We start from the raw sequence: 72,089 nt of genomic DNA on the forward strand, positions 1-72,089 counted from the left end.
AGTCTTTCCTGACTAAAAACTAGAGGATACCTAAAATGGTGGCTATTAACTGCCATAACTGCCAACCTCTGAGGAAGCCCCATAGGATAGCATAGAGACCTTCCAGAATCTTCTGGACCCTACTGGACCCTGTGTAGTCAGTCTATAAAAGGACAGGGGCAAGGTAGCCATTTTGTGTAGAAAGTGACCAGAGGGAGAGCGAGGTGGACAGGGACAGGAGGGAGGCGGTATTGCAAGGAGGACAGCGCTTCCGCAGGGATAGACCGACCCGTGGGCCGGCGGATTTCCTAAACCGACGCTGCCCCTTGTGAGCTGATCAAACCCTGACCTGAGGGATCCAATACCAAATCTTGGAAGAGACCTCGCATTTGTCCCCCTGAGTCTTGTGAACGGAGAACTGAAACAAAAAGACTGACAAGCGGTGAGAGGTTGCCACCGAGAGATCACCCGTTGTCATAAAGACAAGATCTCCACACAAAACTGACTGTGGAGATTGCACAGTTATTGGCGGAGATCGCACAGTGTGCGCAGACACAGCACTCACTGGCGGATGACGTGAGGCGTCAGCTGTCATCATTTCAGCGGGCTGGTTGCCCCTTTCCATCGAGTCAGTTTCCGACCGCTGTAAAGTAGGAGGCGCTGCTTGGCGGAAGCTGCCTGAGAGGAGGTGGAGTTCTGCGGTGACATCGAGCGAGGCCGAGCGGAGTCAGGGACCTGACCCAGGAAGTCTTCGTTGTCATCTAGAGAGACGGAGTCTACATCGGAGGAATCCCCGGACGTGGAGCAACGCGAGCGAGGAAAAGCGGCCTCCGTGAACCTCAGAGGAGCCTCTCCATCTCCGGCGGGAAAACGAGTGACCGGAGCACATCAGAACCTCGAGTCAGGCCAGTTCACTAGTGCGAAGTAAGCTGGGAAACTTGTGGGGAAAGCGGGAGGCGGCACAGCGAGAGACCTGGGAACTGTGAACCGCCGGAACAGAAAGTAACTGCAACTAGACTTACAGGCTTTGGAACAATGCTTGCTAGTGATCGGATTCTATAAATTAAGGAGCTGCGGAGGTGTCGAGGGTGTGAGGAGGGATAGGGTGCTCTGAGAGACAGCCCCCCCTTCCACGAGAGATAGAAATCAGGACTGTAGGGCTACATTCGAGGCCAAAGAAGAGTGTTCTAGAAATTCCTCGGTGGTTGAGGTGCCCTTAAGAGCCAGATTTTTCCCACTGAAAATAGAGCTCGATTAAAGCCATAGGAAATGTATGAGTAATTTGCCTATCTTCTTTCGATTGTATAGTTGCCTGTAACCCTGGCTGGGGACGCTGCTGGGGGTAGAACACGGTGCAGCTGTAACTCAAGCTAACTTGGACCCTGGGTTCTTGTGAGTAATGTACTTGACCAATTACATATCGAAGAGCTTTAACCTGGTACAGTGACCTAACCAATCTACACTGTTTAGGCTGAAGAGGTGGTCATAGCTGAAAATATTGCTGAGTAATCTAAAATGAATGTATTCTCTGTTAAAATGAAGAAGTCAATGAATATTGTTAATTGATTGTGAAAACTTCTAATGAACTGAATGTATGTACTATCTTGAACTAAAGGAAGAGAAAAAGGTACAAAGAGAAACTTTTATAAAACGTACTGGTATTTTTCTACATTGGTGTGGTGTCCTTTATTTTTAGTGGTAAGACATTAAGTTACTGTGAGTGAATTGTAAGCATTACACAAAAGCCTCGGAGATTAGCTGTTTCCACTCTGTGCCAGGCTACCCTATGTAGTCTAGGATTTCTAGGTCTAACACTCCCCATCCCACTGGGTTTGAAATCAACCTGGCTCGGGGAACAAAAGTTTGCCTTCTCCAGGTCTCACCTTACATTTAATGGTGAAAGTGCAGGCCCTTTAAAAGTCAATGAAGTTATTGGGTCCACCTTAACTGGTCTTCCTGCAAGGGGAAGAAAATCACCTCCCCACACACTGCTAATTTTCTTTGCTCCGGGAGCAGTTTTCACACCTTATTAAGGGCAAGCACTGGCTGGGCAGCGGCTGAGCAGCTCTTCCAAATTAGCTTTCAGGAGATTCAGGCAGGCCAAAGGGGCAATTTTTTAGGAGCTAATTTTCCTAACTATTTATTAAATCCAACTTTACCATTTAATAAACTACCTCTTGGTGAATCTATGTAAGTATTTATGCTTGACTCCAAAAGGGTTACAGTTAAAAGAGAGCGGTGTAATTCAAGCCTGGTCTACATATTTCTGCCTACACACAGTAAGGAAGTGTGTAGGCATTCTTTAGGACCATGAGTACAATTGCATTGCCAACTTGACTAGTGAAAGAGAAAGAGTATAGAAAATAAAACCAGGGGTGATATGAATAGCGTTCATTCACTGGTAACTGGAACTATAGTGGATCACGAAAGAAGAAGAAAATAGACACACAATGAATTATTATTATTATTTTTAAAAACTCTTCTAGAGCACGTAGTCACCCGTAGGTATCCCAGCGCTAAGAACCCTACCCTGAACCTGACATGGGGGGGCCAGACGGAAGGGGAGTGAGGAATGGGACGGGGATACAGTGGTTCGGATAGGAAGGGATCATTAGGGAAAAAGAAAAGTCTTCAGCTGCTTCCTGAAGTGGAGGTAGTGTGGTTCAGTTCTCAGGTCGTGCGGGAGTGCATTCCAGAGGCTTGCGGTCTGGACTGTAAACCGCCTTCCACCTGTGCGTACCCTCCTGACTCTAGGAGCGCTGATGAAATTCTCCGTGTCCGATCTGAGGGATCTGCAGGATTTGTAAGGTTTGATAAATTTTCTAAGAATGGGAGGGCCTTGATTTTGTAATAATTTGTGGGCTAGACACAAGGCTTTAAATTTAACTCTCTCCCTTATAGGAAGCCAGTGGAGGAGTTTCAATGCTGGTTTGGCCGAGTCTCTGGCAGGGGTTTTAGTGAGAATCCGGGCGGCTATGTTTTGGATTCTCTGAAGTTTATTCAGTGTTGCTTCCGGGGCGCCCAGATATATCACATTGCTGAAATCAAGCCTAGAAATTATCAGGCCTTGTATAAGCAGTTTTTGGGAATTGGGTGGCAAAAGGGGCAGGATCTTTCTCACTGATTTCAGCAAGCCGAAGCATGTCCCGGCTACTTTTTTTGCTTGTGTGGAAAAAGACAAAGTAGTATCTAGCCACACACCTAAGCTTTTTACTTCTTGTTTTGGTTCTGGAATAGGACCCAAACAATCAGGCCAGATATCTGGGGGGAGAATGATTCCTTTTTGACCAAGAAGAAGGACATCTGTCTTTGTTCCGTTTAGTTTCAAGGCTGAGCTGTTCATCCAGTTTTGAACCTGCGTAAGGCAGTTAAGTAAATCTGCTGGTTTTCGATTGGGATGGGATAGTGATACCACTAATTGTGTGTCGTCAGCATAGCTGACGACGCTCACTCCGAACGGGGTGATAACCTCCTCCAATGGGGACATGTAGATGTTAAATAATGTGGGGCTCAGGGAGGAGCCCTGAGGCACACCACATTGGAGGGGAGTTTCGGAGGAGCAGGTGTTGTTTTCCCAGATCTGAAAAGTACGCTGGTCCAAAAAGGATGTGAGCCAGGATAGGGCAGAGCCTACCACACCGACTCTTTCGAGCCGTTTAATGAGGAGTTGGTGATTGACGGTATCGAAGGCCGCACTCAGGTCGAGGAGGATCACTGCCACTGATCCTCCCTCGTCTAAGAGTGTCCTGGCCTCCTCTACCGCCGCCAGGAGGGCGATGTCGGTGCCCTGCCCTGGCCGGAAACCTGTCTGAGAGTTTTTTAATTTGTTATTGTCTTCCAGGAACTGAGACAGTTTTTTATTAACCAATTTTTCGGCAATCTTGCTTATCCCAGGGAGAAGGGAGATTGGCCTAAAATTGGCCAGGTTTTCGGGATCAAGGGAGGGCTTCTTCAGTAGAGCCTTCACAGCTGCAGCCTTCCAGTTCAGGGGAACAATGCCCTGTTGGAGAGAAACATTGATCAGGTGGGTAAGAGGGGGAACAATGATGGGGGTTACTTCTTTCAGGGTCCGAAGCGGGACAGGGTCTCTGGGAGATCCACTTTTGATGGATTTTAGAGTATTTTCCACATCTTCGGTGGTTACTTGGCCCCAAGAGGGGAGACAACTGAGTGTCTGGGTGTTCGTAAGACCGCTATCTTCGCATGGGCTGGCGGGGGGGATTGAGGCAAGGATTTTTTGGATCTTTTCTTGAAAGAAGTTAGCCAACTGTTGGCATTTTTTCAGATCCACAGTGGGGTCTGGAGGGCTTGTTGGCTCAGGAGCTGGGGGCTTCAATAGCTCTTTCAGAATGGCATAAGATTCTTTGCTCGAGCATAGTGCTTTTTCTATTCTTTGCTGAAAGAATATGGTTTTTTCCTTGCGGATGGATGATTTATAAGTTGCAAGGGAGGTGGAATACGCTCCTTTGTTTGTAATAGATTTATCTTTCCGCCATATGCGTTCGGCCCTCTTGCACTCCTGGCGCATAGCTTTGAGTTCTGCGGTATACCATGGAGCACAGGGCGCTCTTTTGGTGTGTTTAAGAGTGACCTTTTTAGGGATTAATTTGTCAAGTGAGGAAGTAATCCAGGTGTTAAACTGTTCATTAGCCATATTGAGATCAGAGGAAAACACAGGAATGGAGTTTGAAAGAGTGGTAGCCCATTCTGTAGAAACAAGTTTGTGCCACCGTCTATCAGTGACTTGAGATTTCCTAGTTTGAGGGATCTTAATGGGGACATCCCAGGAGATCGGGACTAGGAAGTGGTCGGTCCAAGGTAAAGTCAGAGGTGGACCTGTGGTGATATTAGCGACATTGGTGAGAACTGGGTCTAGCAGGTGTCCTTTATCGTGGGTAGGCTCATTATTAATCAAATGAATATTAAAAGACGACAGGTCTTGAAGGAGCTCGACCGCTATTCGATCGGTGGGGTCCATGAAATGCAAATTTAGATCGCCTACTATAAGAAAGTCAGAAGCAGAAGAGGCTAGTTGTGCAACCGCTTCAGTAATGGCATTAAGAAATTTCCCAGGGGTACCTGGGGGGCGATATATCAAGAGTCCCGACAAGGTGTGGGCCGGGGAGGTTTGAATAGAGAATTTGCATCCCTCGCAGTCATCAATGTGAGCCTCAGAGGTTCTACAGATGAATTGTTGTCTATGGATTAGAGCCAATCCCCCACCTCTCCCTCTGGGTCTATGAAAAGTTTGACACAGATAACCCGGGGGGAGGGCAGTGACGATGTCCGCATCAGAGTAGTCAGATAACCACGTTTCAGTAAGAAACAGTGTATCCAACTCCTGATTTAGTATTAATAAGTTGATTTCGTCTGCGTGCTTAGGGAGGGAACGGCAGTTAAGGAGTCCCATCTTAAGCCTAGGTTTAGCTGGGCAATGGTTAATTGGGTTACATCGAGCACAGTGAGAGAAAGGTTTACCTTCCGTGTACGTATGGTAGCAGGGCAGAGATTTCGCAGGTTGCAGAGTTTGAAGCATTTCCCTAGAATACACCCGACGTTCATGTGAGGCATCCGGCATAATCCCTGGGCCTGGGTCCGGTCGGGCCCGGACGGGCCCAGACGGGATTGCCTTTGGCGCGCCTTCGGCGCGCTGACGGCGCGTCCGCTGCGCGTCCGTGGAGCACACATGTTTTTATGCAGAGGGTAAGAGGGATAGGCGTGGCCTCCGAGGGGGCGTGTCTTCGTGGCTCGCCGGTAATGGCGTCGGGAAATACAAGTCTTTCCCTCGCGTCAGCGTGAGATAGTAATCAATGTACATAGTGTCTCTCAGTGTCAAGACAAATGTATATTCTGTGACGCATTGTGACTGTGTAGTGAAGTTAATCCTGACTGCGCTGTGCCAAACTACCAGGGGATTGAGCAAAGGTTAATTTAGGGTTGGCATGGGATTTTGACTGTCATTGCTGCATGGCCATGGCTCACACCCCAGCCAACCAGCAATTCAAATTGTTAAAACTGGCCTCCTGTTCTGAGTTGCAGGGACATAACATCCTCGAGAGACCTGTCTTGCATCTGCCCACCTGCACAGACTCGACTGGACATGCATGTGACCTTATGCTGGCTCGGATTTGTGTTGTGATTATCCAAGAGGTGCCTCTCAAGTCCTGGAAACTTAGCTGGCATCAGAGTGTACTCCTCCTGAGCCAACTGAGGTTTCCCTAAGAACCTATGCAACTCAGTTCAGTACAAAACAAAATCCTGCATCAAGGACATAAAGTACATTCCTTTGTGAGATTCACCTGGTCCTTGTGTTTGGCACACATTCTATTGCAGTCAGTCTGAAGTTGCGTGTTTGTCCCGGTCCGGAGCAACCAGATTCTTACAGTTGGCTCTCGTGTGCTTTTAGACTCTATACTTACCTTAAACCTTTGAAATAGGATATCTCGATACTGGTTGGATTTTTGTTGTTTTGCTGTCAAGTAATTTATTGAAGATCTCGCTATATTTCTAAATTGTTGCTGGATTTTTCTTGTTTTATGTTTTTGCTATTTTTAGTGCAGCATAAATACTTTACAGATTTTCTCTAAGTTAAGCCTGGCTACTTTTCTTCCAAGCTACCACAGGATTAATCACAGTTTCAATTACTTATTTTTTTGTGGTTCACTAGGACAAGGATTGTGGCAGTTGCTTGAGAAGGGTTCAACACACCCCTCAGCCAAAAACCCAAACCTAATTTCTCACAATATATATGTATGTACATTTGAATATATGCATATTTTATTCAGTTACGCGAAAGTGACGCGTTCGGCACTCTTACCTTCCTCAAACTGATGTGCCTTACCCACCTCCAAGTCAAATAATGCTGGTATATAAACATAGAAGAAACTACTACCAAACATAAGACTGACATTGTTTTAACATTTCTTCCTGTCACATTATGCAGGTATAATTGGAATGTAAATAAACCTATAAAACCTACAAGAAAAAATATACAGAAAAATATGAATGCACAATATTGTAAGGACATTACGATATATGTTATATCTTGACAAATAATGCTCCATTTATGCTTTCACTGTATGGTAGGAGTGCAAGCGGGCTGAGTGACCCTGCCATAAAAACAATAATGAAACAATATATATAACAGCAATAAATAATCAAAAAATCACAATAATATTTCAGACTATTTCAGGTGTTGCCCAGGTGGGCAAATAACATAGTTGATAATTTAACAATTATTTAAAGAGACCCCGCAATATTTCTCAAGAGCTAACAAAATATTACTTCATTATTTGAGCAATTCAAAGTCATTGATGTTACAATGGACCATACTGTAATAATAAATCATATTGCACAATCAATTAACAAATGCAAATACTGCCAAGTGAAAATCTCACCTGAAGTCCTCCTAGTGACCAGAAATCATGTTAGAGGACACCAAATCTCACTTACCAGCTCGCATTTCTGGAGGCATGCAGGAAAATAAAATTCTGCCACATGGAATTTCTCAGAATTTGGCTGGAACTCTGCGTTAATACGGAGTCATCAAATTCTGCCAATTCCACAATCCGAATGATATTTTTGGCCTAGGCCTAAGTTGCACCAGGGCTGAGAGATCACAGACCCTCTCTTTTAGCAGCTTGTCTTGGATCTCTGAACATTCCCATTTTCTCTTGCTTAAACTCCTCAATTTGTTTCACATATCTGGTGTAGTCACCTGCTATGGCATCTTATTGCTGATGCCCCCTTGATGGCTGGAGTCAGTCAGTCTCTTGGCACTGCCACAGGATCTTGGATGTGCAGCAGTGGGAGACCAGCAGCCGTCAGAAGAAGACAACAGGGCTGAATGCCTTCATGGTCATCTTCAAATCTTGTACCAGAAGGGTGGGCACTTCTGACAGAATCCAGGGGGTCTGCGCATTGTTCTGTGGACAGTACCAGAATTACCCCACAGAAGCAAAGAATGAAGACTATTCTATTGTAAACACAGGGAACACTGTCCCAGCAGAGAAGGAATTAGAGGGAGCAGCCATGTGGATAGATTTATGTTGAAGTTAGAAGCAGGATCTCCATGCAAGAATCCAGGTAGGAGGTAAGTTCTTTATTTCAAAATAGGACCTTAGATTGCAGCAACATCAAGTAGGTCCTGTTGGGGTTTCATTCTCTGTACAACTATCTCTATCTCCTAGCTTCCACTACGGACCACACCATAACATTCCTACACATAATTTAATTTCCGAATACCGGCCAGCAGCTCATGCATACAGGGGATGGGTAAAGACAGGATATTACACACCTCCCTTTCTTAAATACAAGAAAACAACGAGCAAATATTCACTTAAATGTACAATACTGGAATAATCATTCACAATCACTTGATCTACAACATATCTAGCCAGATAAATACCTGTTTAACTTTCCAATACCCATGCAGGCACATAAAGACAGACAGAGTAGTCACAGAAACTCTAGGACGGATAATATCATAGGGTTCCACATACTTGATATAAAAAAAGAAACAATAAATCAGTTAGGCTATGACTAACATTGCACAACAGCCCAATATATGCAAATCTTATAATCACCCCTACCACCTCACATTTGCATTCTCACAATAACACAATGCAACATTTAATCATGTAGGACATGTAGTCACAGTTGCTCAACCATGTAACAACCAAGCCACAGACCCCAGTAGATTTCTTCAACAATGGCTTTCCCTAATATCCCCAAGTTTATACATTTAAGGCATACCAAAAAATAAAAGAAAGTTTAACTATACATCCCAGGAACTGAAAAGTCCCTTGATTAGACTCCAGAACAATCATGCTCCCAAAACAACACTCATTTACAAAGTCACCAGACATCCACATCACACTACTAAACTACGCAAGTGACACAGACACAGCACATGCACAGTTTCTCTATCTTCCACATGCTCCAACATGCCAATCCCAAACAGACAACACCCCCCACCATCAACACACACAAGAAGTGCAGCTGAGCACCACAGAACACCAATCACACAGTCACACTATCTGGTCAGATCAACATGAAAAAGAGAAAGACAGAAGGAAAGACTTAAGCTGTGCCCAGCACCACACCCTGGAAAATGCACAAGAAAAAGTCAGGATGTCCTCGGAATACAATGATGACAGCCTCTAGTAGATGCACACTGAACATGGATTCATGCAAAACATCAATCAAACTATAGAGCACTCCAGTAATACACCATTTACTCCAGCCCACATCAGTAGGTAAAGAAGAGCTCACATGCAACATACTAGAATTACATCAAACTGGCTCCATTACATGCAATTGATTAAAACACTCTACAAGACAATCCAAACATACTCTTCCTTCTGTACTACATATCTGTCAAATCTTCTCATTTGAACAGGAAGACAACTGGTCTTACAGTACCCTCAGGCCAAACATGTGGCTATAACCCACTTCACTTCTCCGAATGTTCAATCCACACAAAATTTCCCCTTGCATCCTCTTTTCTTCCACATTGCATCCATGGAGTACTCCCTACATGACCTCTCATACAAGTTGCTATTTATCTGTAACTTGCTACACCACAGGTATTTCCCTATGCAACGCCTCATGACTGGGTACTAAACGTCTCTAGATTTACATATTATGGAAGTACTCCCTGCATACAACCTCTACTGACAGGGTACTTCTCTTTCATAAGTTTGCACCGACACACAAGAGTCCTACACTTGTATATCTTGCAAATACTCTTCCCTACATCACTGACACTTGAGCATGGAAAACCAGAACATATCTACACAACAACAGGCTGCTCTGTACTACACCCTTTTCCCCACTCTGCTAACTAGACTCCACCATATCCAACTATATGGAGTCGAAAGTAAATGCTCACACAGTACTCTCAGAGCAAACTATGGATGGATTATTTAAACTTCCCTACCTGTCTTGCAGCACTAAGCCTTAAGCACACAACAAACATAACATGAACAGCAATACCCACACAACGGAAGTCCTCTTCATGGAACATAGCTCACCCAATACATGCCATACCAATAAGGTATATAATGGACATGTCAATATACAAGAGCCACAAATCAACCTAATGCACCTCACTGTTAGTGAGAAATATGGCACATTTCTGTACCATACTATATACAATAATGTGAACTCCATGAATGACAAATACTCCTTCGAATATTTAACAGTTATATTTTAACACTGCATTTGGTCAAATGCCAGGTAGGCAATATTTTGGCTTCCCATGACTTCAAGACTTTGGGCCCGATTCACAGAACTAACTTAAGACAAAATCCTAAACTTACTACCATTGTGGCATTCACAGAAGGCACTTACTCATTTCGGTATTCACAGAAGGCACTTACTCATTTCGGTATTCACAGCAGTCATTTAGGAGTCCTAAAGTTATGAGTCTTAACTTTACTACTCTTGAACTGAGAAAATCCTTACTTCAAGACTTTCGGTATTCACAGAAGGTATTTAGGAGTCCTTATGAGTTCTATCCTTGGCTATCTAATTCCACCCAGTGTGGTGCTGCCCTGGTGGCTTTTGCTCTTTTGGGATGTGACCTGGTGTTGTATTGAAATGTGCTACAGAGTTCTCAAGGATTTTACCAACCCATGTGTCTGCTCCCGGATTATTCCGGCCTCTCAGCAGCTTTGTGTTTTTTGGCTGACTTTTTTGAGGAAAAGATAGAAGCAATGTTTCCTACCAGCCAGACTTACATTAAGCAATTGCATTTGACACCTTCTCCACCTGAATCCTTCCAGTCAAGTTTTAACCTTTCACGTTAGACCAATTGACTGGGCTTTTGGTTAAAGCTAAAACTGGTTCCCCAGCCAACTTGTGCCCACCCGGAGTTACTGCTAATCTTGTGCCTTTCATCATGCCCACCATTCTTTCACTCTTCAATTTCTCCTTAGACACAGCTAAAATCCTACTAGCCTGGAAAGCTGATCTTGTCCCCCCAAATATAGAAAAATTAATGCCAAAAGCCTGTCTATCACCCAATCTCCCTGTTCTGGAAAGCCTAGTTAACAAACATCGTATGGCTTTCCTCGAGGACCAAAACATTTTCGATGTCTTCCAGTCGGGATTCAAAGCTGGCCGCAGTACGGTGACACTGACACCATTGCCTCTCTGTAGATGCAGGCTGACCTTTCATGCTTGTGCTGCTAGATCTGACAGCAGCCTTTGACACCATCTCACATGTAACTGTTACATAGACTGTGTGAGATCGGTGTCGGTGTCAAAGCTCTCTGCTGGTTTCAGACTTTTTATATAGTCACACGCAGACAACCATGTTGGGTCCGATTAAGTCCTGCACTATTTCCATCAATAATAGGGTGCCTCAGGGTTTATGCCTGAGTCCGACATTTTTTAACATTTACATAGCCTCCTTCCCCAGATTGTTAAATCCTGTGACTTTTATGCCATCTCATATGCAGATGATACCCAGCTGGTTATCTCGTTTGGACAAGATTATGATGGAGTTAAGCACCGCTTTCTGGACTGTATGAGAAAGATTACGGCCTGGGTGGCATCAAACTGTCTGCAACTGAACAGTGATAAGATAGATATATTGCTGTTTGTTAAAGCGCACAATTTTGGTCCCCTGAGTAGTGGCCTCCTGAACGTGGGACAGTCCCCTCCCCCAAGCTGAGTGTGAAAGATTTAGGAGTCAAATTAAATCAGGCATTTTCCATGAAAGAGTATGTCTCTTCCCACTACCGCGGAAAGCCTTCACCTGGCTACCATCCATTGCAAGGAAAACCTTGATTCAGGCCCTGGTTATAAGCTGACTTGACTATTGCTATGTCTTGCTTAATGACACTTTATTGATCAAACTCCAGGTAGAGCAGAATACAGGTGCTCGCCTGGTCTGCAATCTGCCAGCAGGTTTCCCGTTGGGACGTAATTCCAGAACTTTGCACTAGCTTCAGGTCGGAAGCGTATTATTTTAAAGTTCTGCTGCCTTACTCATAAGGCTCTGACAAAGGGTGGCCCCACTTATCTCAAGGACAAACTGAGTAACTATCATACTGCAAGAATGCTTAGATCATGCGATAAAGTGCTCTTAACTGTTCCTTCTTCCATGCCACTGGACTGGGGGGTAGAGTCTTCTCCTTTCTTGCCCCTTTGGCCTGAATCCAACTTCTTTTCCATGGCGTTGTTTGCCAAGTGAAAAACATATTTGAAGCCTGTTCTAGCTGTTGTGGTGCTTCTGTGCTGGCTCAGCACTGAGAAATACCTCCAGGTATGATTTGTTGCACTATTCCAAGTAGAAAATAACATAACAGAATAACATAACAGGTATGATGATCCTTTTACTTGTGCTGCTTCTCCCCATTCTCTAACATTTTGTGGGAGAATCCTTCTCTGATTTTTCACTGACATTTTAAGTATCAGACTCACTTATTTTTATACAGGTATTAATCTGTATGCATTTTATATGATTTCTCGGGCCCGATTCACAGAACTAACTTAAGACAAAATCCTAAACTTACTACCATTTTTGTATCCACAGAAGGCACTTACTCATTTTGGTATTCATAGAAGGCATTTACTCATTTTGGTATTCACAGAAGTTATGACTACTAACTTTAGGACTCCTAAATGCCTTCTGTGAATACCAAAAGTCTTAAAATTAGGATTGTTCTCAGTTTAGTAGTAGTAAAGTTAGGACTCCTAACTTTAGTACTACTAAACTAAGATAAATCCTAATTTGAAGACTTTCGTATTCACAGAAGGCATTTAGGAGTCCTAAAGTTAGGAGTCCTAACTTTACTACTACTAAACTGAGAAAAATCCTAATTGTAAGACTTTCGGTTTTCACAGAAGGCATTTAGGAGTCTTAAGGTTAGGAGTCCTAACTTCTGTGAATACCTAAATGAGTAAGTGCCTTCTGTGAATACCAAAATGAGTAAGTGTCTTCTGTGAATACCAAAATGGTAGTAAGTTTAGGATTTTGTCTTATGTTAGTTCTGTGAATCGGGCCCCTCATCTTTATTTTTGTTCGGTACATATTCTAAGTTGATCTCTGCAGTACAGTAATTGAAACTCGCTAAGATTATATGGGTAGATAATATGGGCCTGATTGATAAGGTAAACTTACACTTTTTTGTAAGTTTACTACTTTTAGGTTTTCACAAACTATGTACAGAGTTTTGCCACTTTTCACTCCCTATACTTACGTGTGTGGAGTTCTCTAGCTGTGAACTTCGCACACATAATTATAGGGAGTGAGGAGTCATACAAGTCCGCACTTAGGGACATATTTACAATCCTCTATCGCCACCACAGCGTCACTTTTTCTGATGTTTTGGTGGTGATAGGGGATCATCTTATTCACAAAGTAGCGTTAAGCCAAATAATGTGGCTTAACGCTGCCTTGTAAATAAGGCACCCTTTCACGCTATACTTAGCATGAAAGGGCAATGGGTGTTATGATGTACGTTCCACCACACCACCCATGGATTTTGATGCTGTCCCATATTTACAAGGGTGGCGTAAATATGGGGCAGCACCAAAATTATGACCAGGGAAAACCTGCTCTTACCCTGGCGCAATGAGGAGAAATGTTTAATTTCTCTTTGTTTTTGTTGTTTCCATGTGTGCTGTGTTGTGCAGCACAAATAGAAACAGCAAACCGCCATTGGTTGCTTATGTTCAGGATATTTCCCTTTCTGCACATAAACAATAATTTAAAAAAATTATGTTTTGAAACTTCTATGTGTGCTGCATTAAGCAGCACGCATAGAAGTTACAATGCGCCATTTCAGATTGTTTATGTGCAGGAAGGGGCAACTTCCTGCACATAAACATTCTTCCCCTGCAATAGAGGTACCCTTGCACTATGGTGCAAGGGTGTCTGCGTTAGTGCTAGGCAACTAATCTAGCGCCAGCACTGGGGGAAATGCAGGGCTGCACCATGTCCTTGTAAATACGGTGCAGCTCTGTGTGTCAGAAGTAGCGGAGCACGGGGTTAATCCAAGGAGGCTGACGCCCTGCTCCTCCACTTCCTCATCAATATGCCCCTTAGTTTGGTAATACCTAAAAGTAGTAGTTTAAGTTTACCTTTGTGAATCAGGCTATGAGTCTTTAATTCAACACTATCGTTTTAACCTCTAATTGCTGTATGCATGTTAATTAATGTTTAATTTATGTCTTTTGAACTATAATATCTCTCAAAACTTACTTAGCAGAGTAAAGGTCTTTCCGCCTCAAAACTAAGTGGCGAAGTTAGATGTCCAAATCAAATATACTTAAGCAGCAGTGGCCTGTCCACGTGGGCGATCAGGCTACGTCCCCTCACCTTTTTCCAGAGAGGAAGAGTGTTTGTCAGGCTGAGCAAATGTCAGCCTGACAGACACTAAATGCTGCATGCTCCTTGCTGCCTGAGCTGAACTTTTCCAGGTTGCGGATTTCAAAGCCCAGTTGGCTCGACCTCCTCAGTCTGTTTACCGTGCCTCAAACCCTCCCCCTGATGATGAGGGGGAGCTTCACTGATTGCCTCGGACTTGAACATTTCAGTTTCAAGCCCTGAAGTGCCCAGTGCTGAGTACCAATCAGTGACACTTGCCACAGAGTAGGGTGTGTCCAGAGGCACAAAGGACACGGACTCTGGCTTCGGGAATTCTCAGCTCACTTTATTATGTCCTTTTCCTTTCCAATCTATTCCCTTACTACCCTTTTCCGGGCATGGCTCCTCCCTTTCCCTTCTCCTCCCTCATCCCGCCTCCTCAGCCGAGGAGGTCCTGGTGCCTAACATTTAAAGCAATATTACATCTCCCCCTTTCTTAACAAAATGAGTTAATTCACTCTTCTTGCATATAAAACTGAAAAAACAAAATGTCACATAGTTACAGTTCTTCAATCAGACGACTCGGTCTCTTAATGATTCGGCGGGGACGGACATGGACATCTGGACAGTCAGGTTCTCTTCCATCATGAATCACTCTCAAATGCTGGTCACTGCTTTCAGGTTCACACGGTCTAGTTTCACCATTGACAGGTCCAGTAAGTAACTCTTTAATTTTGGGACTGCACTTCGGAAAGTGCGCCACATTCCTGGTGATTCTCTTCTCATACAATTCAGCGGTGATCATTGTTCCCTTTTGTTTGGTGACTACCAGTGGAGTTTCATGATAACGACAATCAGTTTTCTTTTGCTGTTCTTGTTTCACTAGTACCCAGTCACCTTCTTGAATCGAGGATGGTGCAGCTCTTCGACGGCGATCCGCATACGTTTTCATGGCCTCCTTCTTGAGTCGGTCAATGCCAGCTATGTGTCGGGATTGGCAGCAGCTCAAGAATAACAAACGCCACTAACCTTGTCCTTGTGCCAGGCGGAGATGATGACCTGAAGATAAGCCCCTCAGTCCCTCCTAGACACGACCCCCTACAGAGACGATATACACTCTCTGCGTGGATTCGTGCCACGGGGGAAAAAGGGAAGTGGATAAAATAATAAACAAGATGTGGTCCCTGTGATCCCCTCAATGGATTGGTCCCAGGCTTGTTGGTACCATCAATGAATATTCTCACTGCAAAGGATGTCAAAGGCATATGGGTAAACACTAATGTTCTTGACAGCCTAACCCTGCCCCAAGGACTTGTCCCCTTACTCACCAGAAAACCACACCCTGAGGCCTGAAGTCATCTGCACTTAATATACTGCAGCAAGGTAGTAGAATCACCAAAAGTAGTATTCCCTGTTCAAAGTTCACATGGAATGAACCACCACAAATAGCGCAGTCATTTACTGGTCACCTCATAGGAAAATATGAATAGAGGACATTGTATTCTTGTTGTTCATGTTGCCTCACTTCTCTCTGCTTTTCCGATTTAAAGTCTAGACGCTAGTCCAAGGGTAGTAAGCGTCTCTGCTACTCCAGTTACACAAAAGGCCAAGTTCAAATAGAAAATGAATTTCCCCTTTTCTCTTTATCACAGTTCACACAGGAAAGAAAACCCGACCTCCTACGCTAACAATTTCCACAAGACACGTCTTCTTAGTCAGACGCTGTCAAAGTGATTTATTTTCCTTTTTTCTCGCTGGTGCAATAAAACACGAGTGAATGCGTTTTCAAGGCACCGCGGTCCCACAACGTATTAACAGAGTTAAATGCAACTAAGTGCGAGGATAAAGCGATCCCGCTTTTCTCTCGCACAATACCTCACGACCAGGGTTTTCAATATTCAAACAATCCGATACTTCAATCCCACAAGTCCAGGAATCCAAAGGGCTTCTATCTTCCAGCTGAAATCTGGCGGGGATCACCATCCGCCATTCCTTAACATACAGGTAAATTGACAAGCACCTTTCCTTAGTGAAGGCGGTGCTTATGTAAGAACAACCCCTAGGCATGCTGGTAATTGTAGTTTTTTTCTTCTTTTCGCACCAATTCCTCCACGCAAAGCAGGCTGAGAGCGAGAGTTCATTAAACGGTACTGTCTGAGCATTCCAAACCACGTAATCGCTACACTATGTCATCAGGGTCAGAGTCTTGAAATACTGCTCCTTTATTCCAGTCAATCATGGGTATTCTGGTGCGCACCTGCCGGCCCAGCATTAGGGTTGCGGGGCACTTACCGGTAGTGGAATGAGGCGTGTTTCTATAAGCTCGCAGTACTTCATTCAGATCCATTTTAGTATCTTTCCGAGACAATTCAGCCTGCTGAATGGCTTTCTTTAATGTGGACATAAATCGCTCAACCATTCCATTGGCCTGTGGCCACAGAGGTGTAATTTTGCGATGCTTGAAATTGAGATGTTTGGCAAAGTCAGAGAAATCTTGACTGTTGAATGGAGGTCCATTATCCGTTTTCACTATTTTGGGAATGTCCCAGGCGGCGAATACTTCATCCAAGACAGGTATTGTGCTGGAAGCTTTTGTTGACGCAATGAGTTGTGCAATCGGAAAGTGGGAGTACTCATCCATAATAACCAGGATATATTGTCCAGATTTAAATGGCCCGAAGAAGTCTACAGCAACATTCTGCCACACACCCTCCGGCAATTGGGACATTTGCAGTGGTGCAGGAGGATCAGGTCGATGGACCAGTTGACATTGGGGACTGTCCTTCAGCATGAGCTCTACCATTTGGTCTAACACTTGAAAGCAAACCCGCTCCCTCAGTGCTCTCTTGGTGGCCACAATGCCTCTGTGGCCTTCATGTGCCAAATTAATAATGCCTTGCCGTAAGTTTTTTCAGGATAACTATCGATTAACTCGTAAGAGTAGGCCATTTGTGGCTACTGACAGTTCCTCTTTCACATGTTTGAAAGCAGCAAGTTCATGGCTGTCAACTAAGCTGTTTGGAGTGTTGACATCTAGATGTCTCCAATTGTTATTTTGTATTTGGCGTTTCACATCTTGCAGAGTGACATCTTCAAAAGTGGCATCCAAGATGGCTTCTAGTCGGACTGCTGGTGGTCGAGCCTGATCTACCACAAAGCATATGTATTCCTCGGCCACAGACGGTCTGCACTTGGTTGTCTCTTTGGGGTGCCTTGACATGTAGTCAGCAGGGTTTCTGCTTTTCCAGGCTTGTGTACAATTGTATAAGTGTATTCTTGGAGTCGAAGGCCCCAGCGTTCTATTCTCGGTGGCATCTTAGCTCGAGGGTTGCCAAAGATAGTGATGATTGCCTGATGATCGGTGATCAGGGTGAAATGTTTTCCATATATGAAGATGTGAAAGTGCTCACAGGCCCAAACAACAGCCAAGTTTTCCTTTTCGGGCTGCGAATAAGCTTTCTCTGTATCAGTCAGGCTCCTGCTGGCATAGGCAATTGTGTATCGTTGTTCACTTTCAGAGTCATATTGAGCTAGAATGGCTCCCAGCCCCACAGGACTGGCAGCAACGGTAATCTCTGTCTTCTTCTTTGGATCAAAATACGCCATGTTGTCGGCTGACTCCACAGTCGCTTTGATTTCATTGAAGGCTTGTTCACATCATGCTGACCACAAAAACGGGTGACCTTGTTTTGTGAGTTGTCTCAGGGGATAGCTGATGGTTGCATAATCCTGGATATACCGGGCACAGTAACTGGCCATCCCTAAAAAGGAGCGAACATCTCCTGCATCACGAGGGCTGGGAGTATTATTAAAAACAGCCACTTTGTCTGGATCCGGTCTCATCCCCGCATGTGAGAAGATATGGCCAAAGAACTTCAACGTGGACTTATGGAACTCACACTTTGCTTTGTTTAACGTGAGGTTAGCTTCCATTAATGCATGACAGATTCGTTCTAGGACAGGGTCGTGTTCCTGCGTCGTAGACCCGTAAACCAGGATATAATCATTGTAGGTTAAGGCGTTAGGAATGTGATGAATCATTTTTCGAATGGCTTCTTCAAAGATTTCAGCAGCAGAAGACACGCCAAAGCTGAGTCTCTTCTACATAAAGAGACCAATATGTGTTGAGAACGGTGTAATGTAGCGTGACTGCTCGTGCAGCTCTAGCTGGGGGTACCCTTTATTAAGATCCAGTTTGGAAAATATCTTTGCTCCATTGAGCGATGCGATCATGTCACTGATATGTGGCCCAGGGTGTCTTTCCCTTTCAATGGCGGTGTTAGGCACCCTCATATCAACACATAGTTGGACTTTGTCCGGTTCACCCTTATTTGGCACAACTACTACAGGAGAGACCCAGGGTGTAGGTCCATCCGTCCTCTCAATGATGTCAGCTTGAAGCAGATCCTGTAGTTCCTGTTCGATTGCTTGTTGGAGATGAAAAGGGATCCGCCTATGATGTTGAGCTACTGGAGTTATTTCTTCGTTAATGTGTAATCGAATCTGACAGTGAGCCATCTTTCCCAGGCCAGCAAATAGCTTTGGAAATTTCTGAACCACATCAAGTTCGTCGTCTACCTTGTACAAGATGTCCACCAGTCTTAGTTGTTCAGCAGTCGGAAGACTCAGCAGAAAGTCAGCCTCTGACCCTTTAATGACATATATGTAGGCAGGAATGGTGCGTCCTTGATATGTGAGATGCGTTGAAAATTTTCCCAAGCAGGGGAGTGGCTTTTTGGACATCCATGTGTAAACTCTCACATGAGCAGGGCTTAGTTGCGGTGGTGAATTCATCCTCTGATATTCCGCCACTGGTATGTTGTTGAGGGAAGCTCCACTGTCCTTTACAAATTTGGTCCAGTGCGTGCCAATTTGAATGCTGAGCCGAGGATATTTCTTCAATCGGTCAGGGTCAGCGACCATATATATGTATTCATCACTGTCCTGTGAGATGGGAGACAGTGACCTCGATTCTTGAGAGGGAGTGCGCTGGGATCGATAGCTCCGGTGCGACTGGCAGCTGGAGCGGGATGACCCTGTTGAGGAGTCTCTGTGATCATGTACTGCTTTGACATGGTGACGCGTGGTTGATGGTCGATAGGACCTTTCCTGATCTCTCTGTTTGTTCTTCTTGTGGGTTCCACATACGTTCTCGAAGTGGTTCTCTCCTCCACACTTCCTGCATTGTTGACCCATGGCGGGGCATCCTTTTGTGTGGGGAAAGTCATAGCCACAGCGGTAGCATTTGAGATGGCGTTCACGCCGCCTGTTGTTTCTTCTGGAGCTGCGATGTCTTCGGTTCCCGGGTTGTTGTGGCAGTTTGGACCAGGATGACCTCGGTTTTACTGGAGAATATCTGCGTGTGTTGCGAGATTGGAGCCTAAAAGCTTGTTACCGCTTTTCACTTCTCCCGGCTTCCATCTTCTTGGCATGTTCTTCAGCCTGATCGTGCACCCGTATCATCTCCTCAATTTCGTCTAGCGAGTAACTTTTTTTCAGCAGCTTCCGCCATAGTGATTCGGATAGACAGCCTTCGATGACTCTCAGACGAAGGGCATCCTCAGTCGAAAAAGAATCAAACTCGCAATACCGAGTCAATCGTCTGAGACGTGTGATGTAGGCGCACATGGGCTCTTCTTTTCCTGAGCAGCTAGGTTAAACGTGTACCTCTCATAGTCAATGTTCCTTTTGTGCAAAAATTTCTGGTTCAATGCATCACACACATTATTGTAAGAAGCTCCTTCGGCTGCCGGCAATTCCTTTATGATTTGGCCTACATCTTTTCCTATTAGATTCCGTAGTGCTATCAGCTGTTGACCGGCTTCCGTTACGTGCGAACCCTTCATAAAGTCTTCAAAGTCTTCAAGCCACTCCTTCCACCGAAGACCCATACCTCCTCCTGTTTCGAGAACTAACGGTTCAGGTGGACGCAGAAACGACACTCCAAACACCCCCATCTGTCCAGCATTGGCTTGCGCCGGACCAGCTTGACGGTGAGTTAGACATTGTGATGAGGCGGCCTTCTCTCAAATCTGCCCAACGACTGAGGCGTCAGCTTCCTCTGTTACTACGGACGAGGCGCACTCCAACTACCTACTGGACGTGCTGGACTTGAGCTTGCAAGGGCTTGAAGCAACTAGTACACAGGAGAACACACCGTAGCTACGTGTGTAACTTCTCAGCTGAATTTGCCAATGCTTGATGATTTTCTGATCATTCCATTGAAATCGCCAATGCTTGATAATTTCCCAATATTCACTTGATTTTGTCAATGCTTGATGATTTTCCGATCTTTGAATTGAATTTGCCAGTGTTTGATTATTTTCTGATGTTTCACTTGAATTTGCCAGTGCTTGATGAATTGCCAGTACATTTACCAATGCTTGATGCTATTTCAGGCACTTTGCCTGACTTCAAGATGGTACAGGCGCCTGACCTAAAGATGACCGCCACGAACTCTCACGCCCCACGAGATTTGGCCTTTCACACACCGGCAACAGCTCTTCCAGCAACCGGACCACCCCAGCAGCCGGAGAATGAAAGGACACACTACTCACAGGTACTGGGGCTCAGCAGCACGCGACTGGGGTGGGCACCCAGATCGGTTTTGTATACAGCAAACGCGGGAGCTCCACGCTGCTCTGACGTTGGGACGGGCTCACAGGTGCCCCTCAAACCTTCCTGCTATGCCAGCGCCGGAGGGGGGCTCTCAGCACCCCGCAGTCCTTCAGCAATACCAGACGCGACCGGAGTGGGCACCGGGATCGCGACATGCCACAACAAACGAGGTCGGGGTAGGCTCCCGAGCCGCGCCACGTAAATTCTTTAGAGGAGCTCCACGCGCTCGCACAGCAATTCTCTGCAGCAGCACCCACAAGGCACACGCCCACAATGCATGGGCCGTGGCCACCCTCGTTGCCAATTGTGGTGTCCAGAGGCACAAAGGACACGGACTCTGGCTTCGGGAATTCTCAGCTCACTTTATTATGTCCTTCTCCTTTCCAATCTATTCCCTTACTACCCTTTTCCGGGCATGGCTCCTCCCTTTCCCTTCTCCTCTCTCATCCCGCCTCCTCAGCCGAGGAGGTCCTGGTGCCTAACATTTAAAGCAATATTACAGGTGGTGGCAGCAATGCTCACTGAACACTTCTTATGAGGGAGGGACTTCTGCCATCTCTCATCGGCTGACCTAAGCAGCAGTACCAACCATCTTGGAAGCTCCGAGGCTTTCCTCTCCAGGTCAGGTAAGTTTTATATTTTTGCATGTTTGGTGTGTGAATGCATGTATGTATAAATGTATGAATTTGTTGTGAGTGAGTGTTGTGAATGGGTGACTGTGTGTGCGTGTTTGTGAATGCATGGGTGTGAGTGAGTATATACGTCTGTGTGTGTTTGGCCTGCCACCCCCCCTGCCTGTCCAAATTACCGGCTGTCACTGTGTTTAAAGCAGTTATGAGTTATGAACTGACTCCAATATAGCTTTGAAAGGGAAGGGGGACTGCAATGTAGCTGCCATGTGGGGCATGCAGGCTTCTATCAGGGTCTGTAGCAACTTCCCAACTCAGGAAAAGGGAATATAGTCTACATTTGTGCCGGCACACTCAAGCGCTACTGTAAATTGACTCATAATTCCACTCATATGAAAATGACAGTCATAGGATGAGTGAGTGTGAAATGATAGTAGGTATACTTGTATTTAAATGGGGCCACAAGTTTATTGCCAGCTTACCTTCTCGAATGTCCTGTTAGCCTCTGCCATTCTTGTGATCTTAACCCCACCCCCCTCGGCCCCCAAAGCACATACCTAGGTGGAAGCATTAAGCATTGCACCATTCCAGTACACCACAAAAGTTTCAGACAATAAGATTTAAGGATTTTTTTTTTTTACCTTTGTGTGCCTTTCCTGACCAGAATATCATGGTCGGTATTTGCTCATTTTTGCTCCTCATGCTCACAAATTGCCCTGTTTGTTTCTTTCTACAATTCTGAATTTGTAAATCATGTTAAATTTCTCAGGAATTTTACGCTTGAATCAGTCTGTGTATTCATTCATGTTAATAACTGTAACCGTAGCGGGCGCTCTCGAGTTAAACAAGCCCTTATTTATGTACCTGCAGACACCCTACACATATGAAACAGAATACGGCCTCACACTTGCTCTCTTTATATCTAATATTGTAAATCCGCTGAAAAGGAGAAGAGAATGCTCCGGGGGATTAATGAAATAGAGGATGGATCGATGAAAGCATCCTTTCACTAGCCATAGATAGCTCAGATGTAAACATTCTACGAGTTGCTTTCTGTTTGCTTTTCCTGGAGTGTAATGGGGCATTACTATGATACCGCTCAAGCCTGTGAATGCATTCATTCCATTCTGATAAGCCCCATACCATGCTGCCACAGACTATATTTGCTGTTCCGCGTGATGTGCAAAACACGCAGTTATGTTCATAATCGGGAAATGCAAATTGTTTTCAAATGCATTTATTTACCGAAACATCGTGTAGCAATACAATTTCCACCCCAGGCGAACATTCAAATGTTAATGATTTCTTGATCTTTCATTTTCATTCGCTTACTATTGTGAGATAATTGGTATTCGGTTGTGTATATCAATGCCATGCGTAAAGCAGCTCACAACACAACTGCAGCGCTGCAAGTTGTGAATTTGGATGTGTTCCTCATCTTTGCCCACCTATAACAAGATGGCTGCCTCAGTCCTTAGTTTGTATTAAAATGTTTTCAGTTTTTTTTAAATGGCAGTAGTTGGGACGGAATGTTTCCCTGCATGGTGAAAGTGAGTGTACCAATGCCTTGAGTACTCAACTTCTTGTGAAACTCGTAGCCTGTGTTGAGACTTTTTCCTGTCCCTGATAATACAAAGTCCAGAACATATTCTGTGACGTGGAGGGGCGCTCCAAGCTCACACATTGTTTTCCAAGAGCTATTATCCAATTATACATGTGTGTGGTAAGTTACATAAAGTGTTGGTGGCATGAAACTGAGTTTTAAAAATCAATTGTGTGATCAGAGCGTTTTCCCTGCATCAGGTCAAGAGTTGTTTTCATAACTCTCTTATGCAAAGGTCCTCCCATGTAAAGTTTTCCTCTTATGTGAACCCCAACTCCAGACACTGACAATCCGTGTGTGTCTCCGGCGAGGGTCTGAGCAGAGAGTGTAGCACCTGCATGTTAGTCAAACTCTGTTTGTGGTGAGAGTCTGCATGCTGGGACCAGTAGGATCCATGCCGACTGGTTTAACACTACACAAGATGGAGAGTGGATGCAGTTTCCTCAGACAATGGAAATGTATTTACTGCATTCCTGTGGTTGGTGGGTGAAGATGTACACATTGAAGTGAAGGAACTGGAAACAGGCTCCACCTTCCTCTGCACTGACATTTGTTGGATGGTTAGTGGTGAGCATTTGCATCACAATTAACTAGCACAAAGACTATGTCTGAGAATCTTCATTCCTTTTTTAAGGACTCTTGGTTGTGGCCATGTATCGTTGGACCAGGAGAGGCTGACACTCTTTCTTGGTTATCACTTCTTTTTCCAATACACCAGAGGTAAACGTTTCTGCCCATATGAGTGCAAGGTGAGCGGCGTGCCTGTGAAAGTGCGGGGTGCAGCATATTAAAGACAGTCATGTTGGCATTGCTGGTGCTTTTTCTTTCTAGTTTGTTAAAATGAATTCATTGAAAACAGTGATGAATTAGCGTCTTTAGTTTGACTTTTACATTAAATAACGCTTCGGGATCGGGTGATCTAAGACAAAGCACTTCCCTTGCTTTGTTGGCTTGCTGAATCATTAAGTATGCAACATAAATAAAGTTAAAACAATTAAAATCTTTGCAACCATGTATTCTACATAAGAACGTACAATAAATAATTGTACATCTTTCCAAGGTGAAATTTGTCCTAAGTGATGATGTTCTACCCAGCGCAGCCTAATTTGCCAGCCAGCACCAATCACACAAAAGCACTGCACTAGGGGTTGCAATACAATTGAAGTCCACCTTGTTTAACACTGGTGTTGCCTGTGTTCATGGGCTTCTAGGACAGTTTTTAGGAGATTCAGCAAAAGCCTGCCTTTATTCTCTAGGCTAAAACGTGTTGTTCTTTTTGCTATCATTTTACCACACTGGTCTCTGTGTATGTAATTTTATTATTTGAGGTGGTCTTCACACATTGCACAGTTTTTCACCTGAGTATCTACCACCGGCCATGTATTCTGTGCTCTTTTGTCCTTTTGTTCTAAGGTGTTTGCAACAATATCAGAATCATATATGTAGCCTTGTATATTTCATAATCTACATTTCTCGTTTTACTGCTCATTTTTCACCCCTGCATGGATACACAACTGCTACGCCCTCCATATCCCTTTGTGTACTATATTGACTGTTTTGAAGGTCTGTTTCTGAGACCCTGTTCTTTCTTTGCAGTATCTTCCTGTGGCTTGCTCTTCTGTGCAAGGCTCTGATGTCCCCTTGGCCCAGTCCGTGCCTGGCTAATCTTCATAAATAAATCAATAAATAAATGCTCTCTCTGTGGTAAACTCATCATGTTTAAAGTCCTTGGACTGCAGTGGTGTCTGTACCCTCGTGTGTCAGACTATTTCTCTAATGTTTGCTCAAACCTTTTGGAAACTTTGGAGAAGAACTCTCCCTTGACATTTGTGCTTTCCCGATGACACTTGTATTCTTGTTACAACATTTTGTTAACAGAGTAGTGAAGGTGTTAAAACTCTGATAGGGATAATACAATTTAAAAAATATCTAAAACATATAAATGCTGCAGCAGAAAAAAATACACTTCATATACACAGAAATATAGAGCCAGATTTGCAAAATGAAATTGTGGTTGCAAACCCTGTGGTTCGAAAAATCATGAAGTTTGTCACCGCAAAATCTCTTTTTGTAATGTACATAAATCATTTTGTAAGTCGCAAAGCTTTATGAATCTTGTAAAATGGGTTTTGCAACCCATACCTAATAGCAAGTTGAAAGGGGTGTGAAAGATTATTCCCTCCAATTTGCAGATTGGTATGGGATGTGCCAATAGTATACAACCTTACTTCAGGTCACATACTTTTGAAGAGTTACCATCTCCTCAAAGGAGGTAGTAATTGAGTCACAAAGTAGAGGAGGTCTCCTTGTGACCACTTCTACCTTGCAAATCACTGCTTTCTCCCTCTGAAGTCTACCAAAATGGATTTTTCTATAAACCAGCTCCGATTTAATAAAAAAAAAAAAAAAAAAACAACTTTTCGGAATGCAATCACAGGAATAGTAGTCTACTGTCACTGCAGGCCTGCATCACTGTGAATGCAGCCATTCACACAGGATTCCAAATAGAGGCCTGCTTAATAGTTAGTCAGGTCGTTCTGCAATCCACTGCGAATTACGATTTTGCTAATTGACTTATTCATACATAGCCCAGTGCACAAAATACTATTCCCTCTGCAGGCAGTCAGTGTGCAATTTGCCACTACTTTTTGCCAGTGAAATCTTTGTACAACTGGCCCAAAGTGCCAATGTTAACCTTCCCCAAGATATAACACAAGGAAAATAGTTTTTTTCATGCAATTAATGGAACATGAACTGTTGAACAATCTTACATCAAATATTCATAGATGTGATAGGCCCTTGGTGAACAGCAAAACAATCGACAACTTCATGTAAATTGAGCAGTTGTTAATTCTGTTGTAATTTTCTGAAATCTAGAACACTTTGGAGAATAATTGCCTTCCCCAGGAGATTTATACTAATTATAAAAAATGTGGGACAGTGGTGCTGGGCAATTTATTTCACAGTATTATCACCACAGGATCCATATTCATTTGTTGGGAAACCTAAGTGTCTCTGTTTACATAGATGTAACCAGACTGGATGTTTCTTCCCATTCCCTGATGGGTGTGCTGCCTTATTTACCAATTATCCAATAAATGTTTGTAATTACTGAGCATGGAATACTGCCACACTTAAAATACAGCTTTCTCCTTTGGGGATAATGATCTACACAAAACGTGCTCATTAGCCCTCGAGTGGCAGCGCTCCCATAGTCTAAGTTTTGTTTTGTAGTTTATTTTGTTTAGTTTTTTTAACACTAATGTGCTGATGTGCTTTTTAAAATACAATGTAGCAATTTAGCACTGACAAGCAGAATTTTGAAATTAAACTAACTTATAGTTATACTTAAAATCGTATTTGGAAAACTGAGAGTTTTTTTTCCTAGAGACACATTTATATTTTTTGTGATAAACAAAAGGAGCAGCTAATTAATCATTGCTGACTATAAATCCACAATTTAAAAATGCTCAATTATGTAATTAATCTCAAATGAAAACTACAGCAACAGATCAAATAGTATCAAGTATTATGACCCCAGGATTTATGACTTTCAAAAACATATATTTCTTTTATGGTAGTACAAATGCTTCCATCTATGGAAACTACTGTGTCAAAAGTTCATTCAGACATCGAGTCAACGAGTCTATGACTCCTTATAAACTGCTCCCATTTAGAGTTGAATTATGTGTGGGGGCCTTACAAATAACAAACCAAATATGTGCAATGAATTTGTACAAGTCTTTTACGCCATGAGAAGTGTCCTCATTTAACTTGTCCTTCTTGAATGGTGGGTTTGCCCTGAGGGATTTCCATGTAGTTATAGGCCTCATCAGAATTATCTCTAGGACCTGGGGGTTAAAAACAACACATAAATGTATGATTTATATACAATGCAAATGTACCTACACCCATAGTATGGAAGAATATAAAAATACTTCATAGCAAATTATACACAGAGTAAACTTCATACTTTTATGATACATTACATTATAGAATTACACCATGCATGTGAAGGTTGGCTAAAAAGAGGGGGTGACAAACAGGTTTCAACAAGCTTTGACAGATTTCAAAGGAGTAAACATTAAATGTCCCAGAGACGGAATTGTCCTCTCCATTGAACACATTAAAACACTATTAATAGGAAGTTAGATATAACTAAAAGACATTTCAAGCAGTACCAACAAAAAAGATTACGTAGCACCAACATAAAAAATGCAAATAATTTGATAAATGAGCTTACCAAATAAATGCTTCACAAAAAAATCGAAGATGACTAGATTTGAAAAGGATATAAAAAATTACAAAAACACAAACCAGTAACTCAGAGAGAAGAAAGTCAATCATTCTGAAATCAATAGAAAATATCAATGTAGGTCTTAAAAATAATTTATTATCTTCTAAGAAACATCCTCCATGTCTCAGGAAAATAGATAAGTAACACATTATTATTAAAATGTAGAACACAATTCTAGAACCTACATCCTTTTTAGGTCGAGCCTATACAGCGATTGCGCTGTTAGGCAATCTGTTGTCTGTACGTTGTGGGGTCTGACCCCTCCCACGCTCTGGATCGGCTTTATTCCTGTGTCATTTCAAAATTGTAGCCTCCAAATGACTCATGGTTGGTGCATGTCCCACCTGTTTTTAAAAGTTGACTCCCCTGAAGTATTGCAGCAGGAAAGAGCAGCAACACGCACGCATTCATTACGCACAGATGTTCCCACTGCCTCTCCATTCCAGCGACGCTTTTCTTCGGCATTGCTCTCATGTAGCGTGCACTTTACATTGACCCTTTGGCACAAGCAGGGACCGACTAGAGTGTTCCTGTATCCCCGGATTCCCACAGGGCACAAGCAGGCATCCACTCCAGCATGCCTTTGCTTTTAGGAAACTGTAATGAAGTAATGTACCAGGAAACAGGATCACTTCAAGATGTAGATTTATTGATCACAGCTGTTGCAGATCTCCAGTAACTGTGTTATATAGAATGTCTCAGACAGGCATTACACTATACATTCTAGATTCACATGACATGGGTGATGATGTAATGCAATCAGATCACCACAACATCTCCCTTCTTTACACAAGCAAATGACTACAAATAAAATAATAAGTAAAATAATTAATATATTTACTATTGAAAATGTGGTAGATTAAACTCCTAAAACCAATGTAAATAAATTATAGTTAAAGACATGTGGTTAAAATAAGATGTCAATCACGAAACCTTGAAGGTTTGACTATATTTCTCCTGCCGGTCCTGCGTACAGATAAAGGATAGGAATCAGACATTGGTTCGGTAACTTGGGAATCAGGAAAGGAAACTGTAGGAGGAACATTGTGGAAAGATGTCTTGGATAAAACATTTGAATCGTGAGAAGAAACATCATGAACATCATGTACATGCACCTTGACTACTCTCCCCTTATTCCACCATTCGTTTCTACTAGTTCTCACTGCATTTCTTGTCACCACCTCAATCTTTACAGGAGGTTTGAATTTAGACAACCCTTTAGGAACATAATTGGGATCCATAATATGGACCCAGTCACCTACTTTATGTTTGTCCTCAACAGTTTTTACCCTGTGAACAGCATCATAATGACTTTTCATTTTGTTTTGATATTCCTCCACTTTAGGTCTTACAACTTTGTCCATGTTTGTCAAATAATCATTTTTCTTTTGAAATTCTCTCAACCAGGCAGGACACAGCCTTGAGGCAGGTGGTCATCCTCGTAAAACCTCGAATGGAGAAATACCAGAAACCACATTAGGGCAGCATCTATGGGACCACAACATTTCCTCAACAGCCTTAGGAATATCAAACTTATTCTGGATTCCCCATTGAATACATTCTACTAATGTGTGATTAATTTTTTCCACGAGCCCATTGGCCTGAGGGTGATATAAAGCCACACACCTATTCTTGATCGCATTATCGTTAAGAAAACTCCTCATCTCCTTAGAAATAAATTGGACACCATTGTCCGAGACAATTTCTTTGGGAAAACCTTCTCTTATGAATAAATTCTTTAAAAATATAATGACACTGAGCGTATTGGGATCCTCTACAAACTTTACCTCCCACCAATTACTGTAATAATCAACCACCACAATGGCGAATTTCATTTTCCTCGGAAGGGTACCAAATGGACCAATGAAATCTATTGCCAATTTTGACCAAACTGTACTTGGCAGGTCAACAGGCTGTAACGGTACTGCCTGAGCTTTTAACCCTTTCCACGCTCATGATGTGCTGAGGTCGTCATGAGTTGCGCCGCTCGCATGCTCATGATGAGCTCAGCTCGTCATGTAGTGCGGCTTTTTGAAAAAAGCCACACAGCGCGAAAAAAGCCGCCGCACGCATGTGGTTAAACTCTTGTCACTTGTTGCACAAACGACACAACTGCGGATACTAGCAACAATTTCAGAGTCCATTATGGGCCACCAATAATTATCCCTGATATTCCTCTTAGTTATGGTTTGACCCAAATGTCCCTCATGCCCATACGTAATAATTCTCTCCCTTAATTACACTGGAGGAATGAACTTGTCTCCACGTACTAACATCCCTTTACCTTCAATAGACAACTCATCAGCTATCTTGAAATAAGATTGTACATTTTGTGGGAGTGTTCTCTCTTTTGGCCAACCGACATGACATACTCTCATACACTTTCCAATTCAATATATTTCAGTGATTCAGAAAACCACTCCTTTTCACTGAAAGTAGTGTCATGACAAATGTCAACACTCGCAATCAAACAATCTTCATCGTATTCAACACCATTTTCTTTGAAATCTGCAAAGCTTAAGGGTGAACGTGATAAATAATCTGCCCATATATTTCTTCCACCAGGTATATACTCAATAGTGAAATTATATTGCAACAGTTTTGAACTCAATCGTGCAATCCTTGGTGTGTGATCTTTTATAATGATACCACTCAAAATACTGAATAAGGGTTTATGGTCAGTTTTTAGTAGAAACTTTCTCCCCCAATTGAAACTTTTAAACCTTTCAACCGCCCAGCAGCAACTCAAAAGTTCCTTCTCAATTCCTGAAAATATCTTCTCATTTGGTCTTAATGACCTTGATGCAAACCCAATTGTAACTTCTTTTCCTCCTTTCATCTGTGCAATGGTAGCACAAAGCCCATCATTACTTGTGTCAACTGTGATAATGCATTCCTGGGATGGATCAAAAGGTGCAAGAACACCTGCAGAGACAATTTCACTTTTTAAATTATCAAACTCTTCTTGACAATTTTCTTCCCACACAAACTTTTTGTCTTTCTTAAGTAATTCTCGTAATGTCACTGTTTTTGCGGACACATTTTTGATACATTTAGAATAAAATTCACACAGCCCTAAAAATGAGGCCACATTCTCTTTTTATTTTGGGGTGGGTGCCTTAGATATTGCATCGATCAAACCTGGTCTAGGTTCCACTCCTTGTTTTGATATCACATGACCCAAATACTCTATTGAATCTTTTGCAAATTCACATTTTTCCCGATTTGGAACAACACCATATTTTTGTAATCTCTCTAAAACCATGAGCATGCGTTTGTCATGAATGGATTGGTTTTCCCCTGCAACTAAAATATCATCTTGGTAGATCACCACCCCGTCAACTCCTTCCAGAACACTCTCAAGTACACGTTGGAACACGGATGCTGCTGATGACAAACCAAAAGGCATCCTTTTAAATTGAAACAAACCCATTGGAGAAACAAATGCCGTGAGGTGTCTTGAAGATTCCTCAAGTTCCACCTGATGGTATGCAGATGCTAGGTAAATTTTTGAAAAAACACTAGAACCTGAAAATGTACTGATGATATCATTAATTCGAGACAAGGGGTGTTAATCAACCCAAATTACTTTATTTAGACCCGTCAGGTCAACACACACTCTTAACTTTCCATTTTTTTTCTTGCGATAACTAAAAGACTTGACCAAAGAGAGGATTCGATGGGTTCTATTACACCATCTTCACACATCTTTTTAAGGATATCCGCTAGGTCTTGACGCACACTTGTGTTTGATTGGAGTCACCCTATCTTGTACTTTTATTTTATGTTTAAAACCTTTTATTTTCCCTAGTTTGTCTTCAAAGACCCTAGGAAACTTTTTAAACTATTTGTTGCTATTAACATGTTTTTCAATTGTATCAGTGCTATCATCTTCCGCTATGTTATCAACGTTTTCATGATCATCAGTCACTAAAGACACTTTGTTCTTTTCTCCCAGGTCTGAGTGTCATGCCAAACAATCCCTGGTGATAGCAGCCCAGTATGTTTAATAATTTTTTAGCTACATAGACCTTCCCATAAATTGATTGTCCCTTAAATTTAAGTTCACATTCGAAGTAACCTGACAAATCAATTTTCCCCCCATTATAAGTAACAGGATTTCTGTCTGGAGGAAGCAAACTACGTTTACCCCAGACCTCATTAAACAGTTCATCAGTTATCATTGTCATTCTGGCACCCAAATCTATGAGAAGTCTCAAATTTTTCCCATCTGTTTCAATAATCTCATACGGGTCTATACATTCTGATTCATCATCCTGCACCACAACTATCATGTCTCTAATACCTCTAGAACAAGACTGTTCATCTTCCGAGGTATCACTTTGGTCATCTTCAATGACTGAATTAATTTTATCCTTGGGAGTCTGGCACACTTTGGCAAAATGCCCTATTTTATTACAAGTTTTACACTTCACACTCCTTGCCGGACAAGGTCTACCATTCAGATTGTGTTTTGAATTTTCACACCTAAAGCTGATGTTTTTTTGTGTGAAAAAACTATTTTTGTTGGAAAAAAACTATTTCTGTTATCTTTTGGTTTAATAATTTTCTTTGAATTATACTTTTCCTTAGGAACCGAATTCTCATTCACCACAGAGACACTGCTATTTTCTTTACGAATAAGCTCCTTACGTGCTTTGCGTGACACTTCAATCCCCTTTACTATGTCAATTGTTTCAGCAAGACTAGGGTTCCTCAAAGTTAGCAATTTTTCCTGAACTTTACCATCATAACAATGTACAACAATCTGGTCACAAATGAGTTGATCTGTGAAATTTTCAAATAAACACTCTGCAGCTAACATTCGTAACACAGCAACGTAGGTAACAATGGATTCGTCTTGTAATTGCTGTCTTGTGAAAAATTTGTGTCTGTTAACAATTAAACTAGGTTCAACATCAAATTGTTTTTCTAGTTTCTTTACGGCTATCTCGAATTCATCCACATCTTCCTGATCTTGATGGACAACATAGGGTGGAAGATGCCCGTAAATAGATTGCCCCTCAAACCCTAATTTGTGTTCTAAAAGGAACCTCTTACGTTCAGGACGATACCTATTGCCACCAATTGCTCGGGGGGTTTGCCAGAGACCGGTGTCTTTTCCAAGGACTAGTGCTGCACAAATGGTCCTGCTCCTTACAATGCCACTGCCTGTACCTCTAAAACAGCCGGGGGATCGAGAAAATCAGGAGTGGAAAAGACAGTCTGGCATACTCGACCTACTCTTTCTTGCTTACATCTGGGAGAAGTCCAGTGCGCGGCTGTATTTAGAAGGAAGAACTGGGCAAGAATGGGAGCTTCTGCGCACATACTAACAAGGGGAGAGACTTTCAAAAGGGAACAGAGACTTCGAGTTTGGGCATCCTGTTGCCTTGTCCTTTTTGCTTTCGCACTTCTCCATCTGCAATCTGAAGGGAGCGAGTGTGCTATCATGTTATTAACTTGAAAAACACTCATGTGTAACAACATCATGTAGCTTTCCATTCTTATTCCTTCCCAATCTTTCCTTACTAATTTAATCCACATTTTTTTTTTATATATACCGTGAACTTGTATCTGTTCAGGCGAGGTCTTTCTTGCTTGTATACAAACCTCTTTTTGATGTCCTGCTCTCATCTCAGCCGTGTACCTTGTTTGACTCTCAGGCAAATTGTATGCAGTGCTTCCTGTTTTATTTTAAAGTAGTTAGAACCTAGATGATGCTTCCAAAAATATCAGCCTATGTACTCTGATATTCTCTCTACATTGGCTTTTTGGCAAATGAATTGTGCTGCAACCTGTAGACACCCATATGTCCCAAGAGCCCAGCAGCCTAGCGCCTGGTTACCCCCATGGGTGAATAGCAGTGCTCTACAAATACTTACTAAATGATTGATTGAAGAGCAGCAGAATAAATTATTATGTGCAGTTTCCTACCCCGTCTACTTTTAAAGGGACCATTCAGTGCGGCAGATAAAACTACTCTTTACCAGTCCCACATCACTAACAATACCCGAAAAATGTCAGTTAGTGTGATGCCTGCTGGGATTTAGAGCCATTGCAACGTCATTCACCAGATGGCCCGTTTAGTAAAATATTTACGTGTTTAAACTTACCCATTTTTAATCCGCAAGGCTATGATTAAAGAATAGATACTAATATGCGTTTAGTACACCATAACTGCCATGTTTTCCAGGTCCGTGCATAAAACACTGCTCCAGCCCAGTTTTTAGTTTGAATTCTGGGACTTGTAGTCCTGGGTTTATAATGGAATTAACAAGTCTACAAGTCCCAGAATTCAAAGAAAATATGTAGAGCTGGGCACCTCATCATGCATGGACCTGGGAAACTGAGCAGGGCTGGTGCTGGTAGCTAAAATGTTAATCACATTTTCTATGCTAAGAGGATTTGAAGTGGAAGTCGCAGCACTCCTCCTGTTTGGCACATTGTCCATAGGATCATCGGATTTTACCTACTATATGCAACACGTTTACGTTTCTTTTTTCAGAAAACAGGCACATGGCCAGCAAGAGATATAAATGCTTCCTCATTCGTTTTGCACTTTTTGCAGCTCACTGTCCAGTCAGGGGCCGGCCCTCCACCCTTCTCAGCGCCTGGGGTGCAAGGGTCAAGGTCATGATTAAGATTTAAGGAACGTTTTCTTTAAATAATATATGGGAACGATATTTTCCAGATAAAATAAGCACTAGCAAATCTAACCAGTCTCTTTTTGCTGATGCTTGCTTACTGCCGCTAATATTTTTGCCAATGCTTGGATAATTTGCAGGACAAGCATTGACACGCCCAGTAGTGACAGCGGTGGGCAATGTGTGAAGAACAGAGAGAGATTAGGCACTGAGCTACAGCAGTGCTTGGTGTTGGTGCTGGAGGGAGGTGACAGTATATGGAGCCTTAGTTGGGGGAACTAAGGCTGATGGTGGAGTAGTGATGGAGGGTGTCTAGAGATGGGAAGAGAGACAACGCAAAAGACAGTAAGGAGCAGGATATGTGTTCACAATGCACAAAAAACGTGACTAGAAAAATAGTTGCCTGACATAATCACTGGAAGGATATCCTTCAACAAGCAAAAAGGCAGGGGGAAACCTAAATGCTCTATGGGCTAGACAAACACAAACATTAAAAGGAAAGACAATGATTCAGAATAAGGGAATTGAAACAAACAAGACAAGCATCCAATAACGGGCAAGGGGCAGACTGGAAGTCCACACTAAGAAGATCTTAAAGTGTTTGTTGTAAAGCTGTCTGTGACAAATAGCTAAAGCTGTCAGTAACAAGATCACAAAAAGCTTGGAAACATCGCTAATGTATATCACTCACTTTGACCTCTGTTTTTACGACTGGGTAATGGTTGCTATGGTGAAACTAATCCACCGTGAGTTATGGAGTGCATGCCTGCTGCAGTATTGGCTCTCTGGCAGCATTCAGGTTCTTGCTGTCATCAACTGGACATGCATTTCTCTTCACATGTGCCTGGAAGAAGACAACCACGACCAATTCCTGTTTAATTTCTGATCCCCACCTCTGGCTACAGGATTACATTAGATGCTTTTCTAGGTAATCTGGCACCTCTTCTGCCCGATGACGCCAAATGCTGGGACTAGTTTGCCCTTGCATGGAGGGTACACCCGACAGCTTGTGCTTGTTCTTTCAGGTTGGGTGATGAGGAAGAGAGCTTCCCATGCAGATTTAACTTTGTTAGGTAGAACTTAAGTACTTTAAATGTACTGAGTATTTACACAAAACATAATTTTAGTTCCCAGAAATGCATGTTTTGCCCCCGCCCACACTACATAAGGTCCTAAAGTAAAATGGCTGTCGTAAAAAAAAAAATCATACCGTGTTGGCTTAGAGGAGATAGACAAGCTTTAAACTACTGCCCTGGTGGGGAAGTAAGTTTGGATGGTTTCCATGGTAATTCCCCATTTGTTGACCATCATCAAAGTGGCCCACTTTAAAGTGATACTTTTGGAACAGACATTGAAAGGATGACCAGATTGGTAGACACAAGCCTCTGAGTAGTAGTTTAATTTATTAGTTTGGTTCGTAGCACCTCTCAGGGTAAGGTTTTTGTTGCTATTATGGCGTAGGAGACATAGGCCATCAATACAGCAATACAGGAATTACATTTTAAACACAGTTGCATCAGTCGCTAAATTTGATTGTAGAACATGGTATACATTCTGCTATAGCAAGAATAACACTTAGATTTACGTTTTTTCATGTTACTGCTACAAAAAAAGTTGATTGGTTCCCAGCGAGGGCTTGAGGTGTAATTCGTTAGAAATTATGCTTACCAATTTAGAAACATCCATTCTAACTTAGAGCAATTATGTGTTGGGCATGCCATCTTTTTACCTGTTCTCTCTGATTTAATGGTTTAGTTTCAACCTTATACACTGCCGAAATACAATCTTATCACATGATTCCACACCATAAAAACACAGCAGGGGACAATCCTTTTCATGTAGTGTTTTATAAAGTTAGTAGGAATAGGAGGCAAGGAAGTTTGGTTTGTCTGGAATAGTGCAGTCACAGTGTTGCAGATGTATGGGCCCTCTGAAAATGTTTTTTTACTGACGTTTACAGTAAAACCACCATTACACTAATGGAGTGAAGTTGATGGCCTACGTCTCCTCTGTTTCAAGCCTGATATTCGAAGTTTAGATCGGGGCTTCGCTTGCTGGGAATAACAGCATTTCATGTTGCCCAGATAAGTGATAGTGTGCTGCATGGCTGATCAAGTATGAGGTCCAAAAGTCGAAACTTATTGGCTATGCCAATGCTTGTTTAGGTTTTACTTGCAAAATGTCTAGTATTTAAAAATAAAGGGCATTATTTGCGAGAAAGTGACTCCGCATGGTGAAATGTAAAAATGTAAATGTAAATGTACAGGAATTTATATAGCGTAAATCACCAAGCGGTTTCTAAGCGCTTGCTTAGGGAACCCGTCCTGGTATTCCCCTGTGAGATAACCCCGGCAGGGTATCCGCAAGGTGTTTTCTGCTTTCTATATGTGCTGCAGAATGCATAGAAAGAGGTAAAAACGAGGAGAAATGAAAAAATTTCTCCTTGTTGCGCTTCCCTATGTCTCCCCTGGGGAAGCGTAGCATTCAGACACATTCCCAGGATACGATTTCACGTAAATCTGGGAATGTGACAGATTCCATGGGTGTTGTGTGGAACCACCCACACCACCATCCCAGGAATGCCTCTTTCACCAAAGTGATACGTGAAAAGGGACTATATTTATAAGGACACGAAAAGCCATGCAGGGTGGCTTTACCTGTCTTTGTAAATATGGGGCAGCAAAATGCGCAGCCGGTGTATCACAAAAAATGATGTATCGGCGGGGCAAGGGGCTTGTAAATGAGTCCCAAAATGTTAAAAGGAGCATAGAGCCCACTCATTATTTACCTTGCTGTACCATTGGCTGACTCCCACATGGCTCCAAGTCACTCTACTTATCATTGGCTGGCTCCTGCATGGTTCCTTGCTGGTCAGTACCTCCTCCTTGCCTCCGTCTTCGTGCCGTGGAGCCTGAACCACGTGTCTTTACACTGGCCACAGACATCATAGACTTCTGCAGGTACTACTTTATTTGTAATTACTTTTCTCTATTCTACACCCCTTCCCCCTGCCTTATCCGTTGTCTTCCCACCCTCCTCCCATTTCGTTTGTTTGCCTGCCCTCCTCCTATATCTTCCTGTCCTATTATGGTCATAGCCTGTTTTTCAGCACCCCACAACCCTCCTCACACCATCTTCCTCAAAATTCGACGGCTGCTCCTCTCGCTGTCCGGAGTTAAAATCGACCGCCATGCCCTGATTTCTAGGAACATTTCAGCTTAAAAAACACAGCCTCTTGTACTGTGTTTATTTCAGAAATACAAGCTTCAACTTTGTTTACCCAAAGTCTCCTCACTGTTCACATTTCTGCCCATGCAAGGGAGTCGTCGCGCAATAACCACTCCACGCTGTTAGTTTTAGCGTAAAAGGCCATTTATTAGGACAGGGTTGACAACCAACTTTAAAACATAAACACCAATAAACAGTAACAATCCCCAACTTCATGTCTTTCATCCATCATCCACTCCTGCAGTCACTCCCAATTCACCCCACGACCTCTTCACTTATACAATTCGCTTCCTCACTTCTCTTTCAACCTCCTCCAGCATTTCCAGCCATCGCACTCCTGCCTTCTGCACCCCCATCCTGCACCTGTATCCCCTCCCCGGAAAGGTGAGTATGCCCGTCATGGACTCCCACCCCTCCCAAGTACTGTAAACACCCTCTTCAACCTGTCCTAAACTGGCACGCTTTTTAAAACAACACCCATTCCTCACCCCTAAAACTTGTAGGTTGGGAGGGTGGTCAAAACTATTCCTGCCTAATCCCTGAGGCGCTGGGGACAAGAAGAGGAAGAACTTCATCCCCTTTCCCCATTATCAACTATCCTAAACCCCTCCCTCTAAACCCACCCCCTACACTACCTAACACCCAGTCCCTCTCGCACGAACTTCCCAGGGGAAGACTGGTCTGCTGACCTTACTTCCCCTGGGGGCCGTATTGTGGAGATGGATCACATTTCCTCACATTCTCCCTATGCTTCTGTCCATATTTTCATTCTCAGGAGCTCCGCCTCCTTTCTCCCACCGTCCTTTTCTCACCACCCCTGATTTCCCCTCCTAGTGCCGTCCTTTTTTGCAGGGTGGCAGGGAGTTTTGCCCAGCTCCTCTCCCACAGCCGCCAAGAATAACTTTAAAATTTTTGTCATTGAAGCGCTGCCTCACAGTGAGCCAAGAATGGGCTGTTTGTGGTTTGTTGCTGGAAGGAATAGGCTCACACTTAAACCCAAATCTTACAGATCGCATAGGTCCATGTTTAATTTTCGACATGCACTCATGTCTCTGCAGTCCTGTTAATTTAAGTACTTACACCGACTGTGAAATTTACACCTTTACAACAGCAGTATTTCCAGGACCAAATTTGACCAAATCAGGGCACAATGTCTCTTTACCTGTGCATATAGTAAAGGTGTTGGGGCTCCTGGAGCACATAACGTGGTCTACCCTGCTGTCACCCTGCCCCCAGCTTTGTAGTAAAATTCAACCCTAATTCAGTGCAGAAGGCCACTCACACCCGCGTGACCAGATGCACCTGCTCCCGTTGCATTACTAATACCTATTTCCCTGCTTGAAACCTATTTGAGCATATTATTGTCTCAAGAAAAGGAGCGGTGAGGGGGGGAAATAGTTTTTAAATCCTGAAAGTGACATTCTTGGGCCCCTCCTGAAGCCACTTCATACTGTGGTAGACAAACAATGCCATAACTCTGCAGCTTGTGGAAGCCCCAGCCTACTAGTCCTTGATGTTTTACATCTGTTCAGTGATTGATGGGGCCTTAAATACAAGCCAATACCTTCTCTAAAGCAGAATGCTAATGGGCTATTAACTGTATTTCTTCAAAGGTGTATTTCAATACAATCCACCTATCTTATTTGAAACTTTCTTTGTGGAGGAAGGTGCTGATGCAGATAAAGGACATAGGGCCAAATGTTGGTCGGCCAATACCGGTCAGTAATGGCCGAAAATCGGTAATTTCGGCTGTTACCGACTGGTATACATGAAATGAGATGTTGGAGCCTAATTTTCACCGAATCGGAAAACATGAGTCGGTATAATACCGACTCGGTAAATATGAGTCGGTATAATTCCGACTCGGTAAATATGAGTCGGTTTTTTACCGAAGCGTAATTTTCCGAATTCATATTTACCGAATTCCTATTTACCAAATCGGTAAATAAGAAACGGTAAAACAATGGGCATGGAGATGTAGGAAACCCGAAAAATACAGAATTTACGGAAATTCGGTATTTATGAGTCGGTATTTACAATGGATTGAATGCAGGTGGTAACCAGGTGAAGGCCATAAAATGAGTCCCAAAATGCAACAGTGTGAGCAGAATGGCGGCTTTCTACGTCATTGCAAGGCGGCAAAGACTACAGGCAGCAGGAGAGAGGGAGGGAGGAACAAGTGTACAGGCAGAGGATAACACTTTTCCAACTAACAGAGCCCGAAATACTCCAGTGGTACAGGCTACATCCCCAAACCATCCAGGACCTGATCAGGGATCTACACCCACTCCTGGAGCACCCAACACCCAGGGCCCACTCCATCCCACCCCATGTGCAGGTGCTGTGTAGCTTACACCTGCTTGCCTCTGGGAGCTACCAGAGTGTGATAGCTGCAGTGGGTGGTGTGTCCCAGAGCTGCCTGTCCCGCTTCTTCAGGAGGTTTCTTGACGCCATGATGCAGAGGATGGAGCATTATATTTCATTCCCTGACACACCTGCGGAACTTGCAAAGACCAAGACTGATTACTATCAACTGGCACACTTCCCACACGTGATAGGCTGCATAGATGGCACCCACGTACCACTCTGTACACCTGCAGCCACAGAACACATATACAGGAACCGGAAGTCAACGCACTCCATCAATGTACAGGTCATATGCAACGCTGGCAACATCATCACAGACATCGTAGCAAAATTCCCAGGAAGTACCCATGATTCGTACATATTTCAGAATAGTGGGATATACACACGTCTAGTTGCCGGAGAATTTGGAAACGGATACCTGCTAGGTAAATGACATTGACACACCCTGACACTCACAGAAGATAAATGTATCATGTACATGCAACTAATGTCAATCTTACTCCCCCCTAGGCGACAGTGCATATGCCCTGTGGTCCTTTGTGCTCACCCCCTACCTCAACCCATCCAACAGGAGTGAAAGGCGGTACAATGTGGCTCACAGATCTACACGCAACGTTGTGGAGCGCACATTTGGACTCCTCAAGAGCAGGTTTTGCTGCCTCCACAAGAGTGGAGGGGCACACCAGTACACTCCAATCCTGTGCTGCAAAATCATTGCGTCCTGTGTCATGTTACATAATCTCGCCACCAAGGAAGGCACAGAGGTGGAGATCACACATCATGAGGACATTGATGATGACACAGAACAGGCAGAGCCCCATGCTACAGTAGCAGCACCAGCTACAGATGGGAGACTGAGACGGGCAGAGATCACACAGCAATATTTCTGAGTAAGTAATGAGACACAGACAGGCTGTGATTATGATGTACGTAGTTTTATTTTCACTACGCAAGTGCATTGATACCACACAATGGTTAGACGAAATAGCAATGTCCATGACTGGGTGGTCACAGTTAACACCACTGTGACCTGTCCTTTGGGTGGAGGGCATAGTCAATGTTTACGTCCACGTATTACAGGGTGGGACTGAGGTGGCTGTGTGTCATGGCTTTCGGTGTGGCCTGTCTCTATTGAATGACGCCTGCCGCTCATGCGTATTTCTGGGACAGGAGTGCTTGCGCCACTCCTGCTGGTGGATTCCTCACTGTCAGCCACACATGTGTCGCTTTGGTGGCTGTCTGTTGTGCGAGCATGAGCTCCATGGCAGAGGTCAATCTGGCCATCCCCACAGATAGATTGGTGCAGCACTGAACAATAGCATCCTGCATCGCCACTGACCGTCTGCACAGCAGGGAGGTTGCAGTGGCAAATCTGCTTTTGTCTGCTGCCGCACATCCACACGAGCCTTGCGCCTCTCCAAGTGGTCCCTGTCCAACTTGTCGCACAGGACAGTCATGCACTGTGTCATGTCTGTAATGCCAGATGCCAGCGACTGCATGCTCTCAGAAATGTCTCCTATGCCCTTGCCTATGTCATCCAGCTTTTTGTTGGTGCTGCGTGCCTGCCTCTGAACACCCATCATTGCCCTTGCCTGCAGGCGCTGGACCATGACCATGGTGGCCTCCAGACCGCAGAAGCCCCCCTGACCGTGATGCCCTTCAGCTGCCTCCCGTGACCTTCGTCCTCGGACACTGGCCCGCACAGCTCTAGCAGTGGGCTGCTGCTCAGCGTTGGCTTACTCTAGTGGATTGATGGCCATGTCACCCGCATCCTCTTCTTCCTCAGATGTTTCCAGTATGCGGGGAGGGGGCACATCAAGCCGCCTTGCCCTTTCCAGCACAGGGGACGGAGTTGTCGGGGTGGGGGACTGTGCAGCTGCTCCTGACTCCTGACTCCCAAACAAAAGAGGAGACTGAGGCTGTGGTGTGGTTGTCTCCACAGATGACTTTGCTGCCTGCGTTGCGTCCTTCCCTCCTTGCACTGTGCTGGGACCAGCTTCATCTCTCCTCTTCTCCCCATCCTTTTCTGTGCTGCGCGAAGACTCTCCTGTGGACAGACATGGACATTGTGTCAGTGGAGTAATTCACCTGTGTCTCTTGATTAAATCACACTACTATCACACATTTGGCTGTCCCTCATTGGCTTATGCTAGTAGTGTGTCTCATCCCTTGCTGTATGGTATGCTGACTGCATAGAGGTATCTACCTATGACTACGTCTCCCATTATGCATTGCTGGGCATTAGTAATACCTGTTCTGTAGGCACACAGAGTGTGGAAGGGGAATAGGTAAATGGGTTCATGACAACGTACATGCATCTTACCTTGTTTCTTTGCAGCTCTTGCGGAGCTGTCAGCATCCCCAATGCCATGGATGGATTCAGGCTCAAGGGTGGATTCCACCAGCTCCTCAATGTCGGTGAGTCGTGGTGCTCGGTTTCTGCCTCCCCCTGTTGCTGCAGCTTCTTTTCGGTGGGCAGCTAGTTTCTTTTTGGTAATGATGCGAAGGTCATACCACCTTTTTTTTAAATCGTCTATTTCAATGGTGGGTAACACCAATGGCATTTACCTTTGCTTGAATGTTAATCCAGGTAGTGCGCTTGATGGACTCCGCAACATGCAATGATTGTTTCCCAAAAAAATTGCTGTAATGTTTGACAACCTCTGCAATAAGCACCTGCAGTTCTTCAGGGCTGAATTTCAATTTTCTTCTGCGCTCTGCAGCATCCCTCTGTCCATCCTGACTCTCCATGTTGCTGTACTGGTAAGCTCAGGGAAGCCTGCTCCTCAGTCTGTCCTCCTGCTCTCCTGACTGTTGGTTTCTGCACCTGCATGGGTGTGGCCACTCCCAGGTACTGGGGAGGGGTGCTTGATTCTGATTAGTTGACTGCACTGTACCTTTGGTTTTGTGTGTGGTTGGTGTTCCTGATTGGTTCACAGGCTCACATGTTTGTCAGTTTCAAATTTCCGAATCGGTATTTACCGATTCGGTATTTTCCGATTCGGTAAATTCTGATTCGGTAAAACACATTCATTCCTATGGGCCATGAGGCCCATTGGAATGTAAGGGTTTTACCGATTCGGATTTACCGAGTCGGAGAATACCGATTCGGTATATACCGATTTCAGATTCCGAGTGAATCCGAAACGGTAATTTTTACCGATTTTTTATCTACATCCCATTTTCCGATTCAGGAATACCGATTCGGTATGAGTCGGTATTTTAGAATCGGTAAAATTAATGTACCTACATCTGGCCCAAAGTGTACAGTACACATGTACTGAAAACATGAATTTAGTATAGATTGGACTTGCATCATATTTTTCTTTCACAGAATTTTAAGGGGAATTGTATGACAACCTGTTTACATGCTGCACAGTGGAGCTGCAGTGCAACATGGCTTTAAAAAAAAGCTATAACACTGCCAGCATTGACTACATCATAGTGCTTTTTTAAACTTTAAGCTAGGTTCCACAGAAACTCAAATACTAGGCAACATGATTGACAAAGCCAATATATTGTGCATAGTTAGGGAGAGATGCCAGAGACGAAAGGGGCAGAGGAAGAGGAATTGGGGGTACTCATAACCTGCACCCATACATATTAAAGATGACAACCTATAAGATTTCTAGTTACAACATGTCCTCAAATGTATTAAATGACAATAAAGTATCACTTTGGAGCAAAGCATTAACATTTGTACCCACAAGGTCAAGTGACCCACTGGACACAAAAGCAGAAATTTTAAATTATACTGGATACATTTTTTTACTCATAGACTCCCTGTCAAGAAACCAGTTACTTATTACAAAATCCGCAAATAAAGCGGGAGGGATCGTACTGATGAATATTGAAGACTACAATAAGACTTACAATGGTGAGCAGCTAAGGTAGCTCTCATTGGGTCAATACTATTGCAATGGCAATTCAAGCCCAGGATAATATAGGACTAACTAACAAGCCTCCTCCCCGAACCTACAGATCACAGTATTTTAATGCATTGTGACAGTTACCATCCCTCTATACGTAAAGATAATCTCCCATTCAGGCAGTCTCCATCTCTGCCAATACCAATACCACTGCCAGCACCACCTCCACCATTACCACAATCAATCCTCCCACCACCTATATAACTAATACCAGTACCACTACCAATAGTACCACCCCTCCAAGATGATGAATACCATACCCCAGCAATTCAACACCATCAGAAATACCACACCTTCACCAATACCATGCCACCAGTAATATTCCAAAATTACCAAAACCACAACACCAACAAACACCTAGATAAATACCACTAATTTAAATAACACCACCATTACAGAAACTGTCAGGCATTTGGATTTCTTGTTGTCTGTTCTGGTAAAATGTATCCACAATTTTGTGTCCACTAGAAATTCACAATGTTTTATTTCAAGAGTGCAGAGTAAATACAAGCACACTGTCACACAAGTAATAGAAATTTAGCAAACCCCAAAAATTATAATTTAGAAATTATAAATAGAGACATTTTAAATAGAGGGTTATTATGTATTCCTGAATGCCGAAACTTACCATCGAATGATTTGCCCGAATGAGGGTTTGGTATTTAAATGTCAACACACATGCATACCTGGATGTCATCTATTTTTTCAATCCAAGGCCAGTCTGTAAAACAAAGCCAAAATGATGTCTATATAGAAGAACTGTTATGAGAATATGACCTTGATGCAGCTATGCTAGGAGTTCCAATGCTTGACATCCTGTTGTCATGGAAGTATCACCAAAGCCTGTTCTCTCTCATTGAATGGGCTTTGAGCAGCTTTATATTATGGCATCTAACTCAATGAAAAATAAACCATACAGCCCATTATATCATATGGAAGGTATACCATTAGAATTTAATTTCACATTCATGGTACATTCTAAAACTAGTATGGATGTTCTTAAACACTAGCAATTCAAATGAATATATGAACCAGAAGCATATTACCAAAATGTATGATAAATGCAATGCATCATGTTTTGCAATAATGAAATAAAGGCATCATTTGTTTCAAATAAAGGATGACTTATATGGCCTGAAGCTTCATTGAGCAACTAAGCATATGCACTATGTAGGGGGTTAGTAGTAGATATTAAGGCAAAATATATAACACCCTGGAATGATAATAAGCTCTCTAGGGAATATATGAATAACATGTAACCACACTGAGCTAATTATGTCAGTAAGCTAATATGTGCATTGATAAATAATTATGCTAGGCAATACACTTATGACTTATTAGACTATAGTGCAAAGTGCAACAGGTTTACTGAATTGAGGTGCTACAGCTGAAAGCAAAACCTGGAAATATGGGAAAGGGAGCAGTTGATGAACACTTTTCTCTTTGTTACCTGAGTTCTGTATCATAGAAAGGCTTGGGATTCCAAAGCATCAAATGTTGATTTGATAATCAGATGCATTGGTGAGAAGCAAAAGATCTAAATCACGGTAGGAGTAGGGGATTCTATGGATTGTGCAATCAGTATCAATGTTGATAAAAGATGACATAAACTTGTAATCGCAGATGCAGCATGTGAGTAAGGCATCAGATTAGATGCAGAAGGACAGACCCTCAATATTGGTCCCACAGAATAAAAAGAATCTGGATTGCCAAAAACCATTGACTTTGATGGGGATATCAGAAACATGATGTACTTTGGTGGCACTTGAGGCAGGAGCAAATGGGCAACATAGGATGTACACAAGATGATGGACAGTTGTGATCCAGCGCTGCTATTGAAAAACTGTCTCAATAACACTACCTATCACCTCAATACTCACCATTAATCATGTAACACTTATTAAGGCCCATAACACCAATGAGACAATTTCCGAGTGACTGAATCATGTGGTCTGATTAATAAACACTACTTCCATATTATTTACAAAATTATATACAACAGCTGTTTATCTATTTCTACCATGGTTTAATCATTTTTCATTTAATCATCAGGCCACTAAGGCGATTGAATCAACTGATGGTAACTAGATCATGAATAAACAAGACCAGCTTGTCATTTCAAATCTAATTTTATTTACTTTATTTTTATTATTCATAAAGAAAAAGCATTTTCATTTTAGAATCTTTATTTAATGAGCAAATAAGAAAGCAGCATTTTAGTGAGGAAATGAGTTAATGAACTGACATCTTCAAAGCACGTTCAGAAACATGAATTAATAGCTGAATAACAGTTTCCATTCCCTAAATATATTTCCCTGTCTGATTCTCACTCCACCTAGAAAGGAAAAATCATTTAAAGTCTGCTGTCCTTACGTGCGCCAAAAGTCCGACAGCATCTCACGTCAATCTGGAATCGGAAAGAAGAGAGTTTTTTCTCCGCTCCAAGTGTCAGGTTTTTTACCTTTCTTTCTAGCTAAACTTACTACATTTTACATAATTTAGAGCGATTCCGATCTCTCCATTGGCTGTCCTGTGTCAGTCCACGATAAAATGTTAGATCACGTTCGTTACTTGACTAGGCCCAGGCTTTTACATAAAACATAGTTCAACCTTCCTAAAAACCAAAAACACACAGCAAATTTTTATTTATTTTAAAATATTAATAAAAGAAATTTTAAAAATCTATTTGAAAAAATACTTTACTTGACACGGAACTGTTAAGACTGATAATTAATAACTGCAATAATAATTATTTATAAAAAATATACTAACCAAAAAACCTGTTACATTTAATAAACAAATATTTTTTCTTTCACCGGTACACATATCATAACTCAATACAAGCAGCAAATACATACATGATAAATGAACACAAAACAAATCATAAAATTAACATTAGACACCAATAACATAAATAAATAAAATAAATAACAGTTACGATTTCATAGCTGAAGTCCTAGAAAGTAAAATTGTGATTAAAAAAACAATCCCAAAAAAGAATCAATAAAGGGGAGAAGAGTCTAAAAATAAGAAACAAAAGCAACAATAAAATGTTCAAATATAAAACATCCAATAGACTCCAATAACCCAGGGAATGTATCCAAAACCCAATAAATTGAATAAATGCTCCAGAAAAACTATAAAATCGTGGAAAAGCTTACAAATAATTAGGGTTAAACAATAACCAAATATCTTTCCTTGAAAACCAAAATAAATACATTCAGGTTACCAATAATATCCAAAGCCTCTTAAGCAAACACACATAAACAGCATTTACCACCCTCATCGCCACAGTAGAGTCTTTAAAAACAATGATGAATAAATTAAAAGCACATACAAAGACACACAATACAGTGATGTGTGGTATGCATCTACGCATTGCAAAAAGAGGGAGACTGAGTTGGACCACCAAGGGGTGTGGGAAATGAGGATAGAATCAAAGATCAGTAATTACAATGCATTAGTTCCAAATGTACTTTGTAGTCGATACTAGTACTATAGGCGATCTGATTTAGAAAAGTACAATATTACTGTGTTTGCCTGTCAAAATATTTTTGTGGAGATTAACTGTACCACTAATCTATTTTTTTGTCTTCTTTATTTCTTACATCAGCACCCAAGAGCCAGAAAAAAGACAGCTAAGAGGTGGGCCCGGGAGCCGGTGAAGAGGCGATCATCAGGCCAGCAGCTGAAGGTTTTGATCATCCTAGTAAGTCCTATTATTTATTATTAATATTTCCCTAACTTTTACCTCTGCCCACTAATATACTACTTTCATTTTGCCTTGTTTATTTTTTTATACCATTTCCTTTTTTTCCAACTCTCATTTCCAATTTTTAGCTTAGTTCTTGTTATTCCTGCATTATCCTTTTTTATATATATTCCATGTTTTTGTGGATGAATTTTCTCGTCTAAACTAGTCTCTTCTTCTGCTTTCTTAGTAAGCTTTCCCTCTACCCTATATATTGTGTGGTACTATAAGACTAAGAATTGAATTGTGAAGATTGCAAGCACAAGAAATCTAGTATTATTCACCATGCATGTTTATTGAGGAGGCTTTCTTTTTCTTGCTCATGCTCTAACAGTTAACTAGAGAATAACAATGGTAATTTATACCCTCCCAATGTTGTGCTGTAAATCATGTATACAGTATACCAGCAGTTTCCATGACAGTGCAGCTTGGCTGGAAAGTATGAGTCCCATTGCACTGCGAACCAACACCAAATGTCCTTCATTAACCATTATTCTACCCCATCATTGCGCTTCAATGACTCAGAGTCCTCGTCATAGGCTATAGTTCTGCCCCTTCGATATGAAAACATTTTTGGTTGGTTTGACTACTTGGCTTTTCTATCATAGTCAAGGTGATATTTTTGATAGAGGATTCTGCTAACCAATCTGTAGTGATGTATTAGCATCTAAGAAATGTGTAAGGTTTTTTTTAGTCGCACAACCCACCAGTGCAGGGGTTCAATTCAGCTGCGAAGGCGGATGGACCGGGAGACAAAGCAGTGGCACGGACAGGCGGTGGTAATTCACATTGGGTGCTTATCGGCAATTACTACTAAACTTACTACAAGTGCATTGTGAGACTCGTGAACCTCCCACTTAAGCAACTACAGCGGTGGTTAAGTTCTTATGGCCTTTTCTATTTGCAACTCAGCAAAAGCTCATACAGTGAACGCTAGAAATGATGGGTTGATGGAAACAGGAAAGAAAGGAAGGTTAAAAGAAAGGAAGAGTGAAATGGTATATGACTGAAAGGATACTTGGGAGTGTAAAAAGATGCGTGGGTGATTCAATGAACGGATGGGTGAACGGGTGGATACTGAATGGAGGGTTATATGGATGGATATGTGGATTGGAAATTTTGGTGAAAGACTGGATGAGAGAAAGTAATCCTTAAATCATGGTGGCTATCCATGGGTAATATAGATGAATGAAAGGATGTATGAATAATTACTTGGATGAAGAAACAAGGGGCTCTTCTGGATAGGGGCATGCTCACCTACTTCGCTTACTTGGTTTTATCAAACTTTTGTTTCAAAGTGGGGGGTATTATTATCTTTGGTCTACTCCCTTAACTAACCATATTTGTTAAGTGAGGCTGATATGCATCCCACCCATCATCATTCATCACCTGCCTCCCAGCCCAGGGAATTTCACCACCCATGAACTAAGTGCAGCATTGTGACTGCATTATTGACTGTGCAATGTGTGTCTGCTTCAGTTAATGCAGCATTTACAACGGTTTCAATGAATTACAAACCAAACACAAGATGCATTTCCCTTCACCCACACAGTCACTCCTTAAGTTCTGTCCCTGCCTACCAAATAATTGAAAATACATTTGTGGCATGTGCTATATTTTTATGGCAATGTGCAGAGATTCAAAATTGATTTCATGGTTTCCATAACAGATTTACCCCTGTTCAAATTTCTCCCTTTTGACTTTTGTCATCTACAGTTGCAGAATAAGTCATGGCTTAGGCATCTGATGTTGATCAGTGACGCCCCACAATCCTATAGCAAAATATCTATCTACCCGGCTAATCTCTCTAGCTTACTCTGCAGTAGAGTACGTTTTAGATTCCTTTCCTTACTGCCATGCATATGCAATTGTTGGAAATAATTGGTGATAGATGGGGAGGCCAGGGAGTAAAGTGGGACTAAGTGCCTGATTTCGAATTTGGTGGATGGGATACTTTGACGAATGTGCCAAAAACAATCTTTGCATCCTGTTACTCTCCCTGTAGTGTAGTGCATCGTCATCCCCACCGTCTACTTACGGCAGACAGGATATCTGCATTTTATATGGGACTTGTGTAACGTAGTATCCAATTTTTATTCATCTGCCTCTTTGAAGTCAGGGTAGAATTTGAAAGGCATTTGGAAAATAGCAGGACCATTGGAAATAAAGTAAGATAATTGTCCTTTACAACTGCCCCAGCTGCAGACTGCAAAGTAGCTAGCATGCCCCCATTAATTTAGAATAACAACTTGTACTCCATAGTGCATAATGCCTTACTCATGAAAAACATGAAATCACTCTTTTTTAATCTGGTGTTCTTCTGCCTTAATTCTTAACAGCCAGGCATTCAGTGTTTTTTATGTGAGGCATGTGTGGATAAAAAATGGCCCTGTGACTCTCCTAATCACTTCAAATTCCAATGGACGTATGGGACCAGCAATGTATTGTTCCCATGCCACTTTTTAATTTTTCAACAAGTGTTTATTTTGTCTTTTCTTCATATAGCAGCTACTCCTGCAGGTCCACCACCAACATGGTAGGAGATAGTGGCCCTGCTGTGGTGGCAGAGTCTATCTAGCAAGCATACTGCTGGCTGTTGGCTCTGGAGGAGGCGGGGGCAGAGGCAAAAGTATCTGTCTTTACCACGGCCCTTCGGCCTCAGTTTCTTCAGCCAGTCACAGCCTCCGCCTCCTGGCCAATACATCACTGCCAACTCTGCTACCAGCTGTCAGGGGCCCTAACCACCACTGCTGCCCCTTCTCCCACACAGATCACTTGCTGCGCCGCCTCCTTCAGTGTATAGGTCAATTAGAGAACAGGATGGCACAGATGGAGCAGAGTCTGGATCGCCTCCTGACCCGCGTATAGGATGCACTCTTCTAGTCCTTTTTTAGTCCTTTTTTTCGTAGGAGGGATTTTGTTGTGGTTGGAGAGCGTTGGAATTGAGAAGGGCAGTTAGATCAACTTTGGACTTGGTTATGCATTTTTCGATGGACGTTTGGAAATTGATTGGGTTGATATTATTTACTTGTTTGGGGAGAGGGGTGGACCTGTTGTGGATGGAGAGGTTAGGTTAGGCTTTTGGTATTAAGATGTGTCTTATTTTTTCTTTGCATTGCTGCCTTTTTACACAACCTGTTTTTTTTATCTGCTTATCAATGTGTATGCCGGTTAGTTATAGTTAATTATATACCTTTGTCTTACTACCCTCTGGAATGGTCTAGACCATTAAGGGGGATATTCTGTTATGACCTATATTGACTAGAACAACCTATATAAACAATTACTTATATGCAGTAGAAGTTAGTTACTTACTAACTAAACTAGTTCACTTCACTCCTTAGTTATATTACCTGAACAGATGAAGCTATGGCTGCTACGTCTATCTATCCTACAAAACCTTAGTTAATGCAGAGTTTCCCAAGATACCGTTCTTAATGGTGGGGGTAGTAGTAGTAGCAGGCTAGTGCGCTAACAGGGAAGGCATCACAAGCGAGGTCCCTCTCCCACCTAGGTTAGTTCAACTGTAGGATTAATCAAAATGATTATCCATCATAGGCAAGTAAAGTGAAAAAAAACAGTTAGTGAGTTACATATTTATATCATAGCTTTACATAGATTAAGATTGTGACACAACATACCTGATAATATATCAAAACTAGCAATAGTAACTTTCTGAGATTGTGACACAACAAAAAATACCTGATACTATATCAAAACTAGCAGTAGGAACTTCCGAGCAATGGAGAGCTAGTATTTAATTAAAACTAAAGTTACGAAATCCTCGGGTCAGGAAACGAGAACTCAAAGTTATGAGCGGATAAGGTTAAACATGGATGATGATGCTGACAAATGATGTTTTGCTATATTTAAAATATGGATCCCTTTTATGCGTCGGTGGCTAAATGGAGCTGGTATGGGCTATTTGCAGGTAACAGAAGATCCCATAGCACATAGACCGGGGATAGAGTGTAGGGAGTTTGATGAATGGATGGGAAAAGGGATTAGGGGAAAGGTGTGGCAAATATACTAAATAACTGATGGACGAAATGCTGACAATTCAAACATTCTTCCCCATCAAAAGATCTGGGTTAAATCCATCGTTCTTTTGCCCACTGCGCCACACCAGTTTGGACCCAGCCATATGCAAATTAGTCTTGACCCTGTGCCCCATGTTAACAGTCCAGACCGAACTGCCAGGCCAGGTCCTCCCTGGACCGGAAACAAGCATCCTGGGACTAGTTTCAGGGTATGTCACCCTTCTTCAGCCAGTCTAGCTTGAATCCAGTGGTACAGTGAGCAAGGGACCCACATCTGGCGTACCCATCCCACTGAGGGCGAAAAGTGTTACAGCAAACAAATGATGGACGTAATGCTGATAATGCAAACATTCTCCCCAGTCAAAAGATCTGGGATAAATCCATTGTTCTTTTGCCCACAACACCACCCCAGTTTGGACCCAGCCATATGCAAATCACTCTTGACCCTGTGCCCCATGGGAATGGTCCAGACCGAACTGCCATGCCAGGTCCTCCCTGGGCCGGAAACAAGCATCCTGGGACCAGTTTCAGGGTATGTCACCCTTCTTCAGGCAGGCTAGCTTGAATCCAGTGGCACAGTGAGCAAGGGACCCACGTCTGGGCATACCCATCCCACTGAAGGCAAAAAGTGATACAGCAAACAAATGATGGACGGAATGATGACAATGCAAACATTCTCCACCAGTCAAAAGATCTGGGTTAAATCTAGTGTTCTTTTCCCACTACGCCACCCCAGTTTGGACCCAGCCATATGCAAATCAGTCTTGACCCTGTGCCCCATGGGAACAGTCCCAGACCGAACTGCCAGGCCAGGTCCTCCCTGGACCGGAAACAAGCATCCTGGGACCGGTTTCAGGGTATGTCACCCTTATTCAGCCAGGCTAGCTTGAATCCAGTGCCAAAATGAGCAAGGGCCCAGGGTATGTCACCCTTCTTCAGCCAGGCTAGCTTGAATCCAGTGGCACAGTGAGCAAGGGACCCACGTCTGGGCATACCCATCCCACTTAGGGTGAAAAGTGTTCCAGCAGACAAATGATGGACGGAATGCCGACAATGCAAACATTCTCCACCAGTCAAAAGATCTGGGTTAAATCCATCGTTCTTTTGCCCACTAAGCCACCCCAGTTTGGACCCGGCCATATGCAAATCAGTCTTAACCCTGTGCCGCATGGGAACATTCCAGACCAAACTGCCAGGCCAGGTCCTCCCTTGACCGGAAACAAGCATGATGAGACCAGCCTGGGAATGGGAGCACTTCTCCTGGGGCCCCTGGCAGCCTTGCTACATTATTGCTTTAGTCGAACTTTGAGTGCAAGATCTGCTAGAAGTGAGTATGGCCTGGACAGAGCTTAGTGTAAATATCATTCACATTGCACTTGCTTGTGTGCACACTGTATCATTGCCTTCTCCCATACTGAATTGAAGCTGAAGCCTCTAGTGGGACAAACCACGCAGGGGATAAATAGTTTTCCTTTATGCTTTGTGCTGCTTTGCATACCCAAGGTAGATTTACCAGCTCACATGGCGATGCTATGACGCACCTGTCCCTCAGAGACACGGAAGACAGTCTCGTGAGAGAGCGCCTAAATATCTTCTTTATGCTGCTAAGGAAGTCGAGATACCTGCTCAGCGTCTCAGCCACTGATACTGTTCTAATTCCCCATCCTCTTCGCCAGAGCACCATTTCCTCCAAGACTGCCAGCTCAGGCCCTGCCTCCTCCTCAGTATTACCCTGAGTCACCTCTACTAGTGTCTATCCAGCAACATGAGTCTCCCTTCTGCAGAGGGCTGACCTCCATGGTCCAGTCGATATCTTCATGCCATTGTCCCTCCAACCATGTGGCGCCTGGGAGTGAATCTGACACTTCATGAAGCAGAGAGGGACGGGTCCTGTAGACCAGCCCTCCATGATGGAGGCTACACCCACTCACACATAGTTTTCGTATGTGAACAGGGAGCCCCAGGCAGAAGGCATTCACACATCTGGGATGCCTCCGTGAATGCTCCAGATGTGGTATACGCCTAAAGAGGGGCTTTTCTGTCACTTGGTTCTGATCCCAAGGACAGTGCATTAGTCCCGCAAGTGCGCTCAGATGTTCCATTGTAAACAGAGGCATGAAAAAGACGAGTACCTTCAGAAACAAAAGTTTGTAATCTCATTACAATGTAGGTTTAGTGATGTGAAATGAAATGAAAAAACAATTTATAAAGCGCCTGGCTACCCCGAAGCATCCCAGCGCTAGGTCTGACACGAGGAAGGCAGAAAAGACTAAGGGAACAAAAAGGTCTTCAGTTGTTTATGAAAAACAAAATGATTGGGAGCCGTGCGAAGATGTAGTGGCAGGGAGTTCCAAAGTTTGACAGTAGATGTAGAACATCTTTGGTACACCATTCATTGGCAGAATATGACCCAGACGGTGACATTCACAAATGTCCCACTGACATCTACTTTTCACGTCCAAATACTGGTGGCACCGAATGTGCAAGGAAGCTTATTACTGTATTTTTTACTTTTTGTAAAAAATGTTCAGTAATCATCATTTTTTTTATGTTGCCACGGTAACCACTTTATCAAAGGCAAACATGCACAAAGTAGAGAAAAATCACGGCAGGTCAGGGCTTGCTGAGGAAAAGCGAGCAAGGACTGGATTAGGGATTAGGAAACAAAGACGTGGAAATTGCTTCAGGACAGAGGAGGATTTCACAGAGAGGAAAGTTACAGTAGCTGTTCGAGATAAGGCTGAGCAGCGGCTTTTTCCATGCAGCAGCTCTCTGCTAAGCAGATTTCTGCCGCGGTCTTCTCAGAACTTTTTAAACTTGCACTCCTGGAAAAAATATGTGAAGTCTTTTAATGAGGTCTTCAAGAAGGATTTAATTTAACTGCAGTTTGAAAGAGGTAAAAGTCATGCAAATTAGCGGTGATTAAATATTCGTGTGCTTCTTTTGCATTGCAAAAGATGTCCCACATCATAAAATGAAGAAAGTGCATTTAGGGCCATTTTACAACTATTGAGATGTAAAATAATATTATTTTCAGCTTCTTCCTATTCATGTAACACCTCTGCTTCATCTATGAGTGGCACCTTCTTGTTGTGTGTGCACTGCAGCCCCACTGCTGAGAAGCAGATGCAGGGATGATGATTGCTCTGTAGTGGTTCAGAAAAGGGGGGTGGCGATGGACAGAGCATCTGAATTAAACAGAACACTCATACCCAGTCAAAAGATCAGGGCTTGATCCATCACCGTTTTTTAGCTCACTACACCACCCCAGTTCAGAACCTGGCTATATGAAAATTAGTCTGACCCTGGCCCAGTGCATCATGGGAACAGGGCAGACCAAACTACCAAGCCAATTCTTTACTGGAAAGGAAACAAGCTTCCGGGGACCAGTTTCTGGCATTGCAGCCGTCTTCGGCCCAGCTTGCTTGAATCCTGATGGTGCAGTGAGCAAGGGACTCATGTCTGAGCATACCCTGCCACTCCTATAGTGGCCAAAATGATTCATGCCAGAAACCGGTCCCCGGAAGCTTGTTTCCTTTCCAGTAAAGAATTGGCTTGGTGCAGTGAGCTAAAAAAACGGTGATGGATCAAGCCCTGATCTTTTGACTGGGTAGGAGTGTTCTGTTTAACTCAGATGCTCTGTCCATCACCACCCCCTTTTCTGAATCGTTTTGGCCACTATAGGAGTGGCAGGGTATGCTCAGATGTGAGTCCCTTGCTCACTGCACCATTAGGATTCAAGCAAGCCGGGCCGAAAACGGCTGCAATGCCAGAAACCGGTCCCCGGAAGCTTGTTTCCTTTCCAGTAAAGAATTGGCTTGGTAGTTTGGTCTGCCCTGTTCCCATGATGCACTGGGCCAGGGACAGACTAATTTGCATGTAGCCAGGTTCTGAACTGGGATGGTGCAGTGAGCTAAAAAACGGTGATGGATCAAGCCCTGATCTTTTGACTGGGTATGAGTGTTCTGTTTAACTCAGATGCTCTGTCCATCACCACCCCCTTTTCTGAATCGTTTTGGCCACTATAGGAATGGCAGGGTATGCTCAGATGTGAGTCCCTTGCTCACTGCACCATTAGGATTCAAGCAAGCCGGGCCGAAGACGGCTGCAATGCCAGAAACCGGTCCCCGGAAGCTTGTTTCCTTTCCAGTAAAGAATTGGCTTGGTAGTTTGGTCTGCCCTGTTCCCATGATGCACTGGGCCAGGGACAGACTAATTTGCATGTAGCCAGGTTCTGAACAGGGATGGTGCAGTGAGCTAAAAAACGGTGATGGATCAAGCCCTGATCTTTTGACTGGGTATGAGTGTTCTGTTTAACTCAGATGCTCTGTCCATCACCACCCCCTTTTCTGAATCGTTTTGGCCACTATAGGAGTGGCAGGGTATGCTCAGATGTGAGTCCCTTGCTCCCTGCACCATTAGGATTCAAGCGAGCCGGGCCGAAAACGGCTGCAATGCCAGAAACCGGTCCCTGGAAGCTTGTTTCCTTTCCAGTAAATAATTGGCTTGGTAGTTTGGTCTGCCCTGTTCCCATGATGCACTGGGCCAGGGACAGACTAATTTGCATGTAGCCAGGTTCTGAACTGGGATGGTGCAGTGAGCTAAAAAACGGTGATGGATCAAGCCCTGATCTTTTGACTGGGTATGAGTGTTCTGTTTAACTCAGATGCTCTGTCCATCACCACCCCCTTTTCTGAATCGTTTTGGCCACTATAGGAGTGGCAGGGTATGCTCAGATGTGAGTCCCTTGCTCACTGCACCATTAGGATTCAAGCAAGCCGGGCCGAAGACGGCTGCAATGCCAGAAACCGGTCCCCGGAAGCTTGTTTCCTTTCCAGTAAAGAATTGGCTTGGTAGTTTGGTCTGCCCTGTTCCCATGATGCACTGGGCCAGGGACAGACTAATTTGCATGTAGCCAGGTTCTGAACAGGGATGGTGCAGTGAGCTAAAAAACGTGATGGATCAAGCCCTGATCTTTTGACTGGGTATGAGTGTTCTGTTTAACTCAGATGCTCTGTCCATCACCACCCCCTTTTCTGAATCGTTTTGGCCATTATAGGAGTGGCAGGGTATGCTCAGATGTGAGTCCCTTGCTCACTGCACCATTAGGATTCAAGCAAGCCGGGCTGAAGACGGCTGCAATGCCAGAAACCGGTCCCCGGAAGCTTGTTTCCTTTCCAGTAAAGAATTGGCTTGGTAGTTTGGTCTGCCCTGTTCCCATGATGCACTGGGCCAGGGACAGACTAATTTGCATGTAGCCAGGTTCTGAACTGGGATGGTGACCGCTCAGCCCTCCACAGGGCTGGGTCACCCCACTCACTGCTGCCGCTCCTGCCTGCCTTTGCCGCCTCCTGCCTGCAGATTCCTTCGCTCCCTGCCCGCTGCTCCTGGGAATTTCCCGCTGCTCCTGGGAATTTCCCGCTGCTCCTGGGAATTTCCCGCTGCCCGCTGCTTCTTGGAATTTCCCGCCGCTGCCTCCCTGCGGCCCCGCCCCCCTGTGATTCCATTCGCCGCCCCGCTCCCGCCACCCAGCTGCTCCTCCCTCCCGGCTCCTTATTTATGACGCCCCCAGAGCGACCGCGCAGCGGACGCGCGCAGCGGGAGCGCCGAAGGTGCGCCAAAGGTAAGCCTGTCTGCGCCCGTCCGCGCCTGGCCCGCGCCCAGCGCCAGGACCCCTGGCCCTCCCCGCCGAGGCAAGACGACCCGACTGACCTACGACGCCGCCACTCCCAACGCACTCAATGCCGGCCGGACCCACGCCTGCTGCCGAGCCACCCCGAGACGCACCCACGGACCCTTCACCTGCTGCACCTGCAAGTTCACCTGCCTCCGAACCTGCCCCGCACCCACCAAGACAAACACCAGCAGCAACCTTCTCAAGTGCATCATAATCAACACCCGCTCCGTCCACAGACACGCCGTAGAACTCTGGAACCTCCTCGATGCTACATCACCGGACGTCGCCTTCCTCACGGAAACCTGGATGAACGCCTCCTCTGCACCCGACATCGCCATCACCATCCCGGACGGGTACAAGATCATCAGGAGGGACCGCATCAACCAGACCGGAGGTGGCATCGCCATCGTCCACAGGAACACCATCCGCATCACGACCGACGCCAACGACTCCTTCGCCGCAGCCGAACATCTCCACTTCCAGATTCACACCGACCCTAAGACGACCCTCAGAGGCACCCTCATCTACAGACCCCCGGGACCACGCACACAATTCAGCGAAGACATCACAGACTTCATCAGCCCGCACGCCCTCCCCTCCACCAACTACATCCTCCTCGGGGACCTCAACTTCCACCTGGAGAACAACAAGGACCGCAACACCACCGCCCTGCTGGAAAACCTCGCCAACCTCGGACTCAAGCAACTGGTCAACACCCCCACCCACTACGCCGGCCACACGCTTGATCCCGTCTTCTCTTCCAGCAAGTACATCACCTTCAGCCACGCCAACGGACTCCACTGGACCGACCACAGCTGCGTCCACTTCAGCTTCAAAAGATCCACGACCCACCACCACCCGCAACAGGTACCTCACAGGAATTGGAGCAAGATCACCGCAGACCAGCTCACCACCTCCCTCAGCCAGAGCCCACCCGCCAACACAACGGACCCCAACGAAGCAGCCCGCAACTTCACACAGTGGCTGACCACCTGCGCCGACGACCTCGCGCCACTAAAGAACCCTCCCAGCAGACCCAGAAGCAAGAAGGCATCCTGGTTCACCGACGACCTCAAGGACTCCAAGAAGACCTGCCGCACCCTCGAGAAAGCCTGGCTCCTCGACCGGACCACCGACAACATGACCGCCCTCAAACACGCTACCCGCAAGCACCACCAGCTCATCCGCTCCACCAAGAAGAAATCCCTGACGGAACGACTGGAAAACAACGCCCACGACAGCAAAGAGCTCTTCACTATCGTCAAGGAGTTCTCCAACCCCAGCACCGGCACCAACGACATCACTCCGTCACAAGACCTCTGCGACTCCCTCGCCTCGTTCTTCCACCGCAAGATCGCCGACATCCACAACAGCTTCGGCGCCCCACCCACGCACCCAACCGTCGAACCAACGCCCCCCACCGCCACCCTTCGCACCTGGACCACGGTGACCACCGAAGACACAGCCCGCACGATGAACACCATCCACTCCGGATCACCGACCGACCCCTGCCCACACCACGTCTTCAACAAGGCCGACTCCACCATCGCACCCCAACTCCAGAACATCATCAACGCCTCCTTCAACACCGCCACCTTCCCAGAGAGCTGGAAGCACGCCGAGATCAGCGCCCTCCTGAAGAAACCTACAGCGGACCCCACCGATCTCAAATACTTCCGCCCCATCTCGCTCCTCCCTTTTCCTGCTAAAGTCATCGAGAAGATCGTCAACAGACAGCTGACCGCCTTCCTCGAGACGAACGGATCCCTCGACCCCTCGCAGTCCGGCTTCAGAGCCAACCACAGGACCGAGACCGCCCTCATCGCAGCCACCGGTGACATCCGGACCCTGCTCGACAAGGGGGAAACAGTGGCCCTCATCCTCCTGGACCTCTCCGCTGCGTTTGACACGGTCTGCCACCGCACCCTAGTCCAGCGCCTCAGCAACATCGGTATCCAAGAGAAGGCACTGGAGTGGATCATCTCGTTCCTCGCCGGAAGAACACAAAGAGTCCGCCTCCCCCCGTTTCGCTCCGAGGCCACCGAAGTCACCTGCGGCGTCCTGCAAGGCTCTTCACTCAGCCCCACCCTCTTCAACATCTACATGAAACCTCTCGCAGCCATCGCACGCCAGCACAACCTCAACATCATCTCTTACGCCAACGACACCCAGCTGAACCTCTCCCTCACCAGAGACCCGGACACCGCCAGAACCTGCCTACACGAAGGGATGAAAGACGTCGCCGAGTGGATGAAGGACAGCCACCTGAAACTGAACTCGGACAAGACAGAAGTCCTCATCCTGGGATCTTCGCCCTCCGCCTGGGACGACTCCTGGTGGCCCCCAGCCCTGGGCACCGCACCCAAGCCAACCGACCACACACGCAACCTGGGCTTCATCCTGGACCCCTCCCTCTCGATGACCAGACAAGTCAACGCCGTCTCCTCATCGTGCTTCAACACCCTGCGTATGCTTCGCAAAATCTTCCGCTGGATCCCGACCGAGACCAGGAAGACTGTCGCCCAGGCACTCGTCACCAGCCGACTGGACTACGGAAACGCCCTCTATGCCGGAACCACAGCCAAGCTACAGAAAAGACTCCAGCGCATCCAGAACGCCTCCGCCCGACTCATTCTGGATGTCCCCCAAAGCAGCCACATCTCCAGCCACCTGAGGAACCTGCACTGGCTCCCCGTCGACAAGAGGATCACGTCCGGGCTCCTCACCCACGCACACAAGTCTCTCCACGACCTGGGCCCCAAGTACCTCAACGACCGCCTGACCTTCTACATGCCCACCCGCCAGCTACGGTCCACCAGCCTCGCTCTCGCAGCCGTACCACGCATCCGAAGAGCCACGGCCGGAGGAAGATCCTTCTCTTACCTGGCTGCCAAGACTTGGAACTCCCTCCCCATCCACCTTCGGCTGACCCAGGACCATCTCGCCTTCAGGAAACAACTCAAGACCTGGCTGTTCGAGCAGTAGCATACCCCTCCCCCCAAGCGCCTTGAGACCCTCCCGGGTGAGTAGTGCGCTATACAAATGGCATGATTGATTGATTGATTGATTGATTGATTGAGCTAAAAAACGGTGATGGATCAAGCCCTGATCTTTTGACTGGGTATGAGTGTTCTGTTTAACTCAGATGCTCTGTCCATCACCACCCCCTTTTCTGAATCGTTTTGGCCACTATAGGAGTGGCAGGGTATGCTCAGATGTGAGTCCCTTGCTCCCTGCACCATTAGGATTCAAGCAAGCCGGGCCGAAAACGGCTGCAATGCCAGAAACCGGTCCCCGGAAGCTTGTTTCCTTTCCAGTAAAGAATTGGCTTGGTAGTTTGGTCTGCCCTGTTCCCATGATGCACTGGGCCAGGGACAGACTAATTTGCATGTAGCCAGGTTCTGAACTGGGATGGTGCAGTGAGCTAAAAAACGGTGATGGATCAAGCCCTGATCTTTTGACTGGGTATGAGTGTTCTGTTTAACTCAGATGCTCTGTCCATCACCACCCCCTTTTCTGATTCGTTTTGGCCACTATAGGAGTGGCAGGGTATGCTCAGATGTGAGTCCCTTGCTCACTGCACCATTAGGATTCAAGCAAGCCGGGCCGAAGACGGCTGCAATGCCAGAAACCGGTCCCCGGAAGCTTGTTTCCTTTCCAGTAAAGAATTGACTTGGTAGTTTGGTCTGCCCTGTTCCCATGATGCACTGGGCCAGGGACAGACTAATTTGCATGTAGCCAGGTTCTGAACTGGGATGGTGCAGTGAGCTAAAAAACGGTGATGGATCAAGCCCTGATCTTTTGACTGGGTATGAGTGTTCTGTTTAACTCAGATGCTCTGTCCATCACCACCCCCTTTTCTGAATCGTTTTGGCCACTATAGGAGTGGCAGGGTATGCTCAGATGTGAGTCCCTTGCTCACTGCACCATTAGGATTCAAGCAAGCTGGGCTGAAGACGGCTGCAATGCCAGAAACCGGTCCCCGGAAGCTTGTTTCCTTTCCAGTAAAGAATTGGCTTGGTAGTTTGGTCTGCCCTGTTCCCATGATGCACTGGGCCAGGGACAGACTAATTTGCATGTAGCCAGGTTCTGAACTGGGATGGTGCAGTGAGCTAAAAAACAGTGATGGATCAAGCCCTGATCTTTTGACTGGGTATGAGTGTTCTGTTTAACTCAGATGCTCTGTCCATCACCACCCCCTTTTCTGAATCGTTTTGGCCACTATAGGAGTGGCAGGGTATGCTCAGATGTGAGTCCCTTGCTCACTGCACCATTAGGATTCAAGCAAGCCGGGCCGAAGATGGCTGCAATGCCAGAAACCGGTCCCCCGAAGCTTGTTTCCTTTCCAGTAAAGAATTGGCTTGGTAGTTTGGTCTGCCCTGTTCCCATGATGCACTGGGCTAGGGACAGACTAATTTGCATGTAGCCAGGTTCTGAACTGGGATGGTGCAGTGAGCTAAAAAACGGTGATGGATCAAGCCCTGATCTTTTGACTGGGTATGAGTGTTCTGTTTAACTCAGATGCTCTGTCCATCACCACCCCCCTTTTCTGAATCGTTTGGCCACTATAGGAGTGGCAGGGTATGCTCAGATGTGAGTCCCTTGCTCACTGCACCATTAGGATTCAAGCAAGCCGGGCCGAAGACGGCTGCAATGCCAGAAACCGGTCCCCGGAAGCTTGTTTCCTTTCCAGTAAAGAATTGGCTTGGTAGTTTGGTCTGCCCTGTTCCCATGATGCACTGGGCCAGGGACAGACTAATTTGCATGTAGCCAGGTTCTGAACTGGGATGGTGCAGTGAGCTAAAAAAACGGTGATGGATCAAGCCCTGATCTTTTGACTGGGTATGAGTGTTCTGTTTAACTCAGATGCTCTGTCCATCACCACCCCCTTTTCTGAATTGCTCTGTAGTGGGGCACTCCCATAGGCCACCCCACTTCTAAAGTTAGGGCTCAACTGTGTATTATCCATCACTGTTTCCTACTTACGGAATCTTCATAGTGGGACCTTTTAATTTGACATATATACAAGTGTGCAACATGTTATGAGTTTCCTCTTTTTTAGGTTTCCTAAGAAATCCATTGTTTTTAATGTAAACTTAAAAGGGACTTACATCCCACCTCCTCCCTTTCCTGGTTTCTCATTGGTTCCTGTTTTTGCCACTTACTTTTCCTCCATTTCAATTGGCTGGAGCATATTTTCCTGTGTTTACCAATGCACGTTCCTCCTCTGCTTCTCTTATTAATTTCCCAAAGCCGAATACTGTTAACATCTGCTTTGGTGGAATATATTTTCATAAACTTTTGGCTTTTTATCTGTTAGGGAGCTCTTGCCTTCTCCTGAGTGCTGATTGATGAAAACAGCTCTATACATTACATAGGCAAAACCGATGAACTACCAATGCATGTTTATTTTGAGGCATGTATCAGAATCCGGGCAGAGCAAGAGGTGTGGCAGCCTCTAAACAAATTGGCCACAATTAGGGACTGCCGTTATCCAGGTAATTCCTGTAAGTTTCCTCCTGTTACAAAATAGATACATTTTGGAATGTTACTGGGCTCTTCTATCACTGGGCGGCCATGTAGTGGAAAGGATTCTGCTTTCCTATGTTGCTTAGTACATGACATTGGGGCCAACACATGTTTGACCATTCCCGAGGCGGATGATGGGTGTAGTATTAAGGGCTGTGTTTTGAAGTTACAATGAGTGTTGTTGCACAGACTAGGGTCTCTGGCAGCAGTAGCAATTGTCACTCAAACAACAACTGTAACCAGATTATAGGAAATGCAATAGATTTGTCCCCAAGCATAAGTCCATGACTTTACAAAAGCAGGAATATATTTCTTTTAAAAAAATTTTTTTTATAGAAAAAGAGGTATGTAAACAATCAAATCACAACATTACTTAGAAGATCCGTAGAGGACAGTGATATGGCATTAAGAACTTGTTGCACCGTACATTTTAAGTGTCATCAGAAGTCACATACTATACAACTGCAGTGGCACCCTCATCCCCGCTCCCAGGTGGTTCACATGCATCCCCTCGAAAAGCGTTGCAAGCCCCCCATATTTGTGACCATTTAGTCAGCCCCCCCGGGAGGCATAAATAGGAACTTCCGTTACCATGCACCAGTCCATGTCCTTGGCCCAATCGGCAATGCTATGAGGGTTCAGGGCCCTCAATAGACGTGCAATATTTCGCTTGGCCACCATTAAGCCCAGAGCCACACAAATTCTCTCCTTAGCGCTGAGGTCCGTGGGGTCCCAAATGTTTAATAAAATCAATTTGATATTACATGGTATCCATTGTCCCAATGCCTCCTCCATCATACACACCACTCCCTCCCAACACTTCTGTACTATAGCACATTCCCACAGAGTATGGATAAAGGTGCCCTCTTGCCCACATTGTCGTACACAACTACTGTCTTGGGCGTAGCCCATATGAACCAATGAGGGTCCAGACAAATACGTTCTGTGAATGATTTTCAGTTTGACCAATCGGAGTCTGGAGGAAATGGCGACCTCTTGCTGCCCGCCACTCCTCGTCTACCAGCCGAGCCACGTCGTGGTCCCATTTACTTCTAATGCGGATCAGAGGATCGGGCATGATATTTCTATCTATTTTTTTGGGGGAAAAAATGATCTTCATTCCACCAAATAAAAGATTATCTTTTTTCAATGAAAATGTCTTCCTGATATACAGGTTTTTCATTTTTACTAAATATGCGTTTGGTGTTAAAGCATCAGTTTCTTATTTTTATCAAGTAATTACTATGTTAGATTCTGTCTTGAAAGCACTTGTATCATTAAGGATGGTCAACATTTACCATCATGGGCAAGCCGGAATTATACCAAGGGCCATTACTTGACAAGGCTCCTGACAATAGGTCAGAATATATAGCCATTTTAATAAAGGTGAACACCGTCATGCCATCGATGCTATATTATGCCGAGAATTTCCACCATTATGCAAGGGCCAGCACTACTAGAAGAGATCAACACCAAGTCTTGTTAGCAAATACCACTATTATGCTGAGTCCAGGAAAGGGCAACATCGCACCATAGTTGCACACAATGTGCCATGATTACAATCTGTATTGAATTACGATTTTTTTAGTTATATATTTTTTTATGTTTTTGTAAATTTTATTTTTTATGAATATAGGCACAGATAATGCACACACATTTCAGTCCATTTGCTGGGAACCCCCAGGAAACAAATACGGTACTCCCCACATCCATTTCTTCCCATCCATTCCACTTCAGGTGCTCCCCTGTCCAACCCGTAACACACCCACTTGCTAGTTAAATGGGTTCTTCTAGTTTTGCACAACGGTTCATATATGACCTCCATATCCTCAATGGGGAGGGGGGTTTCTGGCACGTTATAGAATTTTGCAGCATCTCTTTTCGCCAAAAGCATTCCCAGTTCCTACCAAAGTGCAATCGCCGCTTGGACCCCTAGTCATCCAGAATACTTAACAGAGCAATTTTGGGAGTATCCTCAATCGTCTGACCCAACAACTCTGAGAGTATCACAAATATGTTAAGTCAGTATCCATGAATGATTGAGCATCCCCATACCAAATGATAAAAGTCTTCCATTCCTTCTATGTTTCTGGTGGTATTCTCTGAGCTTTCTTCAGTTGTCAGGATGTAAGGTATGTGCAGTGTAGATAGTTCAGTTAGAGGAGGCGTAATCTGGCGATATGGCCAGGGTATGCAGCGTCATTCAAGCCTCTCTCTCCATTCTATCTCCTCCAGGCGACACAGCCTTTCCTTCCATCATGCCCTCAGGCTCAATAATATGCAGGGGGGTGATTAACCAGGTTCTATATACCTGGGAAATGCCTCCACTGTGCAGAGGGCTTATGAGTATTTGTGCCTCCAGAGGGTGGTAATCCAGTGGTGCGGTGAGTAAATTTTGGTGCCCCTAAGAGGGCATGTCTGAGATGGAGATAGCAGTAAAATTGGGATTTATGAAGGGAGAATTTTGTTTGAATGGCAAGAAAGGTTTTATGTGGTAGCCCTCCCAGACATCTCCCAGCCTCGACATGCCTACCCAGTCCAATCTGTGGAAACCTTTAAGTTGTGCTACCCAATCCAGCCATCCACATGTCCAGAGGGGGGTTTCTAGTGTCACTCAGTGGCCCCACCCTGACCAGCGTAATGTTGACCTCCAGGCCTAGAATGATATCCTGGTGATCTCTGGAAGCAGCTGGTGGGTGGGTGCCCAGTATAGTATAGCTATAATGTTGTCCAGGATAATGTTGTCCAGGTTGATCAGCGATCAGGTTCCGCCCATTCACCGTGCATCCATTCATTCATCACTAGGGTATGCATGGCCCATATTAAAGACAGATGTCACCCATGGCCAAACTGCCTTTGTATGTGGACCTGTTGCATTTTCAGAAAGATATTTTAGGGAAGTTTGTTGGCCCATAGAACTTTATCACAACAGTTTCCATGGTTTTCTAATAACTCTGGCAGCTATTCCCTGTCTCTAGCAACCATTTATCTTGATTCCCTAGCAAGGACACTCTGAAACATGAGGAACATCTACTAAATAACGTAGAATTTTCTGCAGTCACTGAGAGCTGTGTGTTTTCATGGGACATGTAGCTTCCTTGCTTCTACTCAAGTCTTGCATAGTGCATAATGCGAAGATGTGAAACCTCTCTCCAAGTAATGGTAACACTATGGATGCAGCTACATCCTTTTCTTCTTCTGAATATGCATATCATGAGACAGGTCACAGTATTGTGCCCACCTTCCTGCTGAGAGCAAAGAATTGAATGCAGGTCACAGATCACAACACTTGAGGAGCACAAGTGAGCTAGACATGAAAGACAATTCCGAAATGGCTGACTTAATATGTGACGGAGGAATTCTTCTAAGGTATTTAAGCATGTTAACTGTGGTAGCCAAGAACAAACTCTCCCATCACTGTTGTGTGTGCCTTTGTTAATTTAATGTACATGAAGATTTCATTCATGCAGGGGAACACACATTTCCAGCATAATTTCTTGTTTGCACTTTCCTGACCCTTTTACAAGTGGAAATTAATTTGTGTATTGATAAATTGATTTGGTAGCAATCCCATTAAGGAAAAAGTTATTGTTTAGTTGCAATCAGTGATAAATGATGGGTGTTTGAACTTTACTGGAAGTGTTGTATGGTCTACGGTATCTTAAATCGTTTCCAGGTCAAGGAAACTCAGGGGGCCAGATTTACAAGCGCCTTGCAACACCGATGTGTCACTTTTCGTGACGCATTGGTGTTTTGGTATTTACACAAAATGTACAAGGGGATGCATCTATGGTGATGCGTCATGTAAACGGAGATGCAACAAAATGCAGCTGTTCGAGATTTGGCAGTGTTAAGTAAATATGAAAATATGCAAGGTAGGCGTTCGTACTCAAAATCCAACACATTTCTGATGCAGGCATATTTACATCTGTATTTACATCTATTGAAAGCGTCACACAAATTTGAAAATGCGCTCGCAAGCCTATGCCTCATAAACCAACATGCAGGAAATGACACAAGTACCGCATACATTGAATTAAAGTGCAGCAGAGCAGTTTTGCAGCAGAACATCTAACATAGACCTCCTAAACCTGCAGCTGGGAGTTGCACCAAGAAGATGACAACCACCCCCAGACCAAATTCCACAACCTCACCCTCCACCATCTCCACAAAGGCAGCGCAGGAGAAGGGAGCACAAGTACTGTCAAAGTACCACCCTCATTGGACACCTTGATGTACAAGTCATCAAAATGTATCGCCTCAGGAAAGCATCCATTGTGACCCTGCTGCATCAGATCACACCACAGCTACAGACTCCAACTGAAAGGGTCAGCATTATCCCACCACAGACAAAGCTACTGGTGGTGTTACACATGTTGGCCTCTGGATCTTTTCAAGCAACAGCAGCACGAGTGGCAGGGGTCTCACAGACATCTTTCTCGGTCTTCCTCCCTTCTGTTTTGGATGCCATCATTCAGCTCACACCACGGCACATGCATTTTCCGAACACACCCCAGCAGCAGATGGACATTAAACAAGGCTTCTATGCCATTTCTGGCTTCCCATGTGTACTTGGTGCGATGGTCTGCATGCATGTTCAACTGGTAGAACCTGCTGAAACTTCACACTTATATTGCAACCGGAAGCACACACACTCCATCAAGTCCAGGCCATTGTGGACCATCAGGACTATACATCAGTGTACTTGCAAAATATCATGGGATTGTGCATTATTCTTATATATTCAGAAACAGCATAATTAATGAGAGTGTCCAAAATGGACAATATGGAAATGGGCACATCATAGGTAAGCATCAATCAATTTACTTACATATAACTATACTCTGCAAGAATAGCTGGCCCTCTGGCACATTACATGCCCTTGTGTCAGAATGATGCACTAAGTTAATGTGAAAATGCCAAACCACATTTACACTATAACCACATAACATACAGTACAAAGCTGCATATATACATAGCAGCATAACCTAGAGTGCCAAGCGATACCAGATAGGAATTCATGCAAATATCCTACATAAAGCTGTAAAGACCAATAAGTCACACTGCTGACATATGCACACATCTCATCTAATTCAAATTAACTATTAACTATTAATAGGTACAATGCATTGTAAAGCATACATGGACATAACTAACCAGCCAAATTGAATGTGTACGTGCATTAAGGTGTACATAAGTGTACAAAGATATAAAACACAGGATGCATGTATTGGTGCACCATGTGACAAAGGTGCCTGTTCAGGGCTATGTAAACCAAATGTGTGATAATGTGGGGGCAAATACATTAAACCATAACATTCACAAAATGTATAGGACCACTATGCCATGTAACTGACTCACTTTTGCACAGAAAAAATATTTGACGCCCTCACATATTGAAATGTGCCCAGATGTTTAATGCACAATCTGTGAAAGTGTGCATCCAACCAAATCATTACACATGTATCACTCACACGTTGCAACACCACACACCTTTCAGTTAAATAAAACATGCACTGAAAAGCACCATCCCTTGTCATGTACATCATTTGATAGACAGCAAGTCATGTGACAGGTGTCACAAACAATGGGAAACTCAATGTTAAACACAACATGAAATCGTCACCAACAGAAATCACTATTACAATCTTCACAAACATGATGAACAACACATGCCATGTATACTGAATTCACACAAAAGTTAACACATTTTTCTTACTTTCCACTTACAGATGATCAAGGATATGGCATACAGAAGTGGTTGATGACACCATTTGGCAGTTCACAGACTGATCCGCAAAAGGCATACAACCATGCCCAATGCCGAACTAGAAACATCTTAGAAAGAAGCTTTGGAATGCTCAAGTCCAGGTTTTGTTGCCTACATTTATCAGGCGGAAGGCACTGTATTCACCAGAAATCATGTGCAAGATGATAATGACAAGTGCAATACTCCATCACATATGTGTCAAAACAAATGTGCCCTGGAATGAAGAGGAACAGCCCCCTGAACAAATGGATGATGGCGATGATGAAGCTGAAGCAGAATGACGAGACATACGGGAAATGGGTTCGAGTCTTGGCAATGACGCTGAACATCCTGTGATTCTGGGCAAATCACTTAATCTCCCCGTGCCTAACGAAAAAAAATGTTTTTTTTAAATGAATGTGTGTCCTCATGTAATGTAAATGGTGCCAAGTAAAGCACTCTGATACCTGATTCGGGTCAAGTTCACCCTATATAAAATTTTGGGAAAAAAAAACTGCTGCAGGGATAAGACATCGCACATACATTGTCACACAATTCTTCACATGATGTAGCAAATCTACATTTGTAACAGTATGCACTATTGTCACAATAAAAAAAAAATCAGAGCATCACCTTTGTGTCCATTTGGTTTACAGGTCATATGATATAAATACATATGGGCAGATTAACACGAAACAGCCGCTGCATGCCAGTGCAAGCACTTTGACTGTGACACGCGGTGGCACTTTCTGAGCACAGGAATGCTACATAATCACAATGATATGTTGCATTTCTGTGTACTACCCAGCAAATGCGCACAAACAGCTGCCATGCGCTGGTGAATGCACCCTTGCACCATGGTCACCACTCATAAAAACACAGGGGGTTATTAACAAGCCCCTTGCGCCGCCGGTGCCTCGCCTTTTCCCATGTTAAAAGTGGTGCACTGGCAGTGCAAGGTGCTTGAGAATAAGCCCCACAACATCTTGATGTGACATGGTAACAAATGTCCTGCAGGTAGTGCAGATGAGGCGTGATGCAATGTAATCCACCTGCGGTGCAAGTCCACCGTAAAAGTAGCACAACAAACTAATCAATTTTCATAAAACTATGTACACATATTTCATGATGTATGTGAATGTTGATACCGGAAAATAACACAACTCATCCTAAAATCAAGCAACATGTTGAAAAGGAATACATATATGTACATATCGTGACACATCCCTTGCACAACGCCACACATATCCACCTATTCACTACCAAATCTGGGTTAAGTCACTCAGACCCATAAAACTTGTCGCATCTGACCGTAACGTGTTGCAAAATAAAAGCATAAAGCATCTTCAAGTCTGGCTTGACTTACTCAGACCCCTGAAACGTGTCGCATCTGACCGTAAAGTGTTGCAAAGTCACAAGTGTAAAGCATCTTCAAATCTGGCTTGACTCACTCTGAACCCCGAAACGTATCATGTCCGACCATAAAGTGTTGCAAAGTCACAAGCGGAAAGCATCTCGAAATCCGGGTGGAGTCACTCAGACACCCGAAACGTCTAGCATCCGACCATAAAGTGTTGTACAACCACAAGCGTAAACCATCTCCAAATCTGGGTGGAGTCACTCAGACACCCAAAATGTCTCGCATCCAACCGTAAAGTGCTGCAAAGTCACAAGCATAAAGCATCTTCAAATCTGGGTGGAGTTACTCAGACACCCGAAACATCTTGCATCCGACCATAAAGTGTCCCAATAATAAAAAACATGTAGCATCTGTACAAAATGCAATTCAAATTTAAAACCATAATGCTTTGCATTGACAAATGCATGTTAATGCATGAGGCCTAACGCAACAAAGCTGAAACACACTAAAAAAAGAGAAATATCATGCATACCGATGTGAACTGAAATGGCAATTTAGTCAAAAACACGAAGCATCATCTGCAATATGACGCAAAGCGTCAAAACGTGTCGCATCTAGGCAGGAAATTATGCAATGATTTTAGAATGTTGAAAACCAGGAAGTACACAGTTACTTTCACTTTCTCTTACTATCCCTAGGAGTGTGATTGGTGGAGGAGGCTAGTGTGGAGTGCTGTGATTGTTATTGGAGTTTGTACTGTGTATTTTTAACATTTGTTGGTCTGGCTTTTGTCACTTGAAAGTCTTGTTTGTGGTCTAAATAGTTGTATCTTGGGATGTGTATTTTTATTTTGGGTAGTTAGGTGTAGGTTAATCATACGGTGGGTTATAATTTCTTTTTTGACAATAAGTTTCTTTTCTAACTCTTTGTAAGTTTCATTTTCACTAAGGGCCCGATTCACAGAACTAACTTAAGACAAAATCCTAAACTTACTACCTAAATGCCTTCTGTGAATACCAAAAGTCTTAAAATTAGGATTTTTTCCAGTTTTGAAGAAGTAAAGTTGAGAAAAATCCTAATTTTAAGACTTTCGGTATTCACAGAAGGCATTTAGGAGTCCTAAAGTTAGGACTCCTAACTTCTGTGAATACCAAAATGAGTAAGTGTCTTCTGTGAATACCAAAATGAGTAAGTGCCTTCTGTGAATACGAAAATGGTAGTAAGTTTAGGATTTTGTCTTAAGTTAGTTCTGTGAATCGGGCCCTTAGTGAAAATGAAACTTACAAAGAGTTAGAAAAGAAACTTATTGTCAAAAAAGAAATTATAACCCACCGTATGATTAACCTACACCTAACTACCCAAAATAAACATACACATCCCAAGATACAACTATTTAGACCACAAACAAGACTTTCAAGTGACAAAAGCCAGACCAACAAATGTTAAAAATACACAGTACAAACTCCAATAACAATCACAGCAGTCCACACTAGCCTCCTCCACCAATCACACTCCTAGGGATAGTAAGAGAAAGTGAAAGTAACTGTGTACTTCCTGGTTTTCAACATTCACAGAAGGCATTTAGGAGTCTGAAAGTTAGAAGTCCTAACTTAACTACTACTAAATTGAGAAAAATCCTAATTTTAAGACTTTCGGTATTCACAGAAGGTATTTAGGAGTCCTAAAGTTAGGAGTCCTAACTTTACTACTACTAAACTGAGAAAAATCCTAATTTAAGGATTTCAGTATTCACAGAAGGTATTTAGGAGTCCGAAAGTTAGGATTCCTAACTTTAATACTACTAAATTGAGAAAGAGCCTCATTTTAAGACTTTCGGTATTCACAGAAGGCATTTAGGAGTCCTAAAGTTAGGAGTCCTAACTTTACTACTACTAAATTGAGAAAAATCCTATCTTTAAGACTTTCGGTATTCACAGAAGGCATTTAGGAGTCCTAAAGTTAGGACTCCTAACTTCTGTGAATACCGAAATGAGTAAGTGCCTTCTGTGAATACCAAAATGAGTAAGTGCCTTCTGTGAATACCAAAATGGAAGTAAGTTTAGGATTTTGTCTTAAGTTAGTTCTGTGAATCGGGCCCAAAGTATTTATTAAGTCATCATCTCTGTCAGGTCCAAAAACCTGTCCAACAGACAGTTTTGGGGCTTTATATGGCCCATATATCATTCCCTGCCCAGAATGATCAGCACTGCGGGCAGGGTGAGCAAGGCTACCCAGCAGCTGAACGGAGGCAGAGGTGGGGCAGGTTCCAGCACCACATGGCAAGGATTTTTTGATGTGCAACGCAAACCCCACTAAAGTAAACACTGCTGGTAGGATGTCATAAACCGAGAGGGAGACTTGCTGGA

The sequence above is a fragment of the Lissotriton helveticus genome, chromosome 4_1, assembly GCF_964261635.1.
Source record: "Lissotriton helveticus chromosome 4_1, aLisHel1.1, whole genome shotgun sequence".
Taxonomy (NCBI): domain Eukaryota; kingdom Metazoa; phylum Chordata; class Amphibia; order Caudata; family Salamandridae; genus Lissotriton; species Lissotriton helveticus.